At 43.6% G+C, this 72,089-nt stretch overlaps 2 protein-coding genes across 2 annotated transcripts; one reads left to right on the top strand and one right to left on the bottom strand.

Moving 5' to 3' along the window:
• Positions 1-15,948: 15,948 nt before the first annotated feature.
• On the bottom strand, positions 15,949-22,802 carry LOC116981736. Its single transcript, XM_033034788.1, has 6 exons — positions 22,708-22,802; positions 21,437-21,593; positions 21,146-21,337; positions 20,980-21,051; positions 20,697-20,843; positions 15,949-16,062 (listed from the first exon to the last, which is right to left on the bottom strand). The coding sequence occupies exons 1-6, from the start codon at positions 22,800-22,802 to the stop codon at positions 15,949-15,951; spliced, it is 777 nt and encodes a 258-aa protein (XP_032890679.1).
• Positions 17,205-70,830, top strand: mpp3 (membrane palmitoylated protein 3). The gene is made up of 20 exons (XM_033035282.1): positions 17,205-17,460; positions 33,806-33,898; positions 40,497-40,615; positions 41,009-41,086; positions 43,471-43,551; positions 44,834-44,971; positions 47,561-47,642; positions 48,020-48,105; positions 51,160-51,234; positions 55,216-55,221; positions 57,092-57,282; positions 59,676-59,740; positions 61,665-61,685; positions 63,991-64,032; positions 65,334-65,498; positions 67,519-67,599; positions 68,246-68,339; positions 69,342-69,450; positions 69,787-69,915; positions 70,426-70,830. The coding sequence occupies exons 2-20, from the start codon at positions 33,874-33,876 to the stop codon at positions 70,603-70,605; spliced, it is 1,767 nt and encodes a 588-aa protein (XP_032891173.1). The 5' UTR covers positions 17,205-17,460; positions 33,806-33,873; the 3' UTR covers positions 70,606-70,830.
• Positions 70,831-72,089: the final 1,259 nt, after the last annotated feature.

Genomic DNA, 72,089 nt, shown 5'->3' with positions numbered 1-72,089 from the left:
TGCACTTCCTGAGGGTGCTCAGGAAGAATAACATCACTCAGAGACTGCTGCTGTCCTTTTATCGGTGCTCCATTGAGAGCATCCTAACATACTGTGTATGCGTATGGTACACCAGCTGCACAGCGGCTCAGAGGAAAGCGCTCCAGAGGGCCATTGACAACGCCCAGAGGATTGTCGGCTGCCCTCTCCTTACCTTGGAGGACTTACACAGTTCCCGCTGCATCAAAAAATCCCAGAGTATTATAAATGACATTTCCCACCCCGGACACTCCCTGTTTGAACTGTTACCGTCAGGCAGACGGTACAGATCTACAAGGACAAGGACAAACAGACTTAAAAACAGTTTTTACCCCACTGCTATAAAGGCACTAAATGTAGCCGCCAAGGAACGCAGGGGCGATACATACTAAGAGACTGTGAAATCGACAGAAGGATGTAGGGCTGGGTGTTTATGCGTGCTATTTTCATGATATTTATTTTAGTTGTTTATCTTTTTAAAAATATTTTACCTTGTATGTATCGTTAGCTTTTAGAAATGTTTGAATGGTGCACTGACTGGCTGACATTTTACAATTTCGTTGTACATGGTTCATGTTACAATGACAATAAAGAAACTATTCTATTCTATTCTATTCTATAACCTACTTGAACCCCTCCAATCTGGCTTTCGCCCCCTCCATAGCACAGAAACTGCTCTCCTCAAAGTCCTCAATGACCTCCTCACCTCTGCTGACACCGGTTCCCTCAACATCCTCATCCTCCTCGACCTGAGCGCAGCCTTCGATACAGTGAACCATAACATCCTGCTCACCAGACTCAAAGACCTCGGCATTGAAGGCTCTGCACTCAGCTGGCTCAGTTCCTACCTTTCCAACAGATCCCACCTCATCTCTCTCCACAACCACACCTCTGCTACAGCCACAGTCACTCAAGGCGTTCCCCAAGGCTCCGTACTCGGCCCCCTCCTCTTCATCATCTACATCCTCCCCCTTGGTCAGATACTCCGCCACTTCAACCTGGACTTCCACTGTTACGCTGACGACACCCAGATCTACCTCGGCACCAAATCCCCCCACAATCCCCCCCTCTCCCATATCAACTCCTGTTTGTCAGCTATAAAAACCTGGATGCAACATAATTTCCTCAAACTCAACAGCGATAAGACAGAATTCCTCCTCATAGGCTCCAAAGCCACACTCAGCAAAATCAATAACCCCACTCTCACCATCGACGGCACCACTGTCTCCCCATCTCCCCAGGCCCACAACCTTGGCGTGATCTTTGATTCCACCCTCTCCCTTGAGCCTCACATCCGCCATGTCATTAAACCTCCTTCTTTCATCTCCGCAACATCGCCAAACTCAGACCCTCTCTCACACCTCCCGCTGCTGAAAGACTCATCCATGCCTTCATCTCCTCCCGACTGGACTACTGCAACTCACTTCTCCTTGGCATCAGCTCCACCTACATCAACCGACTCCAACTGGTCCAGAACGCAGCCGCCCGACTCATCACCCACACAAAATCCTGGCATCACATCACTCCAGTCCACAAACAACTTCACTGGCTTCTCATCTCCCACCGGATCAACTACAAAATCCTGATCCTCACCTACAAAGCCCTCCACCATCTGGCCCCCCCATATCTCACTGACCTCCTCTCCCCCTACCAACCCTCATGGTCCCTCAGATCCACATCAGCCGGTCTCCTCTCCATCCACAAGTCCAACCTCCGCAGTTTTGGGGACAGAGCCTTCTCCAGGGCAGCTCCCAGGCTCTGGAACTCCCTCCCCCAACTGATCCGCAATTCCGTGTCCCTCACCATCTTCCAGTCACGCCTCAAGACCCATCTCTTCACCTCTGCCTATCCTTAGCCCCACGTCCCCCTCCCTTTTCATCTGTGCATTAATTGCCTCATATTGTGTTTTGAATTGAATTCTGTCTTTACTTTGTGTACTAGTCATGTCTCTACTATTTATTTCATTCCCCTTACATGTTTTTCCTCTACCTGCAAAATTTTTGTAAGGTGTCCTTGAGACTCTTGAAAGGCTCCCATAAATAAAATTTATTATTATTATTATTATATATTCCCAGTTACAAGGCTGTCATTAAATGGAGTTCTTTTATTCTCCTCTTTAAAAGTTGAAAGAATGGAAAGACAGCCATTTAGTGTGTGAGAGATTGCAATAATTCAACAAACAATTTCTTTCTCCGCAGATCAAATGATTCTGTGTCTCAATGCTCTACATAATGCAGATCTGATCTGTAATAGCGCCTAAAATGATAGCAAAATAAGTTGATCTGTGCATTAACATTCACCAACTCCTTTCCTTAGAAGAGACTGAGTGTTAAATGTAACAATAACCCCACAGAAATATTACCAAATGACGATTCCTAGCTCTTCTAGGATTTCCTAGCTCATTCCTAGCTCTTCCATTGACTACATGAAAACCTCAGGCGGCCTCAGCAAGGCCAGCAGCATAATCAAGGACGAGTCGCACCCTTTCCACTCCCTCTTCTCCCCTCTCCCATCAGGCAAAAGATACAGAAGTGTGAAAATGCACACCTCCAGATTCAGGGACAGTTTCTTCCCAGCTGTTACCAGGCAACTACCACAACCATTTCATTTGGGCATATTATTTCAACCATTTAGGCACCATATCTGAAAAAGGATGTGTTGGCTCTGGAAAGGGTCCAGAGAAGGTTTGCAAAAATGATCCCAGGAACCTCATTGACACTTACCGAATAGTGAAAGGCTTGGATAGAGTGGATACGGAGAGGGTGTTTCCACTAGTGGGAGAGTCTAGGACTAGAGGTCATAGCTTCAGAATTTAAGGACGTTCCTTTAGGAAGATGAGGAGGAATTTCTTTAGTCAGAAGCTTGTGAATCTGTGGAATTCTTTGCCACAGAAGTCTGTGGAGGCCAAGTTAATTGATATTTTTAAGACAGAGATAGATTCTTGATTGGTACGGGGGTCAGGGGTTACATAGAAACATAGAAACATAGAAAATAGGTGCAGGAGTAGACCATTCGGCCCTTCGAGCCTGCACCGCCATTCAATATGACCATGGCTGATCATCCAACTCAGTATCCTGTACCAGCCTTCTCTCCATACCCCCTGATCCCTTTAGCTACAAGGGCCACATCTAACTCCCTCTTAAATATAGCCAATGAACTGGCCGCAACTACCTTCTGTGGCAGAGAATTCCACAGATTCACCACTCTCTGTGTAAAAAATGTTTTTCTCATCTCGGTCCTAAAAGACTTCCCTCTTATCCTTAAACTGCGACCTCTTGTTCTGGACTTCCCCAACATCGGGAACAATCTTCCTGCACCTAGCCTATCCAACCCCTTAAGAATTTTGTAAGTTTCTATAAGATCCCCCCTCAATCTTCTAAATTCTAGCGAGTACAAGCCGAGTCTATCCAGCCTTTCTTCATATGAAAGTCCTGCCATCCCAGGAATCAGTCTGGTGAACCTTCTCTGTACTCCCTCTATGGCAAGAATGTCTTTCCTCAGATTAGGAGACCAAAATTGTACACAATACTCCAGGTGTGGTCTCACCAAGACCCTGTAAAACTGCAGTAGAACCTCCCTGCTCTTATACTCAAATCCTTTTGCTATGAATGCTAACATACCATTCGCTTTCTTCACTGCCTGCTATGGCATGCAGGGTTATGGGGAGAAAGCAGGAGAATGGGGTTAGGAGGGCGAGATAGAACAGCCATGATTGAATGGCAGAGTAGACTTGATGGGCCTATTGTCCTAATTCTGCTCCAATCACTTATGGCCTTGACCGAACCAGAGAGCAGTGCTGAACTACCAGGGCCGGCCTTAGGGGGTACGGGGCCCAATTGAGAACAATTTTGGTGAACCCCAGATTTCCAGCCAAGGTCTGTCAGCCCAGTTATTTAGTATATATTATGAAATTGTACACTAGGTGCTATGGATTATACACTGTGTGAATCTCTCCTGCTCCCTCCCGTTTGTCTGTCAGTAGCTCCACTGGCTTCCAGCCTTTACCGTAGCAGCTAATTACCATTAAACTGCATTATGTGATTGGACACAATGCCCTTGGAGACAGCGGCTGATTGGACGGGTGGAGACCTATTTGGTGATTGGACGGGAATTTTAAGGCAAGCTGGTTGGTGATTGGATGCAACTCCCTTAGAGACAGCGATTGATTGGCCACCAAATAAAATTATCAAATAGGAAACAAAAATCGCTGGTCGGTGCAAACTCAGTAGACTATCTGGTTGTATCTCCAAACTAAACAGTATAACATGCAGGTACATTCTTTAAATATTAAATTCAGTGATTATTTCACATGATTTCTCACCGTGTAAAGCTCAGTATCAGACCAATTTCTGTTTAACACGTTTGGTCTGCCGTGAGCATTTTTCTCTCCCAAAACAGTTCATATCTAGCAAACCGATCAACGAACCAGACAGCAGTTGGACGCAGTCATAGAAACATAGAAACAAGGTGCAGGAGTAGGCCATTCGGCCCTTCGAGCTTGCACAGCCATTCAATATGATCATGGCTGATCATCCAACTCAGTATCCTGTACCTGATTTCTCTCCATACCCCCTGATCCCTTTAGCCACAAGGGCCACATCTAACTCCCTCTTAAATATAGCCAACGAACTGGCCTCAACTACATTCTGTGGCAGAGAATTCCAGAGATTCACCACTCTCTGTGTAAAAAATGTTTTTCTCATCTCAGTCCTAAAAGATTTCCCCTTTATCCTTAAACTGTGACCCCTTGTTCTGGACTTCCCCAACATCGGGAACAATCTTCCTGCATCTAGCCTGTCCAACCCCTTAAGAATTTTGTACGTTTCTATAAGATCCCCCCTCAATCTTCTAAATTCTAGCGAGTACAAGCCGAGTCTATCCAGTCTTTCTTCATATGAAAGTCCTGACATCCTAGGAATCAGTCTGGTGAACCTTCTCTGTACTCCCTCTATGGCAAGAATGTCCTTCCTCAGATTAGGAGCCCAAAACTGTACGCAACACTCCAGGTGTGGTCTCACCAAGACCCTGTAAAACTGCAGTAGAACCTCCCTGCTCCTGTACTCAAATCATTTTGCTATGAATGCTAACATACCATTTGCTTTCTTCACGGCCTGCTGCACCTGTGTGCCTACTTTCAATGACTGGTGTACCATGACACCCAGGTCTCGTTGCATCTACCCTTTTCCTAATCAGCCACCATTCAGATAATAGTTTACTTTCCTGTTTTTGCCACCAAAGTGGGTAACCTCACATTTATCCACATTATACTGCATCTGCCATGCATTTGCCCACTCACCCAGCCTATCCAAGTCACCTTGTAGCCTCCTAGTTTAGAGGGGTTTAAATGGTTTAGAGATGTTTAGAGGGCTTCAGATGGGTTCAGAAGTGTTCAGAAGTGTTATAGAGGGGAATAGGGGGGAATAGAGGGGGGCTAGAGGGTGTTTAGAGGTGTTCAGAGGGTCCCAGAGGGGTTCTAGACGTTATCCCCCCGTGAGAAATTGTATTTCTCTGAAATTGAAGATAGACATAAAGCTGGAGTAACTCAGCAGGACAGGCAGCACGGCGACTCTGGAGAGAAGACCCTTCTTCAGACTGAACTGAACTCCCGTCGGTGAGAGTACTTGTGATTGTCTGAAGAAGGGTCTCGACCAGAAACGCAACCCTCTCCCCAGAGCCGCTGCCCGTCCCGCTGGGCCACCTTCAACTTCAGAACCAAACAAAAAACACAGAGTGTTGGAGGAACTCAGCGGGCAAGGCGTCTGCCTCACCCGCTGGGTTTCTCCAGCATTTTTGTCTACCGCTAAACGTCAATGATTCCGGGAATGCCGAGGCGACAGGGTGAGAGAGAGGGAGTGGGAGAGCTAGAGAGAGACGAGATGGGGAGGGAGGGAGAGAGCAAAACACAGAGAGACACAACGTGGGTCGGTAGGTGAATGACTAACCTGCACACCAGGAAGAAGCTTCTTCTCGCGGTCCGGGGCCCTCACTCATGATGGTGAGTTTAAAGAAATTCTCAATGTGTCATCGATCTACATTCCTCAGTAAATGTAATTGTGTTTTAAACAAGTATTATTGACGCCGCGTGAATTTTATTCAAAGGAACACGGCGTCATTAATACTTATTCAAAACACAATAACATTTACTGAGGAATGTGGATGAATGCAGATTGATGACCTTGTATAACAACTTGTTAACTACTTGCTGTTAAGAAGTGCTAACAGTACTAGTTAACAAATCGTTTGTGTCTGATGGCCGTGCAGCGGTTGTTATACATGTTCGTTTTAAAAAAAAATCCGGATGGCGAATTAAAAAAAAAATCTTTATTTAACAAAGAGAATTCGTATTTCCGTACGAAATATGGAACATTAGTGCGGGGCCCCCATTAGGCGCGGGGCCCAATTGGGAGCAATCGGTCAAATCAGCTTAAGGTCGGCCCTGTGAACTACAATCTACCCCATTGCTGACCCTCAGACTATCCTGGATCAGACTTTGCTGGCTTTACCTTGCACTAAATGTTGTTCCCTTATCACATCTATAAACTGAAATGGCTCGATTGTAATCATGTATAGTCTTTTTGCTGACTGGATAGCATGCAACAAAAGTTTTTCACTGTACCTCAATATACCTGGCAATATACTAAATTAAACTCTGATCATCACCAAAAACCATCACATACAAGTGAATGACTATCCAAGCATGAAACGATGTGCTGGAGGACCTCAACAGGTCAGGTAGCATTTGTGGAAGGAAAAGACAGGCGATGTTTCAAGTCGGGACCCTTCTTCAGAGAAGTCAACGAATGACTGCTTGACTCTCACTTATATGGTGTCAGCATGAGTGAGATGCTGGGTGCCCAATAATGTACACTTTGACCAAGTTTCTAAACTGTATTGTGTTGCTGAGAATCAGTTACTTGTAGGTAATTTTAAAAAAAAACTACTGGAAAATACTAAGCAGCGCAGTCTGCATCTGCGGATAAAGAAACAAGGTTATCATATCTGTCTGATTCATTTATTCAGAACAAATGGTTCCAACTATCAAGAGCTCGTAGTAATCCAAAACTTTGATTCATTTCAGAAGCAGGTGGCCTACATGGGAGTGTGTTGCCCTTGACCCAACAGTTTCTGCCATGGAAAGGAAGGGCTGACCCAAGAAACTCAGTCAGTGGGTCAGGCAGCATCTGTGGAGGGGATGGGACACTTCCTCATACCGTAATTTCCTTCCACAGACGCTGCCTGACCTGATGAGTTCCTCCAGTGCTTTTTTTGTTGTTGACTGATTTGGTTTTTATTCCAGAGAGCAGTTTGAGAATGAAACGGTCAGTAAAGTCAATCAATAAAGGATCCTGGCATTGGTGGTGGAAGAGAAGAGGCAAAATTAAAAAGACTTGTTACATAGAACTGTAGTTGCTGGAGTTTTGAGCAAAACACCAAGTGCTGGAGGAATTCAGCAGGTCAAGTAGCATCTCTGAAGGACATTGTTTGTTTTTATGTGTGTACGTGTGTGTATATATATATATATATATATATATAACTTTTTTCTCTCTCTCTTGTTTATTACATTCTTTACAGTGTACTACTGTACCTTTACGCATTCTGTTGTGCAACAGCAAGTAAGAATTTCATTGTTCTATCTGGGACATGTGACAATAAAACACTCTTGACTCTTGACAAGGTTACCGATCTGAACTATCTGAAGAATAGCTGTGGTCCCAGCACCGCGGGACTCGGTGTTGGGACCGCAGCTATTTACAATATACATTAATGATTTAGATGAAGGGATTAAAAGCAACATTAGCAAATTTGCAGATGACACAAAGCTGGGTGGCAGCGTGAACTGTGAGGAGGATGCTATGAGGATGCAGGGTGACTTGGACAGGTTGGGTGAGTGGGCAGATGCATGGCAGATGCAGTTTAATGTGGATAAATGTGAGGTTATCCACTTTGGTGGCAAAAACAGGAAGGCAGATTATTATCTGAATGGTATCAAGTTGGGAAAAGGGGAAGTACGACCAGATCTGGGGGTCCTTGTTCATCAGTCACTGAAAGTAAGCATGCAGGTACAGTAGGCAGTGAAGAAAGCTAATGGCATGTTGGCCTTCATAACAAGAGGAGTTGAGTATAGGAGCAAAGACGTCCATCTGCAGGTGTACAGGGCCCTAGTGTGATCACATCTGGAGTATTGTGTGCAGTTTTGATCTCCAAATTTGAGGAAGGACATTCTTGTGATTGATTGAGTGCAGCGTAGGTTTACAAGGTTAATTCCCGGGATGGCGAGACTGTCATATGTTGATAGAATGGAGCGGCTGGGCTTGTATACACTGGAATTTAGAAGGATGAGAGGGTATCTTATTGAAAGATATAAAATTATTAAGGATTGGATATGCTAAAGGCAGGAAACATGTTCCCGATGTTAGGGGAATCCAGAACCAGGGGCCTCAGTTTAAGAATAAGGGGTAGACATTTAGAATGTAGATAAGAAAAAACTTTATCACCCAGAGAGTTGTGAATCTGGGGAATTCTCTGCCACAGAAGGCAGTGGAGGCTGATTCACTGGATGTTTTCAAGGGAGAGTTAGATTGAGCTCTTCAAGATTGCGTGGTCAGGGCATATGGCGAGAAGGCAGGAAAGAGGTACTGATAGTGGATGATCAGCCATGATCATATTGAATCGTGCTGGCTCGAAGGGCCGAATGGCCTACTCCTGCACCTATTGTCTACTGTCTATTGTTCAAGTGAGTTTATTGTCATGTGTCCCTGATAGGACAATGTCTATTGTCCAAGAAGGATCCTGACCCGCAACATCACCTTTGCATGTCCTCCAGAGATGCTGCCTGACCAGTTCAGTCCTCCAGCACTTTGTGTGTTGGTTCAAAATAAAAATTTACTTGAAATACCTCTCTCTGCGGATAGGGCCTGACCAATATTTCCTGCTAGATTTCACTCCTCCAGCATGTTTTGTGTTTGCTTTATTTAAAACAAGACACACAATAAATTGCTGAAAATACCATCAAAATAGTAAGATTAAACGAGAACTTACCAGTTTGAAGTTTGATCTGTATTTTATGAGGAGTTACGATGAGGGTATTACGTGAAGAACCCGCTCAGTGCGCAGGTGCGGCATACTTCCAAGCAGCGGTGTGGAATCACAGATAGACACAGTTATTTTGAAGTAAACATAGTAAAGATAAGGAGACATCAATTTATTAGTTTGATCCATATAATGAGGGTGGGAGCGGAGGGCACGTAATACCCTCATCGTAACTCCTCATAAAATACAGATCAAACTTCAAACTGGTAAGTTCTCGTTTAATCTTACTATTTTACTTCGGAGTCACGTGAGTGACTACGTGAAGATTTCAAAGCTCTGTGATTTCAAACCGTGTAACAGTTTCATTTCACTCACTGCCGAAGTTCTTGAGGGAGGAAGTGTTATCGTAATGAACCAATGAGTCTATTTGTAGAAAAACACAATGGTATTTTTTAAACAATAACAACAAAGAATTAAGTTGCTCCCCTGGGCTTAAATTAAATATGTGCAGTTCGTAAATCTTTACTGCAAATAAACCAGGTTTTGCCAACGGCTTATTATAAAATTTCTGAACGGTCTTTTCCCTTCCCACCATCCTGCTGTAGCCAGGATGTGGTCTATAGGCATGTCCATTCTTTAGCCGTCGACATGGATGCTGCCCTGGTGGAATAAAATTTGTACATGTTAGTGTTTATCCCAGCAGTTTCTAGCACCTGCTTGAGCCATCTCGCAATGGTTTGGCTCGTACCCCACCATAAGGTTTTTGTGACTGACCCACAGGCTTTTCATCTCCCTCGAATATTCTGGTTGTGTCTATGTAGGATAGTAGGTGGGTCATGGCACATAACCGTGGTTCTGGTGGGTAAGCCACGACTGGATTAGGTGTTCCTGGTCTGCTCTGTTTGACCAGTCGCTGGATAACGACAGATCTGGTCTGGAGCTGTGATCATGTTGTCCAGTCGCAATAGGTGTAGTGACTGGACCCTCTGAGCGGATACAAGTGCCATCAACATGAGCGTCTTTAGTGTAGCTTGCTCGAGGCCGGGGGATCTGGCTGGTGGCCATTCCCTGAGATATGTCAGGACCACAATGATATCCCAAATATGGGTATACCTGGGCTTAGGGCTTGATATTGTAAATGCCCTTCATCAGTTTTACCACCAGTGGATGGGATCCCATTGCCTGTTGTCCTGGCGCTGGTTTGAGATAAGCAGAAAGAGCACTCTGCGCTGTGTTGATGGCACTGTAGCTGATCCCTACATCGTGGTGTAGATGGCCAGGAACTCCAGTATGTTGGTGGCTGTAGCTGTTGCGTATGTTGTCCCTGTTTCCTGGCAGTACTTCTCACTTTTTTGATGCTGGTTAAGTACTGCCTCTTGGTGGATGTTCGAAGGGATGCCGACATGGTGGTGATGGTTTGTTTGGACAATCCCAGTTCCAGGTAAGGTCTGTTCAAACTTGCAACCCAGGCATTTAATTTTCTCATGGCATGGGTGTTTAGCTTACCTGGTAGGTAAGTAGCTGATAGCCAAATATGTCTTTCGACACACCATTGCCAAATCATGTTGACCAATTTGTCGCATGATAATGATTTTATGCCACCCATATGGTTAATATAAGCCATCACCGTAGTATTTATCAATTTGTAACCGAACATGCAAGTGCTGCATATTAGATATATATGCTTTTAAACCATAAAAGGCGCCCAACATCTCTAGATAGTTAATGCCCAGTGTAAGTAGTAATGATGACTCTAGGTTAGTCCATCTACCACTTGTGCTGGATATGGAGTTAGTCGCTCCCCAGCCTTGAGCACTGGCATCTGTTTGAATAACTAAAGTAGGGTTAGTGATAAAGATAGGGCTGAAACTATGCCAAACGTTTTCTGCCCACTACTGTAGCTCTGATATTGCTTCAGTGGGTAAGTTCATGACACGATCATAGTGACCTGTATGTCGTTTTATTGCCCGTACCTTTGCTCTCTGTAAATTTTTTGATAGTGCAAAGGTCCGAATTGTGTAGCCGGAAATGCTGCTACCATTTCCCCAATTACTCTTGCTACTTGTCGAATAGTTGGTCGCTCGTTGACCATTAATTTGTTGCATGATTGTGCTAATTCAACCATTTTTGCCTTTGGCAAGGTAACAGTCATATGGACTGAGTTAATTGTGAAGCCCAGGTAGTCCATGATAGTGGATGGCTTCAACTTAGATTTATCTGGATGTAGGACGAACCCCAGAGTTTCGAGGAGCTGTTTTGTAGCTGATACTGCTGCCACAGCCAATTCCATCGTTTTCCCTACTATCAGAATATCCTCCAGATATGCCATGACAATATGTTTTTGTTTTCTTAGTATTGCCATGGCTGGGTTCAATATTTTGGTGAATAATCTTGGGCTGAAGTTCGCCCATAGGGCAATGCTTTGTACCATCCAGATAAATTTTAGGTATCTGCGATGATCCTTGTATATGGGTACTAGATAGTAAGCATCTTTAAGATAAATGCTTGCCATGAAGTGTCCTTTGGAATTCAGTTGTTTGGCAGTTACATATGTCTCCATTTTGAAATGTATATACTTAACAAATTTGTTTAGTGATGTTAAGTCAATGATGATGCGACAGCCACCATCTTTTTTGGTTTTAGTGAATATATTCGATACAAATTCCAAAGGTTCATGTTTGGTCTTTTCGATGACCCCCTTTGTGATAAGTCTCACCAGTTCAGCTTGTCCCTCACGTTTCTCTTTGACGGAGGGAGAAATACCCTTTGGGGCCATTGTTGAACTGGCGGCGTTTTTTCTGACATGAATTGTATTTTATATCCTCTAATGCTGTTGAGTATATACTTGTCACTCGTGACCATACCCCATGCTTCTTTAAACAAGTGTAATCTCCCCCCTGTTAATAAAGCACCCTTATTCTCTATATGCTGGTAGGGACCAGACCCACCTACCTCCATGGTTATTGGCGATTCTGTTTCTTCATTTTCCTGAAGATTTTGTTCTGACGTGCTGGCGATGTTGGGGGGAGGCGCATTTTCCAGAGGGTCCGCTGCGGGCCCTGATCTAAAAAGATCTTTGGGGATAATGTGCGGACCCCAAGCGTTCACCAGTCCCATATTGCGGACGTCGACTGGTGGATGCCGTGGGGTGCTGCCGCTTGGGTATCGGAGGTCTTGGTTTGCTCGTCCCGGGGCCTGCCCTCATTAGGCCGAAGGTTTTTGATGCTTCCTGCATCTCCTTCAGTTTTTTATTGAAATCTTTCCCAAATAGCAGCGCGTCCGTCTCCGCAGCTGGGGCTTTACACAAGCCAGCAAATTTGGGATTGAGGGCAGGTCTTATGTTTCCCTCCGGAGATTGTTGATCTCAAATTGTGTGGTACACATTAATGCCAGCACATCCTGCTGGCAGGTATCCATCTCCGTGGTCTCCATAGAACGAGCAAAGGCTGTGATGGCCGACGTCAGGAGCCTTAGGATCCGCTGTAGCTTGAGTTCTTGGGTCCGGATGTGTGACCCACATGCCCCCAGATTTGGCTGTTGACACTTTTTACTTTGAGAGCCTCACCGTTTTCTGGTGCTGTGTTGTTTCAGCACCTCAGCGGGCACCTTTTCCAGTAATGGTTGAGGCTGGCCACCATTCTTGGTTCCAGCGGTGCTCCAGCCCGTGGGGTTGCTACAAGCGGTCCATCACACCCAACAGCTCTTCATGTTCCTGCACCCCTGGCATACTCCCGAATTCGTCCGCCTGCCCCTGTTCCAGACCAGCCCAGCCCTGGTCACCAATGCTAGCCTCCAGTAATGAGGGAGCAGAGGGCAGTGTACAGAACACTGTGGAGGGGGTGCCTGACCTCCCTCCGCGAGAGCGCTCTTTCTGCGCATCTCGCTGGAGCTGTTCCAATTGCTGTTGGATGCAGCTCAGGCGGCTGTCTCTCTCCATTTAGGTGGAGACATGTCCCCGTCCGATGAATCGGACGCCACCGGCCGGATGCCTGTTCGGATGGCTAGACATCCAGCCCGCAGTTCAGGCGCTAGCGGGACTGGGCTCGGCGCGGTGATGGGGATAGCGGAGCGCCCGGTAATTGTTCCTACCGCCTTCTTCTGGAGCTTTTGTGCCTTGTAGTAGCGAGAGCGCCCCTCAAGCAGCGCGTCTCGCAGGCACCTGCTCCGAGAGCTGCTCCAGCGGCTCAGGCGGCTCTCTCTCCCCCCGTGCGGGTGGAGAGACGTCCCGTCCGACATCGGGAACACCTGCCAGATGCCTCTCGAGTGGCTATGCATCCAGCCCGCTGCTCAGGTACTAGCGGGCTGGCCTCGGCACGGTGTCGGGGAATTACGGAACACCGGGTCGCTCCTACCGCCTGTTGCTGCCCCCCTCCCCGACGGGAAAAAACGTTCCTCCATGAACGGGGGACAGTTTTGTTCCAGAGCCTTTTTCTCTGCCTGTAAAAAACACAAGCAGAAAAAGCCTCACCTGTAAAAGAAAACCCGACCTCAGGGTACTCACCTGATGGTCCGGTTCATTCTGTAGCGGGAGAGCCTAACTCCCGTTGCAGGCCGCTGTTGCACTGCTGGCGTAATGCCGCGCCTGCGCACTGAGCGGGTTCTTCACGTAGTCACTCACGTGACTCCGAAGTAAAATGGATAATCTTTCAAAGCCTTTCAAAATCTCAACCCATCCCAGCCAATGAGACACCTTCCATGTATAATCACTCCTGCACGGTAGAAAATGCCACAGCTAATTTTTACACAGCAATCTCCCACAAAAAGCATGGTACGCTGCTGTTTTATCATCATTAGTCAATGATTGTTTTAAAGAATCCTTTAGTTACAGGTCAATACACAATTCATCAAAAGGCTGCAACAGGCATAGAAATATCACCACCATGCAATGAAATTATCTGATTCCTCAGATTGAGTTTTCCCTCTCAAAGCAGGGGCAACTGGGTTAAAAAAGAATTAAGACTGCATCTCTAATTCCGGTTGAACCAACTACTTTGGTTCCGTCTACACTAAGGAAGACGTAATTAATCTACCGGAAATAGCAGGGGACCGGGTGTCAAATGAGATGGAGGAACTGAGTGAAATCCAGGTTAGCCGGGAAGTGGTGTTAGGTAAATTGAATGGATTAAAGGCCGATAAATCCCCAGGGCCAGACAGGCTGCATCCCAGAGTACTTAAGGAAGTAGCCCCAGAAATAGTGGATGCATTCTTTTTTTAAACTCTTTACATTCTGGAATAGTTCCTGAGGATTGAAGGGTAGCTAATGTAACCCCACTTTTAAAAAAGGGAGGGAGAGAGAAAACGGGGAATTACAGACCAGTTAGTCAAACATCGGTAGTGGGGAAACTGCTAGAGTCAGTTATCAAAGATGGGATAGCAGCACATTTGGAAAGTGGTGAATTCATTGGACAAAGTCAGCATGAATTTATGAAAGGTAAATCATGTCTGACGAATCTTATAGAATTTTACGAGGATGTAACTAGTAGAGTGGATAAGGGAGAACCAGTGGATGTGTTATATCTGGACTTTCAGAAGGCTTTCGACAAGGTCCCACATAAGAGATCAGTGTACAAACTTAAAGCACATGGTATTGGGGGTTCAGTATTGATGTGGATAGAGAACTGACTGGCAGACAGGAAGCAAAGAGTAGGAGTAAACGGGTCATTTTCACAATGGCAGGCAGTGACTAGTAGGGTACCGCAAGGCTCAGTGCAGGGACCCCAGCTATTTACAATATATATTAATGATTTGGACGAGGGAAATGAATGCAACATCTCCAAGTTTGCGGATGACACAAAGCTGGGGGGCAGTGTTAGCTGTGAGGAGGATGCTAGGAGGCTGCAAGGTGACTTGGATAGGCTGGGTGAGTGGGCAAATGCATGGCAGATGCAGTATAATGTGGATAAATGTGAGGTTATCCACTTTGGTGGCAAAAACAGGAAAGTAGACTATTATCTGAATGGTGGCTGATTAAGAAAAGGGGAGATGCAACGAGACCTGGGTGTCATGGTACACCAGTCATTGAAAGTAGGCATGCAGGTGCAGCAGGCAGTGAAGAAAGCGAATGGAATGTTAGCATTCCTAGCAAAAGGATTTGAGTATAGGAGCAGGGAGGTTCTACTGCAGTTGTACAGGGTCTTGGTGAGACCACACCTGGAGTATTGCGTACAGTTTTGGTCTCCTAATCTGAGGAAAGACATTCTTGCCATAGAGGGAGTACAGAGAAGGTTCACCAGACTGATTCCTGGGATGTCAGGACTTTCATATGAAGAAAGACTGGATAGACTTGGCTTGTACTCGCTAGAATTTAGAAGATTGAGGGGGGATCTTATAGAAACTTACAAAATTCTTAAGGGGTTGGACAGGCTAGATGCAGGAAGACTGAGATGAGGAAAACATTTTTCACACAGAGAGTGGTGAATCTCCGGAATTCTCTGCCACAGAAGGTAGTTGAGGCCAGTTCATTGGCTATATTTAAGAGGGAGTTAGATGTGGCCCTTGTGACTAAAGGGATCAGGGGGTATGGAGAGAAGGCAGGTACAGGATACTGAGTTGGATGATCAGCCATGATCATATTGAATGGCGGTGCAGACTCGAAGGGCCGAATGGCCTACTCCTGCACCTATTTTCTATGTTTCTATGTTTCATAGACTGCAGCTCTGCTTTCAAAGCCATTATCACATCCAAACTCATCTCTGAACTTGTGAACTGTGGAGACAGCTCTCCCCTCTGCAACTGGATCCTGGACATCCTGTCCCACAGTCTACAATCAGCTAGGATAGGTGACAAGTCATCCTCTATGATAAACCTCAACACTGGTGCCCCGCAAGGATGCGCTCTCAGCCTCCTTCTTTACTCCTTTTACACCCACCATTGTGCAGCCAAATACAAATCCAACTCACTTTACAAATTTGCAGACGACACCACAGTAGTGGGACAGATATCAAATCCTGATGTGATGGCGTACAGGAAGGGGATTGAGAACCTCGTAACCTGATGACTAGACAACAACCTTTCCTGCAATGTGAGCAAGACAAAGGAGATTGTGATTGACTTCAGGAAACAAAGCAGTACACACACCCTGGTATACGCTGATGGCACCAAAGTAGAGACGGTTGAAAGCTTCAAAATCTTAGCAATTTGTCCTGGACCAGCCACATCAAAGCAATGGCCAAAAAAGCATACCAATGCCTCTACTCCCGCAGAAGACTGAGGAAGTTCAGCATGTCCCCAGCAACCCTCAACAATTTCTACAGATGCTCCATAGAAAGCATTTTATCAGCATGGTTTGGTAATGGCTCCATCCAAGACCACAAGAAATTGCAGAGAGTTGTGGGTGTAGCCAGACCATCATGCAAACCAACCTCCCTTCCATTGACTCCATCTACATTTCACGCTGACTCAGTAAGGCCATCTGCATAACAAAGTACCAGTCTCATCCACTCTTTTCCCCTCTCCCATCAGGCAAGAGGCATAAACGTTTGCAAACGCATACCTCCAGATTCAGGAACAGTTTCTTCCCAGCTGTTATCAGGCAACAGAACTGTCTTCTTACCAACTAGAGAACTGTCTTCCCATCTCCCTCATTGGAGACCTTCAAATGATCTTTACTCAGACTTTACTGGACTTTAACTTGCACTAAACATTATGGTAAACATTAACATTATTTCTTTTATGCTGTATCTGAACACTGCGAACAGATTGATGGTAATCATGTATAGTCTTTTCACTGACTGTATAGCACACAACAAAAAGCTTCTCACTGTACCTCTAAATTAAAGCAATATGAAACTAAACTATACAATTTTCACTTGAAGCAGCCAGCTCCTGGCATGCAAGAAATGACCGACCAACAACAGGGAAGTAGGTACAAGAGAGAAAAAAGACAATGAAATCATTTATAATTAAAAACCTGCATCATTCCAAGCAAAGCTTCACAAGCAATCAATCGCCCACTCCAGTTTAAACATGAAACATATTTATACCAGAAAATTGAAGAATCGGTACTTAAACAGCAAGATTTTAAATGCAAAAGTTGCTTATTGAACAAATGTGTACTGCATGCCTGCGCTGAAGTGGTTAATTGGCTTTCTCCGCATGATGTGCTTTGCACCTCAAAGGGTTAACGTCTGCACAAGTGTTAAACTTGTGTTACAGTAAACAACACGGAGAATAGAAATGGTACATTAGCTCCTGCCACAGTAAGTCAGAGTGTGACGTAGCAAGCTCTGCTTGTGGCCACAACCCAGTCATTTTCAGATGAAGCCGCCTTCCGATAGAGAGGCAGTGGAGAGATTTCACTAATTACCCAGGATGGATACACCAGAGGATTTATCTCATTTCACAGTGACTGCATGTTGTACAGAGTCCATTGAAATCTCAAGTTGATTATTCCTGCAAATACCAAAGGCTCTTGTGAGTAACAGTTTTCTCCCTTTTGCGTTTTGCTGATAATTTTGAAGCAGACTTTAAAATTCTAGGAACCCGTGTGTTTATATACCCCCTTAATTCAGCTGATCCAAAAAGCTGATCAATAATGCAGTGGCACTGTTAAATCTTCACGGAACCATTTTGGTTAAGATGTTTGATGCACCATACTAAATTCAGATGGTGGGAGGGGTGTATTCCAATTCAGCTCTGGGGGGCATCTTAATTTTTTCACTGCTAAAACACTGATAGAATCTGAGGGGAAAATGAGCAGCCAAAGATTTGGAAGATGGCAGTGGAGCCAATTTCAAAATATACCTATGGACTGCAAATGCCAGTGTTTGCTCTGAGTCCCTCCCAGAAAATGCCTGCATGTTTTGTGCTCTGCTCTGGCGAATCCCTGATTGTTGAATTGCTTGAAGGTTTTGGCAGCAATACTGCAAAATGCTCCATTTTCAAGATCTTTAAAAGTTCTGCAGCCAGTTGCTTCCCTGTCAAACCTCGTGCACTCCAAGTAATTACTTTTTTTTAAATCAAAAAAACAGTATGCAGGTGCAGTGGGTTTATCAGTTGAAAGATCAGAACAAGGCGTTGTAAATTGAGTTTGTCACAAGTAATGAGAATGATGGGTTTTTTCTGCAGATATTCTATCGTTTCCACGAGTATGACAGGTTCATGGACAGGAAAGGTTTAGACGGTCTTGCACTATATGCGGGCGGGTGGGACTAGCGTGGATGGGGCATGGACAAGATGGGCCAAAGGGCCTGTTTCCGTTCTGTATGACACTATGGCTATGTGACTACATTGTGCTTGAGCAACTTTCTTTACGTGAGTAGATGTTAATGATTTTTTTAATGCAATTAACATCTTAGTCGCCATGGACGAGTTACATGGCTCTACTGTCAGCATTATAAATTTCAGGATAGATTTTTCAGACTAAGGAATAGACATTTTTTTTAACTCTTAATTCACGGGAGATTTTTTCTACAAAACCCGACATTAGCGTTAAAGGGAAAAAACTCAAAGTGCTGGAGGAACGCAGCGGCTCAGGCAGCATTTGTGAAAGGAATGGACAGGCAATGCTTTGGGTTGACCCTTTCTCAATGTTGATGAGTTCATATCACAACATAACTTGAGAAGACGGGAGGGCTAGATTTTCCAGGGCAGATTAGGATTTACATTTAACATAGTTATACAGCATGGTTAAAGACCATTCAGCTCAACTTCTCTACGTTGACCAAGTCGTCATAGGGGGCTATTCACATTTGCCTGCATTTGGCCCATGGCTGTCTAAACCCATCCCATCCACATGTCTGTACAAATGTCTTTTAAAGGTCTAAATATCAAATACGTAAACACCTGTTAAGTCCAGTAAGAATGTTGTATGCTTCAAAGGGACCACCTGTTTTTTTTTGCTAATTAATGTTTAATATGCTATCTATGCGGAGCGTGCATGTTTTTGTCTTAATCCAATCCAATCCAATCCAATCCAACTTTATTTGTTAAGCACTTTAAAACAACCAATGTTGACCAAAGTGCTGTACAGAAGAATAAACAAGACATCATAAACAGACAACATAACAGCTCACATGAGGCGCAAAAATTACATATGAAATACAACAATAAATTAAAAGACATAAAACATGAGTAAAAATAATAGCCACGCAATAAAAGCAATCAAAATAAGAAATTAAATCAAGTAAATAAAGTCGACATCTTACTGGGTATCAAAGGCCACGGAGAAGAGATCGGTTTTAAGAAGTGATTTAAAAACAGACAGAGAAGAGGCCTGTTTAATGTGGAGAGGCAGATCGTTCCATAATTTGGGTGCCAACACAGCAAAGGCACGGTCCCCTCTGAGCTTCAGCTTACTTTTAGGCCCACTCAGGAGCAGCTGATTATCTGACCTGAGAGAGCGGGCGGGTGTATAAGGGTGTAGAAGCTCAGATAGATAGGGCGGGGCAAGACCATTCAGGGATTTAAAAGCAAATAAAAGAATTTTAAAATGGATCCTAAACTGAATAGGCAACCAGTGGAGTGAGGCTAAAATGTGCAAAATGTGCTCATGTTTACGTGTGCCAGTTAAAAGACGTACAGCATAATCTCCAAAGACATGCAGGTTAATAGGATAATTGGCAAATGTGAATTGCCTCTCATGTGTAGGTGAATGGTAGAATTCAGGGAGAATATAGATTGCAGGAAAAATTAATGGAGGAATGGAATTGCTCTGAGAGCTGGCTTAGAGCAATGGGCTGAATGGTCTTATGATTTTTTTTACACAGAGATTGCTGGGTGCCTGGTACACACTGCCCTGGCTGGTAGTGGAAGCAGATATGACAGTGGCATTTGAGGCTTTTAGAAAGGCACATGGATGTACAGGGAATGGAGTGAGATGAATCATATGCAGACAGAGATTAGTTACTTGATATCATGTTCTGCACGGATATTGTGGGCCACAAGGCATGTTCCTGTGCAATACTAACCTATGTATATGAGAGCTAGCATTGACTTAGTGGGCTGAATGGTCTTTCAGTGCGTCATGAAATATGAAACCCTAACATTATTAATTAACTTCGCTACCTTTTAAATTGACCACCATGCTTAGTAACACACTGCACGTAATACCATTTAACTCCTTCAGAAGTAGCTCATTACAGTGAATTTTAATGTTTATTAAACGACACGGCAAATATTTAAACTTTTCATGTCTAGCTTGCAATAAGCATTATAAAATAAATGAAAGTAGGCTCGGTGATAATTTAATGAAAATAGTGCAAAATATTGTTATATTGTTCTTTCGGGAAGGATTATGGGCTTGGTCCTTAAACATCAATGAATGATTTATTCGTTACACTTTACCCTGAATCCACAAGACAACACTAATTCCAAGGATTCCTGTAAAAGGTATGCAATTTAGTGAAGCACTCTGGATTATAAACAGGTCGGATTATTCAGTGAATGAGGGATGGAATTTGGTGAATAAAAGAATCCACAACCATCAGATTTGGGAAATATGAATAAAAATAGAAAATGCTGGAAACATTTGGGAGGTCAGGCAACACCTGTAGAAAGAGTAACAGTTTATAGAAAATTTCAGGTCTGGACTCCTTGATCAGAGATCCTTTGGGAAAGCAAACACAAGACTAGAGCAGCACGGTGGCACAGCGGTAGAGTTGCTACCTCAAGGGCCTGTCCCACTTGGGCGTCATTTGCTCGTCATTTACGCGACAGGCCGGTATGAGTGTCGCTCGCAAATCACGCGTCACCATGTCGGATGCTGGATGTGCCTGATGTGGCGTTGAGCTGCCTGCCCTGATGTTGGGTGCGCTTGCCATCCATGGGTATGCCATGTGTCGTGGTCCCATCATCGCCTGTGGGTAAAACACATAAACCTCTATCAATATGAGTTGGGAGACAAACAAATCATATAAAACAAATCACAACCTTTCACATGCTGTGTGTCACAGATAATCTTGAGTCAGACTCAGAAAAGGTTTCACAGTGTACCCGATGAGCATGGTGTGGTGCCATCATCCCCATTTGTTGGTGTCCCATGAATGGCATGTGCCTCATCAGACTCTGCAACACCAAGGAATTCATAGTGAGTAATTCATATAAAGCATTAAAGTCCAACGTTTTATAAATCCCATGAACTGTGATTAAAATATTTTACTGGCTGAGGAGATCTGTGGGCCCTTGCCACGGCAAAGGCCTCCGAGGAGTAGCTAAGCCATTCGCATTCTGGGATTTGCAGCATCTCCTCTCGCAAGAACGTTGAGAAGGCATAAACAGTCCTCTCGTGCACCGTCCTTGGTTGTGACATGATGTTTATGACGTCTGCCGTTGTCTTCGCCTGTTGCATGATCTGCAACAAAAGAGTAAATTTTTGGAGGCGATGGAGAACCATGGACGTTGGGGTGGGTTAAATAAGAAATTTGCTGATAATTCACCCAAAAGCTCTTACATCTGTGAACATCTTCCGCTGACTTTGCTCTCCAGCCTCTTCACATTCAGGCGCAGATGTGCGTGCCGGCTTCCGCTTGCTGTGCACCTGTTTGGCTGCCGTGCTGGGCCCAGAGGCTTCCTCTAGAGATGACGCATGGGGATTTATCCTTGATAAACTGGAAGTGTATTACAGATGTTCAAGACCATCAGGATGTAGCAAACAAGGTGACCAACAAATTATCACTGTTAAATATTTTTTTAACTATTCACCTTCTTGCTGCTCTCCTTCCTCTCCACTCAAACTATGTGGTTCTGCACAAACCCCCATTTCTCCATGATCCACTGTTGTTTCTCAATCACCGGCTTGCTACGTCCTTGTGGAGTCTTGCAGAGCCAGACTTATGCAGACTGTGCGACAGCCTCCCGAACCTTATCCTCTGACTTTTGAACCATTGGCACAGTTGGTCATCTGTGAAAACATAGCATGAATGAAGATAAGTGTGGATCAAATTGTAATCTTAATTGGAACTGCAATTACAACTACAGAAATGCAGACAAACTACAAAGTGTGTACTTACAACTGCAGCTAGAGAACTCCTTTGCCTTGTTTTCCAGCAGCGAGTTCCGAAGATCCGTGCTCCTGAAATTCCTGTGTGCTTTGACATACAACTCTGGGTGGGCCTGATACCAATCTACCAGGTCCCCTCGTCTTCCCTGCTAAAATCGTAATGCTTGGTTAACATAAGCCTCTTCTTCTTCTTAATTACTGACCCAGCTGAGGCATCAGTGTCCTGAGCCAAATCAGAGTCCCATTCTGCAGTTGGTGCAGGAGTGGGTGCAGGAGTGGGTGCAGGAGTGGGTGCAGGAGTTGGGGCAGGAGTTGGTGCAGGAGTTGGGGCAGGAGCTGGGGCAGGAGTTGGTGCAGGAGCTGGGGCAGGAGTTGGGGCAGGAGCTGGGGCAGGAGTTGGGGCAGGAGCTGGGGCAGGAGCTGGGGCAGGAGTTGGTGCAGGAGTTGGGGCAGGAGCTGGGGCAGGAGCTGGGGCAGGAGTTGGTGCAGGAGTTGGGGCAGGAGTTGGGGCAGGAGTTGGGGCAGGAGCTGGGGCAGGAGCTGGGGCAGGAGTTGGGGCAGGAGTTGGGGCAGGAGCTGGGGCAGGAGTTGGGGCAGGAGTTGGGGCAGGAGCTGGTGCAGGAGTTGATGCAGGAGCTGGTGCAGGAGTTGGGGCAGGAGCTGGGGCAGGAGTTGGTGCAGGAGCTGGGGCAGCAGCATGGTCAGGAACAGGGGCTGGATACTCCTGGATCTCAATCTGCATCACCTGGTTCTGCTCCTGCATGGCTGGCCTCTTTTGAACTTTGTTCCTGAGGGCCCTGCTTCTTTTAGGAGCCATTCGTGATGTCGTTTTTTCGGTGAGTGAAAACTTTCAAAACTCGGGCGCTTTATATCCGGGTTGTGACGCGATGCGGCGCTCACATGTCGTGTAAAAGGCGGGTCGACTGCGTTTGGGCGGCGCGCGGCGACGCATGTTTACGGACATTGACGCACGGTGACATTGCCACGTGATACACGTGCGACGTCTGGACGTCAGCGTGCGACGGCAATGCGTCAGCATGCGTAGTCTATGCGTCAGCGTACATAAGCGATACGTCACGCAGGTGGCGCGCGAGGATTTCGGAACACTACGAAATCCTGGAGCGCCGCACGATACCGCCCACCACTACATGCGATTCCACACCTCACCATGCGCTATGTGCGCGTCACCCACGCGCCACCCACGCGTCACGACGCATCGACCAATTTTCAACATGACGCATAAACGAGGCGCAAATGACACCCAAGTGGGACAGGCCCTTCAGAGCGCCAAAGACCCGGATTCGACCCTGCCTTCAGGTGGTATCTGTGCAGAGTTTTACGTTTTCCTCGTGGCTGCATGAGTTTTCTCTGGGTGCTCCGGTTTCCTCCCACATCCCAAAGACGTGCAGGTTTGCAGGTTAATTGGACCCGAGCGTGTAAATACGAAAAATGTGATAACAAGGAACTAGTTACAAGGAACAAGCTGATCGATGGTTGGGATGGACGGTGGTCCAAAAGGTCTACTTCCACACTGTATTTCTAGTTTAGTTTTGAGACACAGCATGGAAACAGGTCCTTTGGCTCAGCGAGTCCATGCCTACCAGCGAGTCCCCGCACACGCTTAACACTATCCTACACACTCGGGACAATTTACCATTTTTTTACCGATACCAATTAACCTTAAACCTGTACGTCTTTGGAGTGTGGGAGGAAACCGGAGCATCTGGAGGAAACCCACGCAGGTTAAGGGTAGAACATTCGAACTCCGTACAGAGGGCACCCGCAGTCAGGATCAAACCTGGGTCTCTGCCACTCTGAGACAGCAATTCTACCACTACACCACTGTGCCACCCTGTTCTAAATTAAACCAATCTATAGTTAGCTGTTGGTAGCAGAAATGGTGATGGTGGGAAGGGTAAAACAACGAATATATAACAGAAAGGGCAAGGTCAGATCACTATTCATGTGATTTATTGTTGAAGATAACACTGTGGACATGCCCAGCAGGACAGACAAGACCACAAGAGGAAAAACTGATCCAAAGTGACTATTGGCAGATGCAAGGAACTGCGAAGCTGGAATCTCGTGCTGGTGAAACTCTGTGGGTCAGGCAGTGTCTGTGGAGGGAGTGGACCATTTCAGGTCAAGACTCTTAGACAATAGACAATAGACAATAGACAATAGACAATAGACAATAGACAATAGGTGCAGTAGGAGGCCATTCGGCCCTTCGAGCCAGCAGCGCCATTCAATGTGATCATGGCTGATCATCCCCAATCAGTACCCCGTTGCTGCCTTCTCCCCAAAGCCCCTGACTCCGCTACTTTTAAGAGCCCTATCTAGCTCCACCGCCCTCTGAGGCAGAGAATTCCACAGACTCACCACTCTCTGTGAGAAAAAGTGTTGCCTCGTCTCCGTTCTAAACGGCTTACTCCTTATCCTTAAACTGTGGCCCCTGGTTCAGAGTCTGAAATGAATAGAGTGGAGAAAGCTGCATTGTTGGGATATTCCAGCGTCTGAAGAAAGGTCCCGATCTTAAACATCGCCCGACCATTCCCTCCGCAGATGCTGCCTGACCTATTGAGTTCCTCCAGCACTTTGTGTTTAGACATTTGGCAGAAGTGGCCAATTGTGGTACAGAGAGAAAGTTCCCTGAAGTTGGAGAATTCGATAGAGGACAGCAGGCTGCTAATGCATTGGTAATTGTGCTTCAAGTCTGCATTGAGCTTCACTGTAAGGGTGTAGGGGACCACAGACAAAGGTCAGAGTGAGAGTGGGAAGCAGGAGCATCGGGCCAGAATGATTCAATGGATCAACGGTTCTTTAATATCACATGTACCAATGTACAGCAAAATTCTATTGTTGCATACAGGTCAATAAGATGATTGCCATAAATAAGTACAATCCCCGATTAACAGCAGGATGCATAGAAACAGTCCACTGAGTCCATATACCAGTCGCCAGGTTTTGGCGTATTTTGCAAGTCCCAACTGCAGCTGGCCATGAAGACCGGTTGCAGCCGTCGCCATGATCCAAATCGTCTCACGAACCGTCGTTCCTCTCCTCGACTGGCCACCTTTGTGCCCCGGGGGCGCCTCCCACTGCCGACCTTGAGGGCGCGGAAGTTGAGACCTCCGTGTGTAGGAAGGAATTGCAGATGCTGGTTTACCCCAAAGATACCATTTAGAGCAGCTGGGCTTGTATACTCTGGAGTTTAGAAGGATGTGAGGGAATCTTATTCAAACATATCAGATTATTAAGGGTTTGGACACGCTAGAGGCAGGAAACATGTCCCCGATGTTGGGGGAGTCCAGAACCAGGGGCCACAGTTTAGGAATAAGGGGTGAGCCATTTAGAACAGAGATGAGGAAACACTTTTTCACACAGAGCGTTGTGAGTCTGTGGAATTCTCTGCCTCAGAGGGCGGTGGAGGCCAGTTCTCTGGATACTTTCAAGAGAGAGCTAGATAGGGCTCTTAAAGATAGCGGAGTCCGGGGATATGGGGAGAAGGCAGGAACGGGGTACTGATTGGGGATGATCAGCCATGATCACATTGAATGGCGGTGTTGGCTCGAAGGGCTGAATGGCCTACTCCTGCACCCATTGTCTATAGACTCAAAATACTAAAGTAACTCAGCGGTACAGGAAGCATCTCTGGAGAGAAGGAATGGGCGTAGTTTCAGGTTGAGACCCTTCTTCAGACCCCCGGTTCTTCTTAACGGCCCTTTTTCCAGCGTCTGCCGCCATCGCCCACTCCCTGCATCTACCTCTCCTATTCCCGGTCCTCGGGGATGAGCAGGAGACGAGGCTCGGGTGAGGCTCCCACTCCAGGTGGGTGTCCTGGCTCTGCGGTGGACAAGCCAGGCCCACCAGCCCATCGGGAGCTGCTCTGCCACGTGCGGCCCGTCGGGAGATGTTCTGAATGCAGATACCTTGCAAAGAGAAGGAGAAATGGCATCTTGTACACAGGAACACATGATGGCCAAGCTGGTGATTTTTTAAGCGGCTATCTGTAACCTCCAGAGCAAAGCTCAGGTAAATTGAGTGTTTGCCTGGTGCATGTTCAACAGCTTGCAGCCAATTCATCCATTCTGTCTGTTGTCCTTCTGGGATGACTTTGTTAGCACGTCCACTAATAACATGGGAAGCATCAATGCAAACATAATGAATAAATGCAGGTGGAAATAAAGTTACATTCCTTTACTAGACAGTGTTTGCACTGATTTATGGATACAGTCGGTTGGGAATAATTCAAAACACAAAGTTAGCTGATATAAAATTATGAGAGGCATAGAGAGGATAGACAAAGATTTTTTTCCCCAGGGTGAAAATATCAAAGACCAGAGGCCATAGGAATTAAGGTGAGAGGGGCAAAGATTAAAGGATACGTATGGGGCATGCTTTTTGTACACAGTGAGTGGTGGGTGCCTGGAGCATGCTGCCAGGGTTGGTGGTGGAGGCAGATACAATAGTGGCATTTAAGAGGCTTTTGGATAGGCACATGGATCTGGAGTGAATGGAGGGAGATGGATCAAGTGCAGGCCCAGGAGATTAGTTTAACTTGTCATCATGTTTGGTGCAGACTTAGTGGGTCGGAGGGCAGGTTCCTATGTTGTAGGACATTCTATGATATTCTTCTGGGATGTGTTTGCTTGCCTTTCCACTGATAATAGGAGAAGCAGCAGTAGGAAAATGATGAATACATACATGAGGAAAGAAAGAAAGAAACGTCCCATTACTTGGGCAGTGTGTACTGATTTATGGATGTGATTGTTTATGAATAGTTCAAACATGAGGTTCGCTCCACATGAATGATTGATTGAAAGATACAGCGTGGAAACAGGCCCCTCGGCCCACTGAGTCCATGCCGACCATCGATCACCCTTCGCACTAGTTCTATGTGATACCTCATTCGCATCCACCAGGGGCAACGCATGGATGCCAATTAACCTACAAACCCGCACATCTTTGCGGTGTGGGAGGAAACCATAGCACCCAGAGGAAACCCACGTGATCCCCTGGAGAACGTGCAATCTCCCCACAGACAGCACCCAACATCAGGATCGAACCCGGGTCTCATGGTGCTATGTGGATGCTATCTTCACATGCAGATTGCTTTACAAACAATTATCGCCTTAAGGTCATTCATCAAGTGATTAGTAGTTTTCACCTATGATTCAACACCTCGGGTACAAATTCGCTCATTACATTCTAATAATGTCATAGCATAGCACTAATTTGATAGTCACCAAGCAATTCATGCCAGTTTCCCACCAGTCCAATTATAAACCCATTGACAGCATCGTTTTTCCATTGTATCCCAGTACATTCACCTCCTGACAGGCAGCCAGTCAACATTTTTCCAAAGCCCAGGTTCACAATTAAGAAAAAAAATAGATAGAGATACAAAGGTAAATTTGAAAAAAAGTGATGTGGAAACAGATATAAATATATATGGAATAACTGGCTGGGTTAAAGATAAATACTGGGGTTATGGGGAGAAGGCATGAGGATGGGGCTGAGAGGGAAACAGATCAACCGTGATTGTATGATGGAGTAGACGTGATGGGCTGAATGGCCTAATTCTGCTCCTAGAACTTATGAAGTTAGTAAGTTTATTGGCCAAGTATTCACATACAAGGAATTTGCCTTGGTGCTCCGCCCACAAGTAACAACATGACATACAGTGACAGTTACGAATGACTCAGAAAACACTAAATATTAATAATAATTAAACATTAATGATAAAACACCATTGATCAAGCATGTGAACCAACAAAATACCAGATCAAAGGGAGGCTACAGATTTTTGGCTGTTGAGTAGAGCAACTACTCGTGGATAAAAACTGTGAACTTATGAACTCCACCAACCGGGTACCATTGGGCTGAACAACAGTTGCCAGTTCACCTAATTATAGTTCTCCAGAGTAACTCCAAACTCAAAACGTGTTCAGAACAAGTAAAAATGCATGAAAACAAGAGCTATCGTTTCATCTAACCCACATTGCATCAAACTATTAGCTTTCATTGGCTGCTTGCCCAGTGGCTCTACCTTTTGTCTACTCTGAAGAGAACGGCTCATGTGTGGATCCAATCCAAAGGTCATTTGAGTTGCCCGGGCCAATTATTCTTCCTGGGAAGAAATGGCATGAAGCAACCTGATAATCGGAGGCACGTCAGCAATACATTTAGGTTTTTATTGTCATGTGTACTGAGGTACAGTAAAAAGCTTTGTTTTGCATGCTGTCCAGTTAGATCAGATAATACTATACATAAATACAATCAAGCCAAACTCAAGTACAATAGGTAGAGTGAAGGGATATGTACAGAGTGAAGAATATATTTCCCAGCATTGTATGGCAACATTTCCAGAGACTAAATCCAATAGCAATAAAGAGGTAGCAACAGTCTGTGCCCTCTCTATGGAAGGACTGTTCAGAAGCCTGATCACAAAAGGGAAGAAACTGTTTCTGACTCTAGTGGTAGACAAAAATGCTGGAGAAACTCAGCGGGTGAGGCAGCATCTATGGAGCGAAGGAATAGGTGACCTTTCGGGTCGAGACCCTTCTTCAGACTGAAGAAGGGTCTCGACCCGAAAGGTCACCTATTCCTTCGCTCCATAAATGCTGCCTCACCTGCTGAGTTTCTCCAGCATTTTTGTCTACCTTTGATTTTACCAGCATCTGCAGCTCTCTCTTAAACACTGACTCCAGTGGTGTACGCTTTCAAGCTTCCACTTTCAATATCTCCCAGAAGGATTTCAACCCGAAACGTCACCTATTCCTTTTTTTCAGAGACGCTACCTGACCCTCTGAGTTACTCCAGCATTTTAATAATAATAATATTAAATTTTATTTTCGGGCGCCTTTCAAATCTCAAGGTCACCTTACAAAGATTAAACAGAAGAGAAAAAAAAACATATAGTCGGAGAAAAATAAATAATAAGGACATCATCAATACACAAATTAAAGATAGAAATCAATCCAAAGACACAAAATCAAAAAATCAAAAAAAACACAATGTGATGAGAGAGCAGCGGCAGCTAAAGCGCGCCAGCGTCCACTCTCTCTTCCGACAGCCATCTTGGACACATACTAACAAAGTACCTTACACACAGAAAAATTATCCCCCCACAGTGGTTACCACTGTGGGGGAAGGCACAAAAGTCCAGTCCCCAACCCCAGTTCTCCCAAAAGTCAGGCCTATTAAGGCCACTGCTGTTGCCTCAACGGAGGCCCGATGTTCCTGGCCGTTCTAGCCGGGTGGTCTTGCCCCGGCGTCGGGAGAGTCCTCACAGCGGCTGGGCCACCTGGAACGGCCGCTTCCTAGCAGGGGATTGTCGGCTTCCGCAGCCGACAAGGACGCACCGAGTTGGAGCTCCCAGGCTCCCGATGTTAATGTCGGCGCCGCCCGCTCCGCTCCGCAGACCCGCAGCCCGGAGGTGTTGCTCTCGGCGGTCCAGCTCACCGGAGCTCCAGCGCGTCAATCCAGCACGGCGACCCAGGCAAGGCATCGCCCGCTCCGCTCCGCGATGGCGCTCCAGCACTGTGCCGCCACCGAAGCCGAGGTGCTGGGCGGTCCCCACCAGGAAACGGGTTTTTTGTCTATCTACAATAACCCACTTCTACAATTCCTTTAATGTGAAACTTTGCAAGGCACTCTATAGTATGATTCTCAAAGAAGAAAACTGAAGTCAAACTACACAATTAGTTATTGGGGACAGATGACCAAAAGTGGGGCTGACGAGGTAAGGTTCAAGGTGATGGGGAGGCAGAGGCTTATGCACTGAGATCAAGGAGTTTAGGGTCTTGGCCACCGATGATGAAGTGATGAAGTTGAAGGAAGATCAAGGGGCCGAGCAGGAATTTGTTTCGGAGTGTGAGTTGTAAAGTGAAAGTGTTGCTTATATAGAATCAAATGTAGGTCAATTCATTGAACAGAACTTGGTGCAGAACTATGTTTTTATTGTCCACATCTTGGCTTTCCAGTGGATACTGGAGCACAATAAATGAAAGGAAGGTGAGGCCATTCAAACACGTGGTATCTCAAAATCTATTGATCTGTCTTGCACCATTCTACTGTTTAGTACTCAGAATTGAATTTATTGTAGTATTTATCATTACTGGACGTGCAGTGTTTGCTCTGTGAGCTCCATGTGGATGAGGTATTCATTGCATCCTGTTGTATATGACAATAAGATAATCTGTAATAAATCAGTCAACTCAGACCATTTAACGAATATAAAATTGTTATGTTCAGTGACCCATAAGAACACAAAACTTGTGTTATTATAAGTTCATAATTGATAGGAACAGAATAAGGCCATTCGGTCCATCAAGTCTACTCCGCCATTCAATCTTGATTGATCTATCTCTCCAATCTAATCCCATTATCCTGCCATCTCCCCAAAACCCCGACACCCGTACTAATCAATAATTATTGTTTATTTACTATTGTTTATTTATTTGTCTGTTTTTTTCATCTATATATATTGAACTTTTTTTTGTTCATTACAGGTTTTACAGAGTGCTATGTTTACATATCTGTTGTGCTGCTGCAAGTAAGAACTGTTCCATTTTGGGACATATGATAATAAAAGACACTTGTATCCTTTCAGTGCTATCAATGTGGAAGAGGCATCATAAAGCGGCCATTGCAAAAGTCCATATGTTGTGAATAAATTAAAAATAAAAGATAACTGAAAAATGTTGCTGAGCAACAGGACTCAATAGGACTGAGTTACTCATGTTATAATGGACATTTCTACTTCCGAGGCTATTAATTTGAATGATGACATTAGTTCTGATGTCAAGAAGATAATAAATGTTGTCCAAACTGTATAAAAAGCAGACTCAAGATGTTGAGCTTTAAGTGAGAGTTGCTCAGCATGATACTGTTTTACAAGCATGTCATTATATTGCACTCCCTGAACTTCAACATAAGGCTGCTACTCGGTGTGATATTGAGCCACCCAGACTAAGGAAGCCCTGGCTTTTATCCCAGTCAATTACTGAACTCATTGATCGCGGTTGAGAGCAGCTGGCGTCAATATTGTTGCAATGAAGAAGGTACGAAAAATAAACCAGACCACTATTCTAATCAGAAACACAAAAGACTGCAGGTGCTGGATTTTAGAAACATAGAAACATAGAAAATAGGTGAAGGAGTAGGCCATTCGGCCCTTCGAGCCTGCACCGCCATTCAATATGATCATGGCTGATCATCCACTCAGTATCCTGTACCTGCCTTCTCTCCATACCCCCTGATCCCTTTAGCCACAAAGGCCACATCTAACTCCCTCTTAAATATAGCCAATGAACTGGCCTCACCTATCTTCTGTGGCAGAGAATTCCAGAGATTCACCACTCTCTGTGTGAAAAATATTTTTCTCATCTCGGTCCTAAAAGATTTCCCCCTTATCCTTAAACTGTGACCCCTTGTTCTGGACTTCCCCAACATCGGGAACAATTTTCCTGCATTTAGCCTGTCCAACCCCTTAAGAATTGTGTAAGTTTCTATAAGATCCCCCCTCATTCTTCTAAATTCTAGCGAGTACAAGCCGAGTCTATCCAGTCGTTCATCATATGAAAGTCCTGACATCCCAGGAATCAGTCTGGTGAACCTTCTCTGTACTCCCTCTATGGCAAAGGATGTCTTTCCTCAGATCAGGAGACCAAAACTGTACGCAATACTCCAGGTGTGGTCTCACCAAGACCCTGTACAACAAATGTATCCAAGACCCTGTACAACAGGGTCTTGGATACATTTTCCCATTAATCCAGATATATCCTCTCTCTGCAATCAGGAACAGCTAACCTGAAACATTAGGGTGAGGCAGCATCTATGGAGCAAAGGAAATAGGCAACGTTTCGGGTCGAAACCCTTCTTCAGACCTGCAGGACCCAAAACGTTGCCTATCTCCTTCGCTCCATAGATCCTGCCTCACCCGCTGAGTTTCTCCAGCATTTTTGTCTACCTTCGATTTTACAGCATCTGCAGTTCCTTCTTAAACAAACCTGAAACATTATATGTCCATAGGTAGACACAAAAAGCTGGAGTAACTCAGCGGGACAGGCAGCATGTCTGGAGAAAAGGAATAGGTGACGTTTCGTGTTGAGACCTTTCTTCACACATCATCTGTCCATTTCCCTCCATGGATGCAGCCAGCCCCATCGAGTTCCTCCAGCACTTTGTGCTTTACCCTGTTCTAAAGGTGAATTAATAAATGTTTACAAAAATGTTGTGAACTGAAAATTGCTCTTTAATCCTGCAGCATTTCGTTCCATGTTTTGCAATAGGCCTTCACATCAATATTAGTCGATATAAGTGCTGCAAGTTAGTAAAAGTAACCTGCCAATATGCATTAACTTGTTGAAGGGCACAAGGTGCTGGAGTAACTCAGCGGCTCAGGCAGCATCCCTGGAGAACATGGATATGTGATGTTTCAGGTCGGGACCCTTCTTCAGACTGTTTGGTCTAGGGATATAGGGATTTATTTGAAATGTTCACAAACAATAAAATATTTCTAATGAATGTTGTCCCTGCTTAGATATTAAGACTGGCTTGTCTGCTACTTCAGCAGTAGGAACAGCAGTTTACAATAGGAATAGGTGATGTTTTCGGTCAGTACCCTTCTTCAGACAAGGGTTTCGACCTGAAGCGTCACCTATTCCTTTTCTCCAGAGATGCTGCCGGATCTGCTGAGTTACTCCAGCATTTTGTGTCTATCTTCAGTCTAATCCAGCATCTGCAGTTCCTTCCTACACCGCAGTTTACAAGATGGCTTGGATTTATTCACAGGGAATAGTAAAGTCTAGGGAATGTGGTAGAACAGAGAGATCGAGGACTACAAGTACCTAGTTCCCTGAAAATAGCATTGTAGGTAAATAGGGTGGTGAAGAAGGCTTTTGGATTGCTGGCCTTCATCAGTCAAAGAATTGCGTGTAAAAGATGGTACATTATATTGTAGTTGTACAAGACGTTGGTGAGGCTATAATTAGAGTACTGTGTTCAGTTTCGGTCATCCTGCTATAGGAAAGATGCCATTAAGCAGGAAAGAGTGCGGAGAAGACTCACGAGAATGTTGCCAGGAATCGAATGTCTGAACTACAGGGCAGGCTAGGACTTCATTTCTTGGAGCACAGGATATGATTATTTTATAAAGGTATAAAATCATGAGGGGAGTAGAGAGAGTTGATGTACAGAGTCTTTCTCCCAAGGCACGGGAAGCAAGAACCAGAGCACATAGGTTTTGGTGAGATGGGAACAATTTAATAGGAACCTGAGAGGCTGTTTTTTTCACACAGAGGGTGGTGGGTATATGGAACACGGCAAAGGGGAAGTAGTTGAGGCAGGTAAAATAATATTTTAAATATATTTACTATTTCTATTTCATATTTTAAAAGAAACAGTTGGACAGCCATATGGACAGGAAATGTTTGGAGGGTTATGGCCAAACATGGACATATGGGAATAGCTGAGTTGGGACATCTTGGTCGGCAGGGAGTTGGGTTGAAGGGAATATTTCTGTGCTGTATGACTATGTCTTGTGGGCACGCAGGCAACTTTTCAGGTCAACCTGTACAACAGCAGCCCTGGCACAGGAATGGCTCTGCAGGCTTCTGTCACATTCTGCTAACATCATGAGCTGCTGACAGTTCCTGCCTCTGCAGTCTCCTGTGACTCCATTACGAGCTGCATCTTTCTCCTGGTGAGCTGGTTCTGTGCAACGTTGAATTCCTGCATCCTAGCTGATTACGTGGCCACCATGCGTATTTAGTTGGCAAACGGCTGCTCATTAATACTTTTGATCTGTTGCAGGAGTGTCACTGAATGAAACATTAGTCTCCTCAAACGTGAATGGTCTGCTTTCCTGCATCAGTCTGACCATGCCGGCTCTATCTACTGCAGCAGGTAAAATATAACTGTTCCTTCCGTGCTTACACCAGTAAATCATTTCCAATTATGGTACATTTCTTGCTTATTCTTTATAATAAGGTATCATTTTTAATGCTAGATCTCTTTTTAAAAGTGTAATCCAGTTGCTTAAAGTGTAATCCAGAAACATCACCTATTCCTTTCCTCCAGAGATGCTGCCTGACCCGCTGAGTTACTCCAGCTTTTTGTGCCTATCTTGGGTTTAAACCAGCATCTGCAGTTCCTTCCTACACAATCCACATCTTTTAACCAGATGCACTTTGGGGAATTAAATAAATATTGAAAATGCAATATAAAAGCAGATCATCAATATATTGATTTGGACAATAATCCAATTGCAAAGATGGAAATCTGAATTAATAATTAAAACAAACCAGGAGCTGTTCAGCAACATCAGTGGATAGAGCAAAATAAAGTTAATGTTTCCAAAGGATAATCTTTCATCCTGATCTGCTGAGTATCTCCTGAATTTTTTTATTGGTTATTGGTTTGAAGTGCACATACAAGTACATCCAACTAAGTGGGCACATATCCCTAGAGCAAGGCAAGCCATGGATGATTTAGACACAAAATGAGAGCGTAAATCAGCAGGCCAGGCAGCATCTCTGGAGAAAAGGAACAGATGACGTTTCTGGGTTGAGACCCTTCATTGTATCTATCTTCAGTGTAAACCAACATCTGCACTTCCTTCCTACACACTCATGGATGATTTTGTTCACTATGGCTTTGTATGTGTTTCTGTCGTGGTTTGCAAAGAGAATACGAAAAATGGAAACAAAAAACGTATATCAGTGAAAAAGTCTAATTGTTACAAAGTGTTTACATTGAAAACACTGAAAAACCCAAGGGCTGATACCAATTTGTTGAGAAACAGAGTACAAGCCTCATTGTTTACTTGACAACCAAAAGAGAGTTACCGTGCTGAAGTGTGCAACATACATTGATAGAATTCATTATGAAGTTTACTCAGAGGATGGTGAATCTGTGGAAATCATTGCCACATATAGCTGTGGAGGCTAAGTCAATTTTTAAGGTGGAGATTGACAGACTCTTGATTAGTAAGGGTGTCAGGGGTTATGGGGCAAAGGCAGGAGAATGGGCTTGAGAGGGAAAGATAGATCAGCCATGATTGAATGGTGGAGTAGACTTGATGGGCTGAATGGCCTAATTCTGCTCCTAAAACTTATGAAGCTAATGTATATGAAATAAAACTCCCATTTCTGGCAGTTATTTGTAAATTAATGCAATTTTTGTTTAATAGTTTAGTCAAAATATATGGTAGCCACGAGTGAGGCATTGATTGCTGATTTCTAATTCCTCTTTAAATGAGAAGTTTGCAAAGTCAGTCAAGAGTCAGCCATTTTAACAGGTGTTGAGTACTATATATGGACTGCACCACTTAAGGATTGCAGATTTGTTTTTCGAAACATTAATAAACCATATGGATTTTTAATACCAAATGAGACATTCGCGGTCGTCATTACTGATGATAGATTATTAAATTTGTATTTTTATTGATGAGTGACTAAATTTAGATCAGGATGGAACATGGGTCACTGGTGCAATGAAACTATTGCACAATTTGCTGTACCTTTGTGCTCCCTTAAAACATAATCCACACATGCTTATTAACCAGATCTTTAAGATTAAAGAAGAAAAATTAACAGGAACTGTGAATTGGATCAGTTAAAACAATCACGGCATTTAAATGATATTTGGATAGATATTATAGATAGGAAGGGTTTCGAGAACTGTGGGGCAAATATTGGCAAATAAGGCAAATTACATCTTGGTCAAAGGTACACAAAATTGCTGGGGAAACTCAGGAAGTAGGCGACGTTTCGGGCCGAAACCCTTCCGTCGCCTATTTCCTTCGCTCCATAGATGCTGCTGCACCCGCTGAGTTTCCCCAGCAATTTTGTGTACCTTCGATATTCCAGCATCTGCAGTTCCCTTTTGAACACTTACATCTTGGTCAACTTGGTTCAAAGGGCCTGTTTACTTGTTGAATAGCTCTGACTGTGACTCTCAAACTAGAAAGTGGATTTTACTATTTTTTTTGTGGCAAAAAACACTATTGCATCAAGGACCATAGTCAAATTGAATAACTCCAAAACAAAATTAATAAATTGGTCAAAAACAATGTATTCTATGGATATACTTGGAATAAAACCTCAAAACAGAATCTCCATAGTGCTTGATAACAATCACTCACATAAGCTTAGATTGCTTGAAAAATATCTTGGGTTGTGGAAGACAAGGATAAGAGCATAGTAGAATGACAGTTATCTGAGTGATCAGCTTCCAAAGATATTGTTCTTTACGAGGGTCCAGGTAGAATGTGGCATCTCTGATGAGTCTCAGTGTAGGACATATGCAGAAAGACATGTCTTAACTCTTGACTCTCTTGATTTTCTTGACTCTCTTGACAGCCTTCAATCTCGACTCCTGGACCATTTCCAATACTTCATTACCATTCCTTGACCTCACCATCTCCATCGCAGGGGACAGACTTCTGACCGACATACACTACAAACCAACTGACTCACATGGCTATCTGGACTACACGTCTTCCCACCCTGCCCCCTGTAAAGACTCCATCCCCTACTCCCAATTCCTCCGCATACGCTGCATCTGTTCCCAGGACGAGACGTTCCACACCAGGGCATCGGAAATGTCCTCGCTCTTCAGGGAACGGGGATTCCCCTCCTCCACCATAGATGAGGCTCGCACCAGGGTCTCTCCCATACCCCGCAACACTGCTCTCTCTCCCCATCCCCGCACTCGCAACAAGGGCAGAGTCCCCCTAGTCCTCACCTTTCACCCCACCAGCCGGCAAATACAACAAATAATCCTCCACCATTTCCGCCACCTCCAACGTGACCCCACCACTCGCCACATCTTCCCATCTCCCCCCATGTCTGCCTTCCGCAAAGACCATTCCCTCCGCAACTCCCTTGTCAATTCTACCCTTCCCTCCCGTACCACCCCCTCCCCGGGCACTTTCCGTTGGAACCACAAGAAATGCAACACCTGTCCCTTCACCTCCCCACTCGACTCCATTCAAGGACCCAAGCAGTCGTTCCAGGTGCGACAAAGGTTCACCTGCATCTCCTCCAACCTCATCTACTGCATCCGCTGCTCTAGATGTCAGCTGATTTACATCGGTGAGACTAAGCGGAGGTTGGGCGATCATTTCGCCGAACACCTCCGCTCAGTCCGCAATAACCTACCTGAACTCCCGGTGGCTCAGCACTTCAACTCCCCCTCCCATTCCCAATCCGACCTCTCTGTCCTGGGTCTCCTCCATTGCCAGAGTGAACAACACCGGAAATTGGAGGAACAGCACCTCATATTCCGCCTGGGTTGCTTGCGTCCGGTTGGCATGAACATTGAATTCTCCCAATTTTGCTAGCCCTTGCTGTCTCCTCCCCTTCCTTAACCCTCGAGCTGTCTCCTCCCATCCCCCCGCCCTCGGGCTCCTCCTCCTCCCTTTTTCCTTCCTTCTCCCCCCCACCCCCCATCAGTCTGAAGAAGGGTTTCGGCCCGAAACGTCGCCTATTTCCTTCGCTCCATAGATGCTGCTGCACCCGCTGAGTTTCTCCAGCATTTTTGTGTACCTTTGACTTATTAGTAACTTGAGGCTCATAAGTGAAGCGACTAATTAGTATGCCAAATATCTTTGACCACTGCGAGCAGCGAAATAGCACGCACATCCCACTGGGAAGAGATTCAGGTTTAGGTAATTATAATTACAACTGCAGTTCAGCCACCTCAGCTCTAACCAGCAGCAATGTCATAGTACAATATGGTAACTACTAGCTTTGATAAACTTATCAGTATAACCTTTATTTAGAGCGCCAAATTTAAATGAGAGGTTTTTCTTTAATCTTATCTTGGCTAAGACCAAATTTCACTGCTGCAAGAGCATTGTGATGCTGCAGCAAATATGAGATCGATTGTAGTTAAAAAATAAGCTGAAATTAAAATAGAAACATTGCTTGATTCAAAAGGGTGGTTTTTATGTCTATCTAATTTTTGGATGCCTTTTTAAAAGTTGTAAATTGAATGCATAATTGTTCATATACTTAAAAAAATTAAAAGTAAAAATGCAACAAAAGTTTGCTGTAACCATTGGGAATTGATAGTTTTAACACCATTTGACATATTGTTAAGACATTTGCTTCATGTTCAGTGTCTTGTGGTCATTATTGGCTTGAGGGCACAGTGGTAGGGTTGCTGCGTTACAGTGCCCAAAACCAGGGTTCGATCTTGACTACGTGTGATATCTGTGCACAGTTTGTACGTTCTCCCTGTGACTGTGTGAGTTTTCTCCGGGTGCTCCGGATTCCTCCCACGCTCTAAAGACATGCAGGTTTGTAGGTTCATTGGCTTTGGTAAATTATAAATTGTCCTTAGTGTGTAAAATAGAGTACGGGGTGATCGCTGGTCAGTGCATACTTGGTGGGCCTAAAGACAGCATTAATAAATACAGTAAAATAAGTTGTGACAAACGGGGTTTCAGCCTGCCGAGTATTTCCATTATTCTCTGTTACTTCTTTATATTAAGTAAGATCTGTCAAATAGCATTGAAATTAATGATGAATAATCTGCTTTTGTAATATTGCTTGAAATCTAAATGTTGGGTTGAAAACTTAGGCAAAACATAAAATGCTGGAGGAACTCAGCGGGTCAGTCAGTATCTGTGGAGGTACACAAAAATGCTGGAGAAACTCAGCGGGTGCAGCAGCAACTATGGAGCGAAGGAAATAGGCGACGTTTCGGGCCAATACCCTTCTTCAGACTGATGGGGGGTGGGGGGGAGAAGGAAGGAAAAAGGGAGGAGGAGGAGCCCGAGGGCGGGGGATGGGAGGAGCCAGCTCGAGGGTTAAGGAAGGGGAGGAGACAGCAAGGGCTAGCAAAATTGGGAGAATTCAATGTTCATGCCAACCGGACGCAAGCAACCCAGGCGGAATATGAGGTGCTGTTCCTCCAATTTCCGGTGTTGCTCACTCTGGCAATGGAGGAGACCCAGGACAGAGAGGTCGGATTGGGAATGGGAGAGGGAGTTGAAGTGCTGAGCCACCGGGAGTTCAGGTAAGTTATTGCGGACTGAGCAGAGGTGTTCGGCGAAACGATCGCCCAACCTCCGCTTAGTCACACCGATGTAAATCAGCTGACATCTAGAGCAGCGGATGCAGTAGATGAGGTTGGAGGAGATACAGGTGAACCTTTGTCGCACCTGGAACGACTGCTTGGGTCCTTGAATGGAGTCGAGGGGGGAGGTGAAGGGACAGGTGTTGCATTTCTTGCGGTTGCAACAGAAAGTGCCCGGGGAGGGGGTGGTACGGGAGGGAAGGGAAGAATTGACAAGGGAGTTGCGGAGGGAGCGGTCTTTGCGGAAGGCAGACATGGGGGGAGATGGGAAGATGTGGCGAGTGGTGGGGTCACGTTGGAGGTGGCGGAAATGGCGGAGGATTATTTGTTGTATTTGCCGGCTGGTGGGGTGAAAGGTGAGGACTAGGGGGACTCTGCCCTTGTTGCGAGTGCGGGGATGGGGAGAGAGAGCAGTGTTGCGGGGTATGGATGAGACCCTGATGCGAGCCTCATCTATGGTGGCGGAGGGGAATCCCCGTTCCCTGAAGAGCGAGGACATTTCCGATGCCCTGGTGTGGAACGTCTCATCCTGGGAACAGATGCGGCGTAGGCGGAGGAATTGGGAGTAGGGGATGGAGTCTTTACAGGGGGCAGGGTGGGAAGACGTGTAGTTCAGATAGCCATGTGAGTCAGTTGGTTTGTAGTGTATGTCGGTCAGAAGTCTGTCCCCTGCAATGGAGATGGTGAGGTCAAGGAATGGTAGGGAAGTGTCGGAAATGGGAATCTGTGGAGGGAATGATTCAAAGAATGCTTTAAAGTCTACCCTATCTTTTGGATTGCGTTTTGTTTAGATTGCAAATTGAATCAGTAATTATTAACATACTTAGTTGAATCCTGCAGAGATAATGTTGTTGGTTTCTAGTGCCTTCAGTTCCAGCTGTAGGTAAACCTGAAGAAGGGTTTCGGCCCGACACGTCGCCTATCTCCTTCGCTCCATAGATGCTGCTGCACCCGCTGAGTTTCCCCAGCAATTTTGTGTACCTCAGAAATAGATAGATGGTGGGATAGAGATAGAGGAGAGAAATGGGAGAAAATGAGAGAATTCAATGTACTGTTGGGTTGCACTCTACCCAAGTGTATTATGAGGCCCTTCGCTAAAGTGGTGATGGGAAAATCTGTCTAACATTTAGGATTTGGGGCAAATGCTCACAAAAGGTCTACTTTCATTAATGAAAAGGGATCAACAACTTCAGTCTCAAACTATAAAAACATAAAATATCATCATGTTATTTACAATTGAAAATGTCCCTGTTGCACAATTGTAGTCTTTTCTCTGGCAATCCCTCGGTGCATAGTGTTGTGTACGATGATCCCATGGTGTATTTATGTGGTGTTTTCTACGACTATCCCATGGTATAATTTTCTGGTGTTAACAACAAAAATGCTATAGGGAATTATCGTGGTGTTCTTATTGCAGGGTTACATGAGGTGCTGGCTCTTCTGACTGCACAGCTTAGACCAGATGCAAATCTCACAGCAGAAATGGGCTTCCTTACAGAGGTCTTCAGCGAAAATAGTTTCAACTCACTTATAAAGGTAGAGTATTGCAATGCAGATGCACGAAACATTCACCATAAAGGTAGAGTATTGCAGTGCAGATGTGCTAAACATTCACCATGTTTACAGCAACCGAAAGCTGCCCCTGTCAACTCTGCTTTAAGGAAGTATTTGTATAAAATACAATTTCTGGGAGTAAGTGTAAACCACATTAAAGATATTGGTATTTGCTTCATGTGGGCTTGATTGAAAGATCACTGCAGAATAATATTGCTGGCCACATATTGTGAATTATTTCACACTAAGCATAGATTATAGTGGCTCGCGATCTTGGACGCTTTTATTCTGTCACCCATTCCTTCCCTCCAGAGATGCTGCTTCTCCCGCTGAGTTACTCCAGCATTGGGTTAACATTCTCCATTTCCATTACAGATCCATCAGAAGCTTCAGCAGTACATCCGACAGAGCCCAGCGCCCGCAGTACACAACGCTGTAGCTTTGGCTGATGATGTAAGTATTGCCATAGAGCCATAGAGTCATACATCACGAAAACAGGCCCTTCAGCCCAACTTGTCCATGCAATTTAGAGTGTATAGATACATGATAAGGGAACAACGTTTAGTGCAAGGTAAAGCTAGTAAAGTCCGATCAAAGATAGTCCAAGGGCCACCAATGAGGTACTGTAGATAGTATTCCAGGACTGCCAAAGGGCATTGTTTTCATGTTGTATAGCTCTGACTTTAACTCTGAATCATCTTTAACCAGAGGCGAATGGTAAAGGTAAGTGAGGGCAATGCTGTCTGACAAAAAATATTTCCACTCGGAAGTTGGCTGATATCTATAAGTAGTCTGCCTGAGGGGAGAGGGAAGCAGGAACGTTCCTAATATTTAGGAACTTTCTGGATGAGAGCTTGAATCAACGAGGCAGAGAAGGCAGTGTGGGGAAATGGGATTGGTACACATAGGTTCTTGCATGGTAACAAGAAGCCAAAGATACTTTTTCTGTGCTACATGACTCAATGATCGATCTAATCGTCTCATTATTGCCCTAGATGTCTTTATTTACTCAGGAATTTTATGGAAATCCAATTTCTTTATTGCCATGGTGGGGTTTGATCCGATGTCTCTATGTCCATTTTTTAGACCTTCAGTAACTTGAGTGTTTTGGTCCTAAACCCACAATGAAGATTGAAGGAAAAATATTTTTTTTAAATGACTCTCACTTGAGAAAGAGCTGCTATTCAATCAACTAGTTAGAGATTTGGACAGATGAGCCAACAAAGAACTATAAATTCTTCCTAATCTATGGATTAGCACTTCTAACGAAGTGTAATTAAAAGTGGCATAATTGATCAGCAATTTTATTCCACTGCCTCTCATGAACTAATTAAAGAAGGGTCTCGACCCGAAACGTCACCCATTATTTCTCTCCAGAGATGCTGCCTGCCCTGTTGAGTTACTCCAGCTTTTTGTGTCTATCTTCGGTTTAAACGAGCATCTGCATTTCTATCCTCCACAATGTAAGGCCAACGTTGTTTGCATTACAGCTGAGCTGCAGATAATGGTGGCAGAGGAACGGCCTTGGTCACATTGGTTGCAAAGTTAGGATACGGATTATTTTTCTTGAGACTGTACAAATTAGTTCACTCTCTAAAGTAAAACTCATAATTATTTTTACACATTCATTTTAACGTAAACAAATATGGTAATTATGATTATTAACAAACCAGGGTAATGATGCAATCATGAAACATACATGACTTCATGCTAAAATCAAAAGCTGTAAAGTCTTAATTCCACCAGAACTGATAACTGTTAGACCATGAATTCTGAAGGGTTAGTGGAATTACAAACCAACGTAGTCTGAAGAAGGGTCTCGACCCGAAACATCACCTATTCCTACGCTCCATAGATGCTGCCTCACCCGCTGAGTTTCTCCAGCATTTTGCCTACCTTCAGTCTCTTATTCAGGGATCTTGTCTCTAACCCGGAGTGATAAATCAAATTAACATGTGAAAAGAGTGACGGACATGGATGCTGATGGATGGGGTTGGGTCTCACCATTGCCAACACTTATCTCTTGCACTCTCTTCAAACCTTGTGATTCATTCAGGAATAGAAAGCTTGCGAGAGCGAAACATGACTTGCAGTAATGCTGAAACTGAACAAACTGACAGGTTGTGTCTAAATCGTTTTTTTTAACTATTTGCAGCTGGTTACACTTCCTACAGACTGAACAAATGCACATATATTGTATATATATTGAAATGTACATATGTACATGTATATGGTTATGTACATGTATAACCATAGATAGATCAATAGATAATCATAGATAGGATAGTACATAATGTGTACATGTATACATACATATGTGCATTTAATTGTACATATATTACAATGGAAATGTTAGAAACCATTTCTTCTTCCCTGATGATTTGTGACATTTTCCTGTGTTTACAATACCCACTAAATTTACCTGATCAGAACCATTGTCTTGCCAATGTTGTGCCATAAGTGTATAAGTGATAGGAGTAGAATTAGGCCATTCGGCCCATAAATTCTACTCAGCCATTCTTCCCGTAACCTCTGACACCCATACTAATCAAGAATCTGTCGATCTTGGCCTTATAAATATCCACTGAATTGGCCTCCACAGCCGTCTGTGGCAAAGAATTCCTGGAGTGTCACTCCCTGAATAACTGTCTAACCTTCATCAATGTGGCCTTAAATGTAGCTAGCTTGTGATCCGATTAATATCACGGCCTGGCTTTACAGAAGGTCGTTGTATTCCTGATTTATTTTGTATCAAGCATTTGGCACATTCATAAAAAAACCTGACTATTTAGAAGTTGCACAGTGATTTGTTGTAAACTTTTTAAAACTCCTTTCAGGTAACAGAGGAGCTACAGAGTGGACCACCCAATAGTGACATCAGGGAACTGACACATTTATTAGCCAAACCGCACTTCCTGGTAAGAATTCAAATTTGTTTTAGTGAATAAACATTTGAATAAATTAGGAATGTTAAACACCAGGAAAGGTTGGATAAACTTGAATGTTTTTTTCTAAATGCCCAAGGTTGAGGGGAGACCTGTTGGAACTATATAAAATGATGCGAGTAATACATAGAAACATATAAAATTATAAAAGGACTGGACAAGCTAGATGCAGGAAAAATGTTCCCAATGTTGGGCGAGTCCAGAACCAGGGGCCACAGTCTTAGAATAAAGGGGAGGCCATTTAAGACTGTGGTGAGAGAGAGTTGTGAATTTGTGGAATTCCCTGCCACAGAGGGCAGTGGAGGCCAAATCACTGGGTGGATTTAAGAGAGAGTTAGATAATGCTCTAGGGGCTAGTGGAATCAAGGGATATGGGTAGAAGGCAGGCACGGGTTATTGATTGGGGACGATCAGCCATGATCGCAATGAATTATGGCTCGAAGGGCTGAATGGCACCTATTCTCTATGTTTATGTCTATGTCTATAGGATAAACAGTAGAAACCTTTTTCCCCACGGTGGAAATGTTAATAGGCTGGAGAGCACGGCTTTAAATTGAGAGTGGTTAAATTTAAAGATGTGTGGAAAAATAATTCAATATGTTCATGGCTGATCATCTAAAATCAGTACCCTATTCCTTCTTTATCCCCATATCCCTTAATTCCTTTAGCCCTAAGAGCTAAATCTACCTCTCTCTTAAAAACATCCAGTGAATTGGCCTCCACTGCCTTCTGTGGCAGAGAATTCCACAGATTCACAACCCTCTGGCTGAAAAAGTGTTCCCTCATCTCAGTCCTAAATGGCCTACCCCTTATCCTTAAACTGTGACCCCTGGTTCTGGACTCGGTGGGCAGTAGGGCCTGTTTCCATGCTGTACCTCTAAACTAAAGAATCAATAGTTAAAGGATCTGAAATGGAACTGCCGATAAAATCAATAAAAAACAATAAATGTTTGTTTATTTGGTAGCATCCAACTGTGCACAATATAGAGTAACAAACAAAGTTACAGATATAGAATTTAGTCCATAAGTTTATAATGGATAGGAGCAGAATTAAGCCATTCGGCCCATCAAGTCTACTCTGTCATTCAATCATGGTTGATCTATCTTTACCTCTTAACCCCGTCCCCCTGCCTTCTCCCCATAATCCCTGACAACCATACTAATCAAGAATCTATCTATCTCTGCCTTAAAAATATCCATTGCATCCATTGCAGTGGCGTCCAGTATGAAAGCAAGTTGTGTTTGCCATTCGCAGGCTGTGCTCTCAGCACACGACGCGATTGCACGCAAAGCCTTCGGTCCAGTGCTCCCACCCATGCCAGATGACGTGGCTGTTCAGGATGAAGAGGAATCAATGAAGATTGTCCGTCTTGTGAAGAACAAAGAACCATTGGTATACAGAATTTATATTTAACTTGCAACTGGAATCTTATTCATTTTTGATTAGATTTGAAAAATGTCGATACAATCGCAGAGTATGGATGGGGAGGGTGGCATATCGCCAGTGACCTTCAGTTCAAAGCAGGCGTAGAATCCATTGAGCTCATCCTGGAGGGACCCATTGGTGCCAATCTTCACTGTACTCTTTCCAGCTGAAAGGCACCTTTCCTCAGCATGGACAAGTTGGCTCGAGGGACCAGTTTTCATGCTGCATGACTGTGACTATATGATTACATTGCATTTGAGCAAATTTATTCCATGAGTAAATGTTTAATGCTTTTTAATTGCAATTATAATCCAGAACAATTGTTCACAATAATTTTGGATATATATCCTTGCAAAATAAAATTTGTGAAGGCTGCTGCAAACACAGGAATTACCTCTTCCTTCCCACCAAATTTATTCCGTTGCTTTTATTCATGCTGTCTAGCTTACTCTATTTTGTAGAGCAAATCTGGCTAAAACGATGTTGATGAATAATTAAGTATGGTTAATAATTCAACTGTAATAATTTATAACCATATAAATGTTTGATGCATCTGAAAGTGCAGGTGTAAGATGGGACGTGTAAGGTGTAAGATGGAATGATGGACTAAATAAGAACATTACTGCCTTTTACCTGGAGAAAACACTCCTTAAAAATAAACTTGTGCCATAGTTTTAATTCAATACAATGATTAAAGACCTGCAGTTTCAATTACCATTAGTTTCATCACGGCCAACCGTTGATTTAGTTATCTTAGCCAAAGGCCAATATAATAGGGAGTATGGGATTGGAAGCGTGACCCATTGACTCAAGAAAGGGAGGCCATCGCTTCTCACTGGAAGCCATAGTGGTGCAGCAGGTAGAGCCACTGCTACACAGACCTCCGGTGCTGTCTGTGTGGAGTTTGCATGTTCTCCCTCTGACCACATAGGTTTCCTCCGAATACTCCAATTTCCCTCCACATCCCAAAGATGTGCGGGGTTGGTAAGTTGGTTGACCACTGTAAATTGCCCATTGTGTGGAGTTCAGTGGTAGAGTCGAGAAGGAGTTGATGAGAATAAAATGAGATCAGTTTTGAATTAATGTAAATAGGTGTTTGGTGGTCGACGTAGACTTGGTCCTCGGTACCTTAATTGGTACACGTGTCAATAAAATACCTTTGAACCTTTTTTGAAGGAAATGCATGCATGTGTATCTCTCCATTAGTCTGCAGTATATGAGACTTAGCAATCTGAACTTGTTAAAACAATTATTTTCCTTTAGGAAGTTCTATTGCATAATTCTTTCATGGCAGAACTGGCTAAATATTAAGCTGACATCGACCTGTGCACATTGCCATACAAAATTGCTTACATTTTAGATTATACTAGGCCAAATGGGACCCGTTGGGCCCCATTCCCCCAACCCAATATTCCACCACGCACCCATAGCCCCCAACTGCGCAGGCGCAGCTCATTTCCCCTCATCGCCCAGCATTCCCCCTCCTCTTCACCCTCCCTCTTCTTTCCCCTCTCCTCCTCCCCTCCTCCACTCCCTCCCTCACCTCTCCGTCCCTCTCCTTTCCCCTACCCTCACTCACTCTCTCCCTCCCTAACCCCTCTCCCCTCCTTACCCCCTCCTCTTCCTCTCTCCCCTGCTCCTCCCCCCCCCCCCCCCCCCCCCCCCCCCCCCCACTGTCCCTCCTCACCTCCCCCACTTTCCCTCTCCCTCCCTCGTTTAATTGCATTTAATTGGACTGGAGACATATTAAATGATCAGAGCTGCGAGCATTATCATAGAATGGCATGAAACTCAGGGGCAACTTTTTTTTAGCGGTAAAATGTTAAAATATTAACGTTAATTTTGACCCAACATTAGAAAATGTAATTGCTCCTTTGAAGTATATTAAATTTCTGCTGGATGCTGATGCATAATGCACTTTATGATATTGATGGACTAAAGTTTACATTTTAAATTTAATTTCAACATAATAATCAAACAACTTGAACTGTGGCATTAACAGTCCTTTGTATCTATCATGGTTATTTCAGAGCACGATTAGTTGATTGAGAGAAATATGGGTGTTAATTAAACAAGTTGAAATGGGCAGCACAATGGGTTTCGGCCCGAAACGTCGCCTATTTCCTTCGCTCCATAGATGCTGCTGCACCCGCTGAGTTTCCCCAGCAATTTTGTGTTACCAGCACAATGGTACAGTTGGTAAAGCTGCTGCCTCACAGAGCCAGTGACCAGGGTTCATTCCTGATCACGGGTGTTGTCTATGTGGAGTTTGCACGTTCTCCCTGTGACCGTGTGGGTTTCCTCTGGGTGCTCCGGTTTCCGCCCACATCCCAAAGACATGCGGGTTTAGGTCAATTGGTCTATGTGAATTGCACCTAGTCTCTAGGGAGAGGTCACACAATTGGGATAACATAGAACTAGTGTGAATGGGTGATCGATGATTGGCGTGAACTCGGTGGGCTGAAGGGCCCGTTCCCATGCTGCATCTCTAAACTAAACTAACACTAAACAGACAAAAATCCTCATAATTTAATGGCAAATATTTTTCATCAACAGGGGGCAACAATTAGGAAGAATGAGCAAACCGGTGCAGTTGTTGTGGCTCGGATCATGCAGGGAGGAGCGGCAGACCGTAGTGGTAAGATCTTCTCACTGTAATAGAGTCATAGAATCAGGCAGCATGGTTACTAATTTATTTAATTATTTTTAATATTATATATTATCAGCGTGTTATTGCATTTACAAGAATATTAAGCTGCTGCATGTAAGAATTTAATTGTCCTGTTGCCAGTACATATGACAATTAAACACTCTTGACTCTTGCGATTAACACATCTACAAGTACACCATTCTCTGCATCTGATTGAGAGTCTCCTCATTGCTCTAGTTACCACCTCAGTGGGACCAGTTAGATTAACACGGGGAGGGGACTAGGACTGAGGGTTGCTGTGATTATCTCCCCTTTAACTAAGCAATCCATTGCAAAGACAGATTATCTTGATCTTGTCTTCCCAGGTTTGATACATGTTGGAGATGAACTGAGAGAAGTGAACGACGTGCCAGTTGAGCAGAAGACACCAGAAGAAATCAGTCAGATCCTGGTAGATCATTTTCTTTTGTGTCGAAAAAAATATTTTTAAAAACTTTTTTTGCAAAGTCGTTAAATCATCTTTCATAAACACAAAATGCTGGAGTAACTCAGCAGGTCAGGCAGCATCTCGGGATAAAAGGAATAGGTGATGTTTTGAGTCAGAACCCTTCTTCAGACCCGAGTTTGGGTACCGGCTCAAAATGTCACCTATCCCTTTTCTTTAGAGATGCTGCCTGACCCGCTGAGTTGCTCCAGCATTTTGTGTCTATCTTTGGTAAATCGGCATCTGTAGTTCTTTCTTTCACAAAGCATCTTTCATTATTAGTCAGCTCCTTGTGCAACTAAAATGATGTATTGTATCTGACTTTTCCTGCATTTGTGTTCAGTAAGGCATATTCCACTGTGGGACACAGGCTGCATTATTGTTACAAAGCACTTTGAGTACCAGCTAAATAGTTTCAGGTTTGGATGCCAGATTGGATCAAACTTTATCTGAATTAACAAGCTAAGTCATCAGTGAAGTGTTCACTTCTCTTGGTGCTGCTAATATAACACACCAGCAGATTATGAAAAATCTCTGTTTTCAATTCAAAGTCTATATCTAATTTAAAAAAAAAAAAAAAAATTGATTGTATGAATTCCTTCATCCCAGGTTGTTGAAGATTACAAAACTGCAAAGTAAAGCAACTGCATGGGAATATTTGGCAGCCTGTTTTAACCTAAAAGTCTGGCATGGAAACACTTCAAAACTTAAGTGAAGCAATTGAATTGATGAACATTCTTACACTGTACGTGAGATGATAATACTTGAGGTTACTGAGAATAATGTATCGATTTGAAAGTTTTATACAAATTACTCTCTCCATTTTCTGGTCAGTGGCATTCATCAAATAGAATAGATTGCATCAAGTATAATATTGCAAAGATTGAAATTAGGTGAAATAAATTGTTAGTGATAGCACAACATCCTGGACAGCACAGTGGCACAGCTGGTAGAGCTTCTGCCTCACAACTGGGCAGAGACCCAGGTTTGATCCTGACCTCGGGTGCTGTCTGTGTGGAGTTTGCACGTTCTCCCTGTAACTCCGGTGGGTCCGGTTTCCTCCCACATCCCAAAGATGTGCAGGCTTGTAGATTAATTGTCCTCTATAAAATTGCCTTTGTGAAATGTGTTGCGAGTAGATGAGCAAGTGGGATAACATGGAGCTAGTGTGAACGGGTGATCGATGGTCGGCATGGACTCTGTGGCCTGAAGGTCCTGTTTCCATGCTGTATCTCTAAACTAAACACTAATCTCCATCAAAGAAGGATATCAAGTCCAATCAATAAACTTCATGGACAGGCACATTTAAGGAGGTAGTGGTGTTAGTTAGCTGAACAGTACACTTTACCGGCATTTAAACGCCCTGCAGCATTGCAACTCAATGTAATCTGATAGCATCAAAAACTGGGCACCTGACATGATGTGGGTTTGATTTCCTAGGGACAGCGGAGGTTGACTGGGGATCTGATAAAGTACACAAGGTTATGAGGGCAATAGATAGTGTGGATAGTGAGAAACCTTGTTTCGTAATGGAGATGTCTAAAACCAGTGGGCAGAGTTGTACGATAGTTATGGAGTCATATAGCATTGAAACACGTCCTTAAACCCAACCTGCCCACACCAATGAACATGTCCCATCTACATTAGTTCCATCTGCCTGCGTTCGGCCCATATATCCCTCTAAACCCGTCCTATCCATGTACCTATCTAAATGTTTATTAAACGTTGCGATTGTACGTGCCTCAACTATCTCCACCTGCAGCTCGTTCCATACATCAACCACCTCAAAAAAGTTACCCCTCAAGTACCTATTCAATCTTCCCCCCCCACCTTAAACCTATGCACTCTGGTTCTCGATTCCCCTACTCTGGGCATGAGACTCTATGCAGTTACCCAATCTATTCCTCTCATCATTTTGTACCTCTCTATAAGATCACCCCTCATCCTCCTGTGCTTCAAGGAATGGAGTCCTAGCCTGATCAATCTCTCCCTCTCGCTCAGACCCTTGATGAGGAGGAAAAGATTCAAGGAGTTCTGACATAAACTGTTTTAATCCAGAGGGCGTTACAACCTGAAGGCAAATACTCTCAGTGTTTTAAAAGTGTCTGAACAAGCAAATGAATTGCCCGGACAAAGGAAGTTGTGAACCAATTGCTGATAAATAGAATTAGTTTAGATGGGTACTCTGCAAGAGGCATGGCCAAAGTACTTGTTCCTGTATTGCCTGACTCTTCACAAAGAAAATGCTGGAGGAACTCAGCAGGTTAGGCAGCATCTGTGGAAGGAATGGATAGTAATGTTTTGGGTTGGGACCCTTCTTGAAAACGGGAGTAGAGAGATAGCTGATGGAAAGGCCCCGACGCAAAACATTGTCTTAAAGGAGTCAGACTTTGTGAACTCAAGGACAAGCTTTATTAAACAAAAAAAATAATCAAAAACAAGAGGAGTCTTGCTGAGCCCAGAGTTACTGCGTGTGTCTGCAGCAGGGCACACCCTCCACTTCCTTTCTAATCCCCGCCCCCTGTCACGTGCCTCTTATCACATGATGAACGAGGGTTCGATTAACCAGTGGCCCGGCCACCAGATGGTGCCACAGTTTGTTAATTTCCCTCCACAGATGCTGCCTGACCCATTCAGTTCCTCCAGTAGATAGACACAGAATGGTGGAGTAACTCAGCGAGACAGGCAGCAGCTCTGGAGAGAAGGAATGGGTCTGAAGAAGGGTCTCGAACTGAAATGTCACCCATTCCTTCTCTCCAGAGATGCTGCCTGTCCCACTGAGTTACTCCAGCATTTGCATTTCCCTCCTACACAGTTCCTCCAGCAGTTTGGCTTATAGTCAAGAATGCAGCACCTGCTGTCTCTTGTGTCTCCCATTGCCTGACTTTATGCTGAACTTTCAATGAAATTGGCTTTTAAATCCCGACATGCAAAAAAGATGAATGCTGAGTGCTACCTGCAGTCATGATTGAAAGAAGGTGAACATGTCCCACTGGTATGAGATATTTAAATGTTTTGCAGGCCCAGTGGCAAGGTTCAATAATCTTAAAGCTGATCCCAGCAGCTAAAGAAGATGCCCTGCTGATCGAATATAAGGTAAGGAGAGCCTCACTCTAGCTGTCTTTAAATGAACCGTTAGGTGATGCTGCAGGGGTCGAAGGTTTAATGATTGAGTGTAAAGAGTCAGGAAGTCATGTTGCAGATCAATAAAACTTTGGTTCGTCTGCATTTGGAATTTTGCAGGCAGTTTTGGTCACCCTATTACAAGACGGTTGTGAAAGCTTTGGTGGGAGTTCAGAATGCAAGTGGACAAGATACAATTAATGGCAAGACTACTAACAGCATTGATGTACAGGGGGATCTTGCTCTCCAAGTACATAGTCTGTGAAAGTGGCATCATAAATAGATAATGTGGTAAAGAAGGTATATGGTTTGTTTGCCTTCATTAGTCAGAACATTGACTATTACAGTCAACAAGTCATGGTGCAGCTTTATAAGACTTTAATTAAACAGCATTTTGAGTATTGCGTACAGTTCTGGTTGTCCCATTATAGGAAGGATGTGGAGGTTTTGGAGAGGGTGGAGATGCGGTTCACCAGAATACTGCCTGAATTAGAGAATATTGACCACAAGGAGACCTTGGTTAAACATGAATTGTTTTCTCTGCAGCGTGGAGCCAGAGGGAAGACTTGATTGAAGTATATAAAATTATGAGGGGCATATATCGCGTAGACAGTCAGAACCTTTTTCCCAAGGTGGAAATGTCAAAGACCAGAGGGCACAGCTTTAAGATGAGAGAGGAAATTTTAAAGGAGATATGCGGGGCAAGTCTGTTTTACACAGAAAGTGATGGGTGTGTGAAATGTGCTACCAAATGAAGGCAGATTTGATATTGCCATTGAAGAGACATTTGGGTAGACACGTGGATATGTAGGGAATGGAAGAGTGGATCAAGTGCAGGCAGAGGAGATTACTTTAACAAGGCATCACATTTGGCACAGCTTTGTGGACCGAAGGTCCTGTTCCTGTGCAGTACTGTTCAATGTTCTATGTTTAAAATCCCCAAAACTGATCTGTGTTTTTGACCAAATCTTTAGCCGTGAACTTGCATTCCTTGAATTGTCCACCAGTGGATATTGAATCATTAGGCATATTCAAAGGTGGGTGGGGGTTGGGTTTGGTGAGTATAGATGCTTCAACACCAAGTGAAACACTGAATATAGGGTTCAAGCAGGAAAGTGGAACAGAACATAGGATTGATTGTGATCTTACTAAAAGCCAAAGCAGATCTGAGGCACCACTAAGACCTCTTCGCAAAGGAAAAAAGTGGAACTTTGAAAACATCAAAACGGGAATTGGAGGAACACCTGGAAAAGGCCCACCAAGACACGAAAAGGCATGAGCAGTTAGTCATCCCACATGACATCCCGCCTATTCAACCACCTGAATTCAACCTGGACACCAGCCCTCCAAGATGGAAAGAGGTAGAGAACACTGTCCGGCGAGCAAGAGCAGCATCAGCTCCGGGGCCAAATGGAGTACCATACAAGCTCTACAAGAACGCACCGGATGTGTTACGCTTTCTATGGAAGCTCATGAGGGTGGTGTGGAAGAAGCAAACAATACCTAAGGCGTGGCGAAGGGCCGGCGGCGTGCTAATACCTAAAGAAAAGGATGCGTCAGACATCAGCCAATTCCGGCCAATATGTCTCCTCAACGTCGAGGGAAAAATCTTTTTCAGCATTGTATCACAAAGGCTGTCCACCTATCTGGTAACAAACAAGTACATTGATACATCTGTACAGAAAGCAGGAATTCCAGGATTTTCGGGCTACTTGGAGCATACAAGCATGATCTGGCACCAGATCCAAGCAGCTAAGAAGGAGAAGAGAGACCTACATGTGATCTTCCTCGATCTGGCCAATGCATTTGGTTCAGTTCCCCATGAACTCCTTTGGGAATCTTTTGCCTTTTTCCATGTACCAGAGCTCATCACCACACTGGTCAAGAGCTATTTCCAAGACCTGCAGCTGTGCTTCACAACAGCTGACTTCAGTACAACATGGCAGCGCTTGGAAGTAGGCATCATGGCAGGCTGCACAGTCTCACCCTTGGCCTTTACAATGGCCATGGAAGTCATCATCAGGGCCTCAAAATGGGTGGTGGGCGGTGAACGAACCAGGGCTGGGCTCCGTCTGCCACCCATCAGGGCATACATGGACGACATGACCACACTAACCACTACTGCAGCATGCACCAAGTGGCTACTTGGAAAGCTGCAGGAGAACATCAAGTGGGCCCGAATGAAGATCAAACCATGTAAATCTCGAAGCATCTCCATAGTCAAGGGGGTGCTTAGAGACACAAGGTTCTGTATCGGTGACGACCCTATACCAACAGTGTCTGAACAGCCAGTTAAAAGCCTGGGCAGATGGTACAATGCAAGTCTCAAGGATAAAGAGCAGGTGGAACAACTAAGGCAAGAAATTGTCAATGGCCTGGAGAACATCAATCAGACCCTACTGCCTGGGAAACTGAAGCTCTGGTGCCTACAGTTTGGACTCCTTCCTCGGACAATGTGGCCACTGACCATTTATGAAGCCCCAATAACAACTGTGGAGAAGATGGAGCGAACCATAACTTCATACGCGAAGAAATGGCTCGGGGTCCCACGATGTCTAACTAACATCGGCCTATATGGCAAAGGGGTCCTGGAACTACCTCTCACTAGTCTAACAGAGGAATACAAGTGTTCTAAAGTAAGACTTCAGATGACACTGAGGGACTCTAGAGACAAGACCATCAGTGCTGTTGCGCCGCCCCTAGTAACTGGCCGGAAGTGGACGCCATCTGATGCATTACAGCAAGCTTCATCAGCCCTGAGATACAAAGACATCGTGGGGCAAGTCCAGCAGGGAAGAGGAGGCTTTGGCCTTACGACAAGTAAACCAACTTGGCGAAAGGCCACAACATCAGAGCGGAGGACATTGGTGGTCGAGGAGGTGCGGCGACAAGAGGAGGCCGCAAGAAGTGCAAAGGCGGTCTCTCTTGCCAAACAGGGGCAATGGATGCAGTGGGAAGGTGTGGAGCGGAGGAAGATCAGCTGGAAAGAACTATGGGAAATGGAAGCAAGCAAGATCAGCTTCATCATCAGAGCGACTTATGACGTGCTTCCATCACCAAAGAACCTCCATCAGTGGTACGGCGAGGATCCAACCTGTGCCCTCTGCCCAACTCCAGCGACCCTCAAACACATCATGGTAGGCTGCAAGACCAGCCTCACGCAAGGGAGATACACGTGGCGGCATAATCAGGTACTAAAAAGCCTGGCATCAGCCCTTGAGAACAGGCGGTGTGCGACCAACTCCTTGCCTCCGAGAGCAAGCAACCCCCTCCCCCTAAGGGCAACAACCTTTGTCCGAGAAGGACAGAAAACATCTAAACATCCTTCCACCAGATCAGAAGAAGGAAACCTATGCAGGGCCCGTGACTGGAAGATGCTGGCGGACATCGGCCGACAACTAGTTTTTCACCTGAAATTGCTTCCACCAACCTCAGGCCAGACTTGGTGTTCTGGTCCCCTTCACAGAAGACTGCTTACATCATAGAGCTCACAGTTCCATGGGAGAACTCTGTTGAGGAGGCCTATGAGCGTAAGAAGCTGCGTTACGCAGAGCTTGCAGCAGAGGCAACGCAGCGTGGCTGGAACACCAAAGTCTATCCAGTTGAAGTGGGATGCAGAGGATTTGTTGCGTCATCTACCATCAGACTGCTGAAGGAGCTTGGAATCCACGGTCAGGCTCTGCGGAAGACCATAAGATCACTCTCAGAGGCGGCTGAAAGAAGCAGCCGGTGGATTTGGCTCAAGCGGAAAGACCCATGCTGGGCCCCAAGTATTTCAGGGTGAATCTTTGGGACGGTTTGACACGGGACACGCGCTGAGGGCTGATCATCCTGCAGCGGGCCGCCCTTGTGGAGGGTGTATAGTGATAAAAGGCCGAAACACCCAGTGATGCAAGGGTACACTACTGATGATGTGTCCTGTGCCCAACTGTCCTGAAGGTTACCCAGGCCAAGATATACGTATCCACTCCCCCGCCCCCCCCCCCACAGATGTTGAGCGTCTACCACTCTCAACAATCAACGAATGTCGTGAAATGCTCCCCACCTATTGGCACAAGGGACTTCTTAACATCTTGTCCTGTGTATTTGATTCTTCTCCTGATCCATTTACTATGTTCATTTGAAATCAGAAGTCCATGGGTCATAAGGTTATGTCAAAAGGAATAGGAATTAGGCCATTTGGCCCATCAAGTCTACACTGCCATTCAATCATGGCTGATCTCTCCCACCTAATCCCATTCTCCTGCCATCTCCCCATAACCTCTGACACTTGTACTAATCAAGAATCTATCTATCTCTGCCTTAAAAGTATCCACTGCCTTGGCCTCCATAGCCTTCTGTGGCAAGGAATTCCACAGATTCACCACCCTCTGACTAAATACATTTCTCCTCATCTCCTTCCTAAAAGAACGTCCTTTAATTCTGAATTTAATCCCGGGTATTCTTGTGTTCAGAGAATTGGTAAATTAGTTACAGACCGTCATTGCAGTAAGAAGGGGTTCTTGGAGACACAAGAATCTGAACTCTCTGTAAGAGGCCATACATCAACGTAAAACTGGTGCTGCCCGAACTTACTGTATAGTCAAGTAACAAGAAGCAGTAAGATAATTTTGTGATTGTGATCAGAGTTGCAAGAAGGCACAGACATTGTGGGCAGAAGGGCCTGTTCATGTGCTGTACTGCAAAATGTTCTATGTTCTAAAAGCAGAAACATAAGTTAATGTTTTATACTTGGATTTTCAGAAAGCTTTTCTGAAGGTTCCACGTCGGCGATTAAGGTCTAAGGTAAGGAGTCACAAAATCGACGGCAGGCACTGAGCTGATTAAGCAACTGGTGTCAAATTAGGCAAATATAATTGCCATAAATGGGAACATATCAAAGACATGCAAAAGACGACTGACATCCCAAAGTCCAGGTGGTGGTACATGAATTTGAAGTTAAGTAATTGATCTGAAGCAAGAAACCAATCGAGCTGGTAGCGTTAAATGGAACGGTAGTGAGTCCTGTTGCTCAGAAGGTCAACAGTGGATAAGCATAGAAAACCATCAACAGAGTGCTTAACAATGGGGATGGTGGGAGGGGGGGGGGGGGAATTGATTAAACAATGTATTGGGTTTGTTTAGAAACATGTCTTGAAAGAATAGATGTAGAGCGGATTGTCCATGGGTTTAATGGATCTTATTGTCACATATGCACTGTGCAGTGAAATACATGCATCTATTGCCATATTTTGGCACCATTTACAAAGGAAAAAGAAAAGCAAAGTCCAAACTACGGTCCACTTGTTTCCTCTTGTGGCTGGATGGGAAAATTGTGGTCATTGTTTAAAAATAATGAGTCACTTAGTGAAGTCAGATTGAAGCGTAGGTTTATTATTGTCACATGTACCAAGGTACAGAGAAAAGCTTTTGGTTGTATGCTATGTAATCAAATCAGATAATACTGTACATGAATACAACCAATCCAAACACAAGTACAACAGGTAGATCAAAGAGAAAAATACCAGAATACAGAATATAGTTTAAGGAGAAAATTGTCAACATTTGACTATCAGAGGGCTAAGCTAAAATGAATAAAAATTAAATCATGTTTAGTTTTTCAATTTACACTTGTAGAGTATATAACTTGGTGTCAGGGTTTATGGGGAGAAAGCAGGATAATGGGGTTGAGAGGGAAAGATAGATCCGCCATGATTGAATGGTGGAGTAGACTTGATGGGCCAAATGGCCTAATTCTGCTCCTGTCATTTATGAACTTATGAACTTGGGGAAAATCTGATCAATGTTCATAGATTGAGATACTTCTAATTGAATTCCTTCTTTTTCATAGGTGAGAGCTTTCTTTGACTATGACCCAAGAGAGGATAAAGCAATTCCCTGTAAAGAGGCAGGGTTACCTTTCAGAAAAGGGGACATTCTTCACATCGTGAACCAGGAGGACACGGTGTGGTGGCAAGCGAAGCGTGTCGGAGATGCAAGTCTCCGTGCTGGCCTTATTCCATCAAAGAGATTTCAAGAGAGGTAGGTAATGCATCTGTAAACCAGCTTTTCGTTTTCACCCAACATACAGCTAACAACGGCCTGTTACTTTTTTGCATATCTTTCCTTCTTTGTTCTTTATCTCTCGTCATCATCGTCCATATCTCTCATTTCCCTTTCCCCTGACTAGTCTGAAGAAGGGTCTCGACCCGAAACATCGCTCATTCCTTCTCTCCAGAGATGCTGCCTATCCCGCTGAGTTACTCCAGCTTTTTGTGTCTATCTTACATTTGTTCTATTGTTTAAGAAGGAACTGCTGATGCTGGAAAATCGAAGGTAGACTCAAATGCAGGAGAAACTCAGCGGGTGAGGCAGCATCTATGGAGCGAAGGAATTAGGCGACGTTTCGGATCGAGACCCTTGGCTTTGCTCCATAGATGCTGCCTCACCCACTGAGTTTCTCCAGCATTTTTGTCTACCTTACATTTGTTCCATGTCACTTAAAGGTCCAGGATGTCTTAGAAATCACCTTTAACATTGTTTTGTTAAGATGCCAAATTAAATTGTGCAGAAGTGGATAGCCAATTAGAAAACATATTTGAGACTGAAAGCCGATTACCTCTTGATCTTACTTGCCGAAATTTGGGCTCGTTCTCAGATAACAAGTTCCACTTCAAGAACAACACACCTCAATTATCCAGTTCACCTCAATTGTCACTTCTGTTACCTAATACTGAATGAAATTACAGCTGATTTTGCTGCAGGTTTCTTTAGTCTACTTCAACCAGTCATTAATAATGATAAGATTGTCCTGGAAAATGTTACATTAAAATACATTATTAAAAAATTACCACGAACAAAAACATCCCAAGCATTACTTATTTCACTCAATCTATTTACTTGCTTGGTAACTGGAAATTACTTACCTGGAAATCCTGCAAAACATAAATGTTCTGTGTAGAAATGTACATAATTAATGATGCAATTTGTGTTTCTTTGTTCCTGTGCCATCTGCCATTGAAGAATACCAGAGAGGGAAGAAAAACATGGTTAGATTATTTTTGGTAGCCTGACCTGATACACAATAGATTTTTTTTAACTTGATTTTTATATTATCCTCTCAGACAACAATTCAAAAAGCACGATGAGAAAATTAAAAATATTTTTTGTGCTTTTTAAATCCCCATCAACAATTGGAAATGGAATCACCAGGAATGTGAGCGCATAATTTTAGTTTAGTTTAGTTTTTGAGATACAGCGTGGAAACAGGACCTTTGGCCCACCGAATCCGTGACGACCAGCAAATCTCCATACATTGTCCCATACACTATCCTATACACACTAGGGCCAAATTTACATTTATACCAAGCTAATTAGCCTACAAACCTGTATGTCTTTGAAGAACTATGTGAGGAAATCAGAGCTTCCCGGCGAAAACCTACGTGGTCACGGGGAGAACGTACAAAGTCCATACAGACGGCATTTGCAGTGAGGATTCAACTTGGGTCTCTGGTGCTGTAAGGCAGAAACTCAACCGCTGCGCCACCATTCCGTAGTGCTTAATTGTTCAATGGGTCATTAGAGATAATGAAAATATGAAGAAACAAAGAACTGCAGATGCTGGTTTATATGATGGATAAACACATGGTGCTGCAGTAACTAACCGGGTCGGGCAGCATCTCTGGAGAAAAAGGATGGGTGATTGAAGAAGGGTCCTGCCCCGAAACGTCACCCATCCTTTTTCTCCAGAGTTGCTCTGACCCGCTGTGGTTCTCCAGCAGGTTTTGTCTATCTTTGATGAAAATATGAATTGGGTTTTGGTTTAAGGATACCCACTGCTGTCTTAGTTTAGAGAATGCTCTTTACGTGCGAGTCTAGAGTGTGAGTTCTAAAGCTTTTGCTTTAAACAATGGGTCAAGAAATGTTAACGATGCTGCCTCATAGATCCATGCGCAGTCAGTTGGCTGTATTTTCCCATCTCTAGTGTAGAGGCAGAGAAATCAATTGTGAAGTGAAGAGCATTGCTCCAGCTGAGATTAGTCCAATCGACATTGATCTAACCCCAATGTTTCTTTGTTCCCGGACAACAAGACTCATTACTTCATTTGGGATAGACCGACGAAAAGACCTAAAAAAAATCAATTTGTTAACAGTGGTTAAAAATGTGAACACTAACAAGCCTTAGATGTGGCCCTTGTGGCTAAAGGGATCAGGGGGTATGGAGAGAAGGCAGGTACAGGATACTGAGTTGGATGATCAGCCATGATCATATTGAATGGCGGTGCAGGCTCGAAGGGCCGAATGGCCTACTGCTGCACCTATTTTCTATATTTCTAAGCCTGGTACTTGCAGATATCAGCTGCCTTGAGAAACTTTGATAATCTTGATTACATTTTTTTTTGTGCTAAATTAACCATTCTCTCCTTCAATTGCAGACGGCTTGCCTATTGGCAAAGGCGAGCGACCTTGGAACCAGAGAAAAGCAGCAAAAGATCATCATGTAAGCAGACATCAAATAACCTTACGCCATTGTGCCTTATTTATGTGATATTTGAATGACCACAGTTCTAATTCAAGTGCAAAAGGCACTTTCTTGCATGACTGAAATTATGACCCTATAGATCCAAAGTGAGGAATAAATCAAATTCAGCGGGTTTCCCCATCAGTGGTCCAAAATCTATTGACTTCTGCAGAAAAACCTGAGGTTGCTTTGCATAAGACTCATTCCCATTACTATTTTGCTTGACTAAAAGCACTAGAAATGCTGACTGCAGTGAATGTAACTGCTTCTACCATACAATGATAAAAAACCTACAACACAAGAGGCTATTTGATATTGGTATTGGTTCATTATTGCCATGTGTACTGAGATACAGTGAAAAGCTTTTGTTTGCATGCTGTCAAGCAGCACCCAAGTCGTGCAATGAGGAAAATACTAGAGGGCAGAATATAGTTTTACACGGTGCTTTTTTCGTGGACAAAAAGGTGTTGACACACATATAAGTTCATGCGACATTATTGACTGATCTACATCAATCTAGTTTATAACTTTTCAAGAAGTTGGTACACCATTCCAGCATGTACCATCACAGAACATGCACTGGTTTTGTAGCATTGTAGCTAAACAGCAACAGAGAAAATGTCCAAGGTCCACACTGAGTTAGGTTGGAAGATCAAGACTACACCCCAGCTTCAGGGTGGATCGTTCAGTAGTCTGATGACAGCAGGGAAGAACCTGTTCCTGAATCTGGTGGTACGTGATCCATTCAGGCTGAATCAGCTCTTTAAAAGGACAATCGTGCAAAGTTCAATGTCCCTGCTTTTTTTTTTTTAACCCAGCAGCAACTCAAGTACCTAACCCAACTCTATTGAAACATAGAAAACATAGAAACATAGAAAATAGGTGCAGGAGTAGGCCATTCGACCCTTCGAGCCTGCACCGCCATTCAATATGATCATGGCTGATCATCCAACTCAGTATCCCGTACCTGCCTTCTCTCCATACCCCCTGATCCCTTTAGCCACAAGGGCCACATCTAACTCCCTCTTAAATATAGCCAATGAACTGGCCTCAACTACCTTCTGTGGCAGAGAATTCCACAGATTCACCACTGTGTAAAAAATGTTTTTCTCATCTCGGTCCTAAAAGACTTCCCTCTGATCCTTAAACTGTGACCCCTAGTTCTGGACTTCCCCCAACATCGGGAATAATCTTCCTGCATCTCGCCTGTCCAACCCCTTAAGAATGTTGTAAGTTTCTATAAGATCCCCCCTCAATCTTCTAAATTCTAGCGTGTACAAGCCGAGTCTATCCAGTCTTTCTTCCTATGAAAGTCCTGACTTCCCAGGAATCAGTCTGGTGAACCTTCTCTGTACTCCCTCTTACTTGAACCTTCTCTGTACTTGAACATTGTTCAATATATTGGCTTCTACCACAACCTTGTGGGGACCATTGCCAGGCCCTGCCAACCCACTGAGTGAAAACATTTCTCCTCATTTCCAACATAGAAACAAAACAGTGAAAGAAACCTGAAATTACAATAAAAAATATTCTTTAGACATTGTGAATCAGCATTTGTCAAGGTTGCATCCGCAATTCCTCTGTGTAGTTTATCACATAAGTATTGGGTATAAATCTTTCATCAGAATATCTGAGCCTGAAGATGGGTAGATCATCAAAGTGTCAGTAATCCCACCTTTCCTCCTGATGATGTTGAGTGATATATTCTTTAAAATAACTATAATCAATTGTGCATTATATGACTTATGAAGTGTTTCTGTTGAAAAGGAAATTTCAAGGTATGAATTTGATATTGATTTAATACCTAAATACTGACTAACCCTAACAGCCAGATTGTTTATTTTTTTTGTTGTAACTCAAATTGTTCAATATTTTCCTTTTTCCTCATTAATGCTATTCTTAGACGACCAGAGTTGTGAGAAAGGTGGGTGTTTTATTGTGAATTGCTTGTATGTCCTTACAGTATATGACCATGTATAGCTACAAGAAGGGTCTCGGCCTGAAACGTTGCCTATTTCCTTCGCTCCATAAATGCTGCCTCACCTGCTGAGTTTTTCCAGCATTTTTGTCTACCTTCGATTTTCCAGCATCTGCAGTTCCTTCTTAAACATGCATAGCTACATTGTAACTATTCAATGCTTACTAATAATATGGGACATTTGCACACATTAATATTTTACATTTGGTTCCATAACTGCAGAAGGATTAAAGTGCACAAATTGAGGCCTGAACAGTATTATTAGTACGTGCTACAACACTATTGGATCACATATAACATTTGGAAAATGCTCCACTTTTATTTTAATGCAATTTAAATTATTAATTTTCTGGTTTGCAAATCTTAAAGGTATTGATCATTGTTGGATTATTTTCAATATGAGATAATCAGCTGTAATATCTTTCTTATAATAGTTCTTTCAGCTCCAATTCCTGAGCAAGTCTGTAGAGTATTTATCAAAAGAATAACAATAGAAACCTTTGATTTTATTTAATTATTATTTTTATGGTTGTGACTAGCCAACGCTGATTTTCATTTAAATGGGTAGAATGATGTGCTGGAGCACCTCGGAGGACAAAACACAAAATAGTGGAGTAACTCAGCAGGTCAGACAGCTTCTGTGCAGGAAATGTTCAGGTGGCGTTTCGGGTCGCAGAGTAATTATGAATATATTTCATTGCTGTGTGCCTGGATTGGACGTAGACCTGACAGTTAGGAAAATTTCCTTTGAAATAATAATATTATGTGCAAGAAAGTTTTGTAAATGAGGACCTTGATTACAAGTGACAAAGGCTGGGAGTTTCATTATATTCATTATTCATTATATTCACAGATATCAACAGGTTGTTATGAATATTAAATGAACAAGAGTCAAGAGTGTTTTATAGTCATATGTCCCAGATAGAACAATTAAATCCCTACTTGCTGCAGCACAACAGAATATGTAATCATAATAAATAATATAACAAAAACTCAGGGGAAAAAAGAACAAACAATAACAGTGCAATAATAATAATAAGAAGAATAGTCTATTATAGTTCACAGCTTATGGGGTTGTAGTGTTTAATAGCCTGATGACTGTAGGGAAGGAGCTGTTCCTGAACCTGGAACCTACAGTTCTCAGGCTCCCTGTACCTTCTTCCCGATGGCAGTGGTGAGATGAGTGTTTGGCCAGGATGGTGTGGGTCTTTGACGAATATTGGAAAAATTCTGCAGGTGAGTAAAAATTTTACAGGCAGATAAAATTCCATGAGACTATGTTTTGCCATTCCAAACATAGGAGCTATTGTTGAATAAACATGGAAATGATGCGCTGCATCTTGTGATAAGTAATCAATACAACCAGGTTAGGCCATTATGGAAACAATTAAATGGGGTGAATTGGGTGCCACGTTCCGAAAAGGTACCTGAAATCTAGTTAAAAAAGTGGATGTTCATAATCCTGGAAATGTGAAATATAAAATATAAATGCATAATGAGTATGCATAAGAGGACCCAGAGGGCATAGGTTTAACCAGAGGACATAGGTTTAAGGTGAGGGGGGAAATATTTCATGGGAGCCTGAGGGGTAACTTTTTTACACAAAGGGTGGTGGGTGTATAGAACAAGCTGCCGGAGGAGGTGATTGAGGCAGACACTATCGCAACATTTAAGAAACATTTAAACAGGTACATGGATAGGGTAGGATTAGTGGGATATGGTCCAAAGGCAGGCAGATGGGTCTAGTGTAGATGGCGCATGTGTCGGAAGGAACTGCAGATGCTGGTTTAAACAGAAGATAGACACAAAGTCCTGGAGTGACTCAGCAGGACAGGCAGCATCTCCAGAGAGAAGGAATCGGTGACGTTTCGGGTCGAGACCTCTCTTCAGACTGAAAGTCATGGGAAAGGGAAACATGAGATATAGATGATGATGTAGAGAGATATAGAACAAATGCATGAAAGATATTCAAAAAGTAACAATGATAAACAAAATAGGCCATTGTTAGCTGTTTGATGGGGCATGTTAGTCGATGTGGACAAGTTGGGCCGAAGGGACGATGACTCTCAGATTTTGCTCAAGGAAACTTGAGTTTCGACATTAACCTGGAGTGCTTTATTATTTTTATTCAGAGAGTGCTCTTATATTACTATTGATTTGCTGGTCTTAAACATTGATTAGTGTTCTGCATTTTACTTCCTGATCTTTATTATTCTTTTCTTTCCTATTTGCTGCTTCTCTACCTCATCAGAGGACTGTGAGTGTGATGGATATTTGAATGGGCTTTATATAGGTGAGAGTTTAGGTTTTGCTAAATTATCTTGTGCATTTTTAATAAAGGCCACTGTTTTAGAATTTGATCGCAAAATTTTGGATTCAAAAACTAAAGTAGAATTTAATTGTCAGTGGTGATATAAGCCAAAGACTTAAACACAAGTAAATGGAGTAATTGAATGTAATTAACCTAAAAATCAGGGAAAACTCCAGAACTTTATCAGAAATCATAAAACAGTGGTCTGGCTTAGGTTTGCTTTTTGTGGCATTTGATAGACCTACAGGGAAACTCCAATGAAAAAATATGACATGCTTATAAATGCTTGTTGAAGCAGAATTTGTATATTTCTCTCAACCCTGTATATAATTTGATTTTTTATTGTCCAAGTGAGAAAGTGGTATAACAGAGAAATAAAGGGGAATGGGTTTTTGATGTTTTGAGATACAGCGTGGAAACAGCCCCTATGGCCCAGCGCGTTTGCGTTCCATGTTATCCCACTTTCGCATCCTACACGTTAAAGGCAATTTACAGAAGCCGATTAACCTACAAACCCACATGTCGTTGGAATATGGGAGTTAAACAGAGCACCCAGAGATAACCCAGGCAATCATAGGGAGAATGCACAAACCCTGCACAGTTAGCACCTGTAGTTATGATCGAACCAGGGTGTCAGGCGTTGTAACTTTACCTCTGCACCACCGTACCGTGGTGCTGTGATCGATGGCCGGCATGACAACAAAGTAGGTGTCCCTTTTTAATTTCTCTTAACACACCTTTCCTATGCGTTGAGGGCAAATCAATGAGATGAACAATTAATAGTGAGCAATAAATAGCGAGCTGATAAGTGAAAGCGTGTTAAGCCTAAAGTACATCTTGTTGGAAAATCTGTTGCCCGCATTAGGACTTAGTACATTCCCAGTTAACGCAAGTGACACCAAATTGCAAATGAAAATGGAAGGTGTGAGTTAACCTTGAGTGAAGATTATATACAGTACATCTAGTCTTCAAAATGATGCTGCATGTTAGTTGAACACTCAGTTGATTGGGATGTTTATTTCAAATATAAATCATAACTTCTAATTTGTTTCCATCCATGTTCAAATTGCATCCCTTTTAAATGTAATAGGTCTAAAACATTTCACAAGATTTATGGCACAGTATTTATTATATGTAACTAACAATAATTCATGTTGATTGGAGAAGTTAATTAATTACTCACGCTACCCATATGCTCCTGACTTCCCACATGGTCACATTTATTAAGAGGCTGTGAGTCCCAGTGGCCTGATTCCCCTTCCTCAGTTGACATTGTGTTACAGCTGGCTTACGGAGAAGCTTCCGGCTGAGCAGAAAATCCCGACAGACGAACCAAACTGAAGAGAAGCAGCCAAAGCCGAGTGAGAGCGTGGAATATCTAACCTATGAGGAAGTGGCCATCTACCACCGTCGCCCCAATGATTCACACAGACTGGTGGTCCTTGCTGGTGAGTTCCATCATCCACTCAATGCATCTTGGTCATACAAACTACGTCCTACATTGCACTTCCATGCAGTGAGAGGGTAGACGGAGAACTCTGAGGATGTGTAAATGTTATCACATCAAGCATCCTCATACTAAAATAAAACACAGAATAAGTCTGTGTTCTTGGGAGTAACTCAGTGGGTTACCAAGTTACTCCAAGAACACAGTATGTCTGGAAGACATTGATAGGTACCATTTTAGGTCAGGACTCCAATCCATGCCTTCAGAGATGCTGCCTAACCCACTGACTAACTCCAGCACATTGTGTTTTATTTTAGTATGAGGGGGCTTGATGTGATAACATTTATACATCCTTTTTTTTTTTGTAAGCCAACATCTGCAGTTTCTTGTCTCTAAGCCTCTTACTGCAACTGTTCAATGCTGAGTCATATTCAAAGTCACTGGAATATGAATGAAAGTGTAACAATGTTTTACCGATATATCTTTTATGTTGTCGCTGTTTGTTAATCATTCTCAGGTAAGGCCATGACGCCTATATGTGTAATGTGGCGATATGTACGAAGATGGCTGTTCAGACAAACCTTGGCTCAGAAGTGCCTTCCACACAGATGATAGAGATGTAGAGATGCTGAAGGATCAGCGGGTCTTCATTGAGTAGAGAACAGTAGAACACGTCCCATAATGTCTGTGCCGAACATGATGCCAATCTCCTCTGCCTGCACATGACCCATATCCTTGCATTCCCTGCATATCTATGTCCCTATCCAAAAGCCTCTTAAATGCCACTATCATAACTGCCTCCACCATCACCCTGGCATTGCTTTCCGGGCACTTCACCATTCTATGCGTAAAAGAACTTGCCCCACATAGCAATAAAATCGATTATTTATGCAGCTCGGTGGTATAGTGATAGAGTTGCTCCCTTACAGCACCAGAGACCCAGGTTCGATCCTGACTACGGGTGCTATCTGAACGGAGTTTGTACATTCTTCCTGTCACCACGTTGGTTTTCTCCAGGTGCTCCCATCTCCTCCCACACTCCAAAGACAGGCAAGTTTGTAGGTTAATTTGCTTCTCTAAATTCTCCCTCACGTGTAGGATGCGAAAGTGGGATAACATAGAACTAGTGAAGACGTGATCAATGATTGGCATGGCATCAGTGGGCTGAAGAACGTGTTTCCATATGGTATCTAAACATCTTGAAATATTGCCCCTCTCATCTTAAAGTTAAGCCCTCTAGTCTTTGACACTTCCATCCTGGGAAAAGAGTTCTGTCTACCCTATCTGTGCCTCTCATAAAGTTATATACTTTTAACAAGTCTCTGCACAGCCTCCACTACTACAGAGAAAACAATCCAAGTTTGTCCAATCTGTCATGATAGCTAACACCCTCTAATCCAGGCAGCATTCTTGTAATCTAGAAATCTAGTAATCTGGGCGGCTCGATGGTGCAGCGGTAGAGTTGCTGCCTGACAGCACTTGCAGCGCCGGAGACCCGGGTTCGATCCTGACTAAGGGGTGCTGTCTGTACGGAGTTTGTACGTTCTCCCCGTGACCTGCGTGAGTTTTCTCCGAGATCTTCGGTTTCCTCCCGCTATCCAAAGTCGTACAGGTTTATAGGTTAATTGGCTTGGTAAATGTAAAAATTGTCCCCAGTGTGTGTGGGATAGTGTTAATGTGTGGCGACCGCTGTTCGGCGCAGACCCGGTGGGCCGCAGGGCATATTTCCGCGCTGTATCTCCAAACTGAACTAATCCTCTCTTCAAAGCCTCTACAGTTAGTCTGAGATTTTGGAAACTCACTTTTCCTCTTTACTTCCCCCATTTTACCTCCCTCATATGAAGGAGCAATTTCTTTTTATATGGGTACACCAGACAGAACAATCCAATTCTTGTTGTTCTCATCTGGGTTTGTCAAACCTTTTATAGGAATCAGTTGGAATATCATAACATAATAATCTGTTCAGATCTTATATTTTGTTTCTTGCCTTTAAACCTCGATGATTTTGTGCACCTCTGCAGGTTCTTTAGGAGCCAAAATAAATGAGATGAGGCAAAGAATAATAGCAGAAAATCCCAATCGTTACAATGTGGCTGTTCCTTGTAAGTAAACGTTGGCTCAGTGCATTCGACGAACATTTGTTTATTCCAGGCAAAGATAACTAACCTGTAATTTCCAAGTGGCGGTTTAAAAAATAAATAACTTGGGATAATAATTCATTGCTCTAACAGTTAAATAGTTACACAAAATTCCCACACATGTTAGAGATACGTCATTAAAAATTGGTGAAATATATCCTTTTTAAAATTAAAAAAACGTAACAAAATGCTGGATGAACTCAGCAGGTCAGGCAGCATCTGCGGAGAGAATGGACAGATGTCGTTTCGGGTTGGGATCGTTCTTCGAACTGATTATTGAAGGGGAAGAAGGCTGGAAAAGGGAAGTGGTGGTGGGACAAAACGCTCATAAGGAAACAATACCCATCCATTCCCTCCGCAGGTGATGCCGGCACTAGTCAATCAACTAAATTCAATCAACTAAAACCAGTCTAACGAAGGGTCTCAACCCGAAACATCGCTATTCCTTTTCTCCAGAGATGCTGCCTGAACCACTGAGTTACTCCAGCATATTGTGTCCATCTTCAAATAAATTCAAAGGCTGGTATGAATGTTATGGAGAAAGCATCAGTCCAATTTCCTGAACTGAAAGGCTACTATGTGTGTAATTGCTTATTCTATTTGAATTCAGCAACAACAAGGCAAAAGAAGGTCCATGAAAGACAAGGATTGGAGTATCATTTTGTCAGCAAGCTCTCATTTGAAGCAGATATTCTGAAGAACAGGTAGGGTCATTTTGTTGACAGTTCACCTGTAACATTCAGGAATGTCCAACATACATTGTATAACACAGACTTCCATTTCAATTTATTTTTGACAGTGAGGAATTAAGAATAATTAATCTTAGATGAGTTTCTATAATGACCAATCCATCTGGAAGTTTTCTACAATATTAATATTTTATTACAATGATTAGTCAGCTACTCCACAATTCTTCATCATGCCGTTACTCGACTGGTAGAAGCTGTAACATTATATTCTGCTCACTGCTTCCTTTCCTTGTGTCATTAGTTAGATAGTTTAGTTTATAGTCAGTGGCGGACTGGCCAGGGTTTCAGCTTGCCTGATGGCAAGTGGGCCCCTGATGAAGTGGGCCCCCTTTGTCTCCAGGCAACCAATATTTTTAGACCCAGTCTGCTACTGTTTATAGTCATGTGTACTGAGACACGGTGAAAATCTTTTTTGTTGTGTGCTATCCAGGCACCTGAAAGACAAAACATGATTACAATCAAACATGTACACCACAGTGCACATATACAGGATAAAGGGAATAACGTTTATTGCAAGATAAAGTCCTTTCGCTGGTAATGATGCATGGAAACTTTTACTTGGACAGCACGCGAAACAAAGCCTGTAACAGTAATAAACTAATACTAACTCCAATTTCAATGGACTTTATTTTGGTCCAGTCATTTCTATGTTCTTAGAGTCTGGCTAAAAGCAACATTCTGAATCAAATAAATCACAACGTGCTGGAGTAACTCAGCAGGTCAGGCAGCATCTGTGGAAGGAATAGGTAGGCATTGTTTTGGATTGAGAACATTCTTCAGACTCACAAAAGCAAATGCAGATGCTGGAATCTTGAGTAAAACACAAAAAGGAAGATACAAAGTGCAGAAGATAGTTCTCAGCATTACAGCGCATCAGTTCCATAGACAGGAACTGATATTAACTGGAGGTTATTAGGTCCAAAGAGTTGATTTGGTGCCTTTTGATATTTTTTTCAGATTTGTTGAGCATGGGGAATACAAAGACAATCTCTATGGGATCTCTATAGATTCCATCCGCACAGTAATGCTAAAAAAAAAGGTTTGCTTAGTGGACGCCAATCCTCAAGTAAGTGCTTTGTAACTCTTGCTTTTCAGCTTGGTCATTGCAAATTTAGTGAGGTGAAAATGTTGCAGTCGTCTAATGGGTCCATTGGAGGTTCGTGTAGCAATATTTTCTATAATGAATGTCCAAAAAAACCCAAATCAACTAATTATTTGTGTCATTGCTATCTCTCAGATCTCACTGTATGAAAAATGACTATATTTGATGGTACAAAATAACATTCATAGTGAGGTCTTTATGGGATAGAATTGTCTACAGTGTAATATCCATGTTACAGCTACATCTATTAAACAGTTCTTCGTTCTGCACAAATGATTTTCTCTTTTGTCCTGATTACAGACAATCAAACACCTCAGAACAGCAGAATTTAAACCGTATGTGATATTTGTCAAGCCATTTATTCAAGAACCAAGGCCAATCTCAACAACAGCAGACACATCAGAGAACGGTGTCATTAAAGAATTAGGAGTAAGTCCAGTCAGTTCAAAACTGCACTAAAATTAACTTTTGGTACCAAGTCTTGTCATGAATCTCACCTGAACTTCCACAAAGAATGTCAAAGAAGCAGGAAAATGTTCGTAAGTTCATAAATTCTAGGAGCAGAATTAGGCCTTTCGGCCTTCTACTCCCATCATATGTGAATCATGGCATCTTCTGCTTGTCCCATAACGTGACACCCTCTTACAAGTATTCCCTTGGAAAAAAAGCTGGGAAACCAGCGGTGCACACTTATGGAGCGAAGGAAATAGGCGACGTTTCGGGCCGAAACCCTTCTTCAGACTTCAGGAGTCTGCAGTTCCCTTTTGAACACAAAGTACTTCCCTTACTACCCACTGAACATGTTATAGGCTGCAAACCTGCAGTGATTGTAACCTGCGCCCCCCTATCATCACTTACCTTTCTCGTTCATCCTTTGTTTGTCGTTCTTATTTAGAATGGTACCAGTATTGCCACAAGTATTCTGTTCTTTAACTTTAGGAAGATGAATACCAGGAAATGAATCAGTCAGCGGCTGACGTTGAAGAGAAGTATGGTCATCTTATCGATAAAGTCTTGGTGAAAGGTGACCTCCAAACTGCATGCAGTGAATTGAAAGTAATCCTGGATAACATAGAACGGGAACCCATGTGGGTGCCAACTAGCTGGATCCGCTCCTAGCTGTGCAAACACAACGTGGCCAACCTAAAAGTAGCCCATCTTCTGATCTTTGAATGTCCAAAATATTGATCTGAAGTAAACCTTTTGTTGATGTTAATGATAGTCGACACACATGCAAATAACTGATTAGAGCACACAGCGAACATGGATGCAATTGAGACATAATTGCGGCACGGTGACGCATCAGTAGAGTTGCTGCCTTACAGCGCCAGAGACCCGGGTTCGATCTTGACTAAGGGGTCCTGTCTGCACAGTCTTTATGTGGATTTCCTCCAGGTGCTCCAGTTTCCTCCCGCAATCAAAAGACGTCTGGGTTTGTAGGATAATTGGCTTCTATAATTTGCGCCTAGTGGGTAGGATGCAAAACTGTGATAACATAGAACTAATATATGTGTTGGCACAGACTCAATGGCCCAAAGGGCCTGTTTCCACACTGTATCTCTAAACTCAACACAAATGGGACAAATACATTCCAATTACAACTCCCCCCCACCCCCACCCTCCCCCACCTCATATGGTGCACATACATTTCTCCCACCATCTCTCACCATCCTAGTCACCCTGAAGAAACAAAGAACTGCAGATGCTGGCCCTGCTCTTTTCCTCTCCTCTGAATACGCTTCTCCGTTCACCGAGCCCTTTACTTCCCTTTTAACACACTTTTTACTCCTGCCCCCAGTCCCTGTCACACCCATGTCCCTCCATCCGGCTTTATATTTTACGCCTCCACTTCTCTCCTTATCTGGCTCCCTGTTGTCTCCCTTCAATCTCTCGCCTTTATCACTTACTCAACTTACCTCAACTGTATCCACCTATCACTTGCTAGGCTTTGCCCCACCCCGCATTTCTCTTTTCCAGCTTCCTTCGTGCTACTCAACTCAGTCTGAAGGATCCTGACCCAAAACATCCTCAGCCCATTTCCCTCCACAGATGCTCACCACCCACTGAGTTCCTCCAAGACTTTGTGTTTTGCATGTGTATAATTAAATTGAATTTCTCCATTATTATTTGAATGTATCTACTGACAAGGAATTTATAAAACAAACTCTGAAACTACAAGCACATTACAACTTAATTGGAAAAAACCTTTGTTTTTATGAGCATTATTTGACTGGTGACAGTGAGGTCAATTAATTTCAAGTTCAATGTTTAAATGTGGGAGTGGTATGTTTGAGGTGGGACCTGTGTTTCACGAGAAGTATCCACTTGTTGTATTAGGCATAACAACATAGGTTATTAAATGTTAGCATCTTGAAGCATCTTCATTTAGCTGAGTTCTGCCATTAATAAAATGCTGAAGAATTCTACTAAGAACGTAAAACGGTTCAGCGCAGGAACAGACCCTTCAGACCACAGTGTCCGTGCCAAACATGATGCCAAATTAATATAATCTCTTTGGCCTACATGTTATCTATATCTCTCTGTTCCTCCATATTCATATGCGCAAAAAAACTCTTAAATGCCACTATCATATCAGTCTCCTC

Source organism: Amblyraja radiata, chromosome 16 (genome assembly GCF_010909765.2).
Source record: "Amblyraja radiata isolate CabotCenter1 chromosome 16, sAmbRad1.1.pri, whole genome shotgun sequence".
Classification (NCBI taxonomy): domain Eukaryota; kingdom Metazoa; phylum Chordata; class Chondrichthyes; order Rajiformes; family Rajidae; genus Amblyraja; species Amblyraja radiata.
Note: the sequence above shows the minus strand (reverse complement) of the source record. Positions and strands in the feature narration are given on the sequence as shown.

Excerpts from the sequence above, each read along its gene's own strand:
- mpp3 (XM_033035282.1), top strand. The coding sequence starts at position 33,874 with ATGCCGGCTCTATCTACTGCAGCAG. Across the intron at positions 43,552-44,833 it reads TAGCCAAACCGCACTTCCTG|GCTGTGCTCTCAGCACACGA; the intron begins GTAAGAATTCAA and ends TGCCATTCGCAG. Across the intron at positions 48,106-51,159 it reads AAGAAATCAGTCAGATCCTG|GCCCAGTGGCAAGGTTCAAT; the intron begins GTAGATCATTTT and ends AATGTTTTGCAG.
- LOC116981736 (XM_033034788.1), bottom strand. The coding sequence starts at position 22,802 with ATGGCTCCTAAAAGAAGCAGGGCCCTCAGGAACAAAGTTCAAAAGAGG. Across the intron at positions 21,052-21,145 it reads CCCACAGATCTCCTCAGCCA|AGTCTGATGAGGCACATGCC; the intron begins GTAAAATATTTT and ends TTGGTGTTGCAG. Across the intron at positions 16,063-20,696 it reads CACTCATACCGGCCTGTCGC|GAAAGGTTGTTGTCTAGTCA; the intron begins GTAAATGACGAG and ends CTCACATTGCAG.